The 72,089-nt window shown below is 36.6% G+C and overlaps 3 protein-coding genes and 2 non-coding genes across 11 annotated transcripts; 3 read left to right on the top strand and 2 right to left on the bottom strand.

The window, feature by feature from the left end:
* Positions 1 to 2,306: 2,306 nt before the first annotated feature.
* LOC128921844 (small nucleolar RNA U3) lies at positions 2,307 to 2,521 on the top strand. The gene has a single exon (XR_008471151.1). It is a non-coding gene; the product is annotated as a small nucleolar RNA U3 (small nucleolar RNA).
* A 13,852-nt stretch (positions 2,522 to 16,373) lies between these two features.
* On the bottom strand, positions 16,374 to 16,588 carry LOC114805008 (small nucleolar RNA U3). The gene has a single exon (XR_003753106.1). It is a non-coding gene; the product is annotated as a small nucleolar RNA U3 (small nucleolar RNA).
* Positions 16,589 to 31,827: 15,239 nt separating this feature from the next.
* LOC105219799 (clavesin-1) lies at positions 31,828 to 58,056 on the top strand. 6 transcript variants are annotated; one of them, XM_011196113.3, is made up of 4 exons: positions 31,828 to 32,069; positions 56,834 to 57,456; positions 57,510 to 57,626; positions 57,681 to 58,056. In XM_011196113.3, the coding sequence occupies exons 1-4, from the start codon at positions 31,973 to 31,975 to the stop codon at positions 57,933 to 57,935; spliced, it is 1,092 nt and encodes a 363-aa protein (XP_011194415.2). In that variant the 5' UTR covers positions 31,828 to 31,972; the 3' UTR covers positions 57,936 to 58,056. The 6 variants fall into 6 exon arrangements, with proteins under 6 accessions (XP_011194415.2, XP_011194416.1, XP_011194417.1 ...); XM_011196114.3 differs by having other exon boundaries at positions 32,058 to 32,198; XM_011196115.3 differs by lacking the exon at positions 31,828 to 32,069 and adding an exon at positions 32,206 to 32,403.
* On the top strand, positions 53,655 to 55,225 carry LOC128921385 (putative nuclease HARBI1). 2 transcript variants are annotated; one of them, XM_054228950.1, is made up of 3 exons: positions 53,655 to 53,911; positions 53,981 to 54,354; positions 54,420 to 55,225. In XM_054228950.1, the coding sequence occupies exons 1-3, from the start codon at positions 53,737 to 53,739 to the stop codon at positions 55,176 to 55,178; spliced, it is 1,308 nt and encodes a 435-aa protein (XP_054084925.1). In that variant the 5' UTR covers positions 53,655 to 53,736; the 3' UTR covers positions 55,179 to 55,225. The 2 variants fall into 2 exon arrangements, with proteins under 2 accessions (XP_054084925.1, XP_054084926.1); XM_054228951.1 differs by having other exon boundaries at positions 53,655 to 54,354.
* On the bottom strand, positions 55,207 to 56,601 carry LOC128921387 (uncharacterized). The gene is made up of 3 exons (XM_054228955.1): positions 56,378 to 56,601; positions 56,195 to 56,317; positions 55,207 to 56,120 (listed from the first exon to the last, which is right to left on the bottom strand). Exons 1-3 carry the CDS (start codon positions 56,408 to 56,410, stop codon positions 55,368 to 55,370), a joined length of 909 nt encoding a protein of 302 aa, XP_054084930.1. The 5' UTR covers positions 56,411 to 56,601; the 3' UTR covers positions 55,207 to 55,367.
* Positions 58,057 to 72,089: the final 14,033 nt, after the last annotated feature.

Genomic DNA, 72,089 nt, shown 5'->3' with positions numbered 1-72,089 from the left:
ACTTTCATCATAAATTGTGTATTTTTTTAAAATAGGACTCCAGTATTTTATACAATTCTAAAGGTAGAATGTTTTTAATCTTATATAAAAGCCCTTCATGCCACACCTTATCAAATACCTGAGCTACGTCACAGAAATATAGCTGAACAGTGCTCTCTGTGCTCGAATGCTTTTCTTAATTCGTTAGTTATTCTATTTGCTTGTTCTATTGTACTATGTTTTGAACCAATTCGGGGCGTTGGTATTACATTATTTTCGTAGAGGAAAGGAGACATCTGGAGGTGAAGTCTTAAAGGACTCGGGCGACTCATTTGCTGTGTTAGGTAAGATTGACAACTTAAAGTTATTCTTGGGCAATTTGGTTGATATACCTTTCCTAGGTGATTTGTAAAACAAGTAACCTTTTCCTGGTAACTTCGAGCCCATTTTCCACCCAAGTCTCGTATAGGCATGTTGGAGTCGACTGGTGGCTTCATGGACTTTTTGGCTTTCCATAGTGAATTTTGCCTGCTTGAGTTTGGACACAGCTTCTTTATATATATTTCATTGTTGAATTCTTCCTCACGTTTAAGCGCTTTTTTTAATTTGCGTACAGAAGATTTGAATTGAAGCTGAGTGGAAGGGGAGCGATTTATCTGCCATTCTCGTCTAGCACGTCTTTTTTATAAACTGTTCTATTTCTCTGTTACTGAATTTTCTGAGACCAACTGGCAACTGGTTTTTATTTGGTGTTTCTAAGACCGCTGCGTTAATAATTATTTCATTGAGTTCCCTTATACTTTCGTCAATATCTCCTTCTGTATTTATTTTGTATTCAATATTATTTTTTGTATTTTAGCCAGTTCGTTTTGTGAGATGTTAGGCAACAAATATGGGTTGTTCAAATAACTTTATTAGTATAGGAGAGCGATCAGAAGATAGGTCAGTACATATATCTACTGTTATATGGGATTTATCTATATTTGATTTGATTACAGCAAAATCAATTAAATCTGGTATTTTTTGCGATCAATAGGCCAATATGTGGGCTTACCCGGGGATATTATATCAAGGTTATTGCGCCTATTTATAATAGTATGATACAACTGTCGCCCTTTCGGATTAATAAGTCGTGAGCCCCAATACATATATTTTGCATTGTAATCTCCACCTGCTAGAAATCAATGACCTAGAGTTTGAAAAAAGTCTTTTAATTCGCTCTCTGTAATTTTAAAACGAGGTGGACAGTATATGGAAGTCAGGTTTAAGTACCCGCAATGTTTTTTTTTATAGATACAGTAGAAACTCGATTAACCGGACTAATTGCTGTCGATAGGCATTCGGATAATCGAATGTATGAAGAACAAGTAAGGAAGGACTAAGTTCGGGAGTAACCGAACATTTTATACTCTCGCAATTTATTTATTTAACTTAATTAATATTATATAATACACAATTTGACCCACATATTCGTCATATATATTATATAAAGTCCATTGAAAGTTGAAAACCATAATATTAGGTTAGAAGCACCGAGGTCCTCATGTATTCGATATATGGGGCCTTGAAAACATATGGTCCGATTTTGGCGATTTTTAGAATGGGGCTGCCACACTATAAATGTAGTATTTGTGCAAAGTTCTGCACCGCCACAGATTTGGTTTCCTTCACAAATTCAATTTTTAGGGGCCTACAAAATCTAGTTGATGATGGTCGAGGATTTTTCCAAATTTCTTGTTCAGCCAACATAAGTTTGAGAGGCACAATTGTGGTTAAAAATACGGAGGAATCGATACCATCACATATATGAAAAGCTTGCTTGTACGAACTGTGATCAGAGCTTCCATCAAATCCCCATTTAGTATACAGTTGGAGTTTTTGTTTAATTAACGAGTCAATACGGTTTTCATGAATTTGTATTAATCGTTCTGCTGTGTGGTTTAATAGTGCTTGTAAACTTACTTCAGCGGAAGTTTCTCTTATTGTAATGCACTGATATTCTGGATCGCCCTTTTTGAAGTTATACTTTTTATACGACTTCGGAAAAGGTTGCGATAATTGTTGGTTGCGCAACCTATAGCGTTAAACAAGCGAGAGAGAGAGAGTGAATGAGAGTAAAGCAGAGAACTTAAAGCACTTGCTTGTGCTATTTGAGTAAATCTTGTTTTTGTAGAACAATGTTTAAATTTTTGGTTGGTGACATATTCACATGTGTACGTATAAACATATTCACATGAGTTTTTTTCGTTTCTGTTTCATTTCTGCGAATTCTCAACTAGTTTATGAGACTTTTGGTTGAAATACTCTGCGTTGGCCGTTAAAAAGTTAAGACTATACTTCACAGGATCATTTCTGTAGTCAATCTTCATTTACTTTCTTTGCAAATCGAAAGTATTAGCACCCGCGATGAGGAGGTATATCGTTTTATCTGACAGCGTGAGGTTTATGAACTTCATTTCTAATTTTGTCTTGTGGAATATTAGAAATGAGGTTTCTTCGATGATCGCTCGGTTACAATGGATAAAACGACTTCTGGAGTGGTGATTTTAACGAATAAATATCAAGGTTTTATACAAATAATTATATATAATAATGCAGTCAATAAGTACAGTAGGGCAATTCACAATCTGATGCAAATGGTGTTGCATATTTGCAATTGCAACTTCACTGTACATTTTGTTAGTGTAAAAGAACAATATGCCTCTCTTATTTGCAATTGCAAATTGCAAATTGCGATCGCGTCTTGGCTCCCACGTCACTGTTGACAGTCATAACTTTGAAGTTGTAGATAATTTCGTTTATCTGGGAACCAGCATTAACAACACCAACAATGTCAGCCTTGAAATCCAACGCAGAATCACTCTTGCCAACAGGTGCTACTTTGGACTGAGTAGGCAATTGAAAAGTAAAGTCCTCTCTCGACGAACCAAAATCAAACTCTATAAGTCGCTCATTATTCCCGTCCTAATGTATGGCGCTGAAGCATGGACGATGACAACATCCGATGAGACGACTCTTGGGGTTTTCGAGAGAAAGGTTTTGCGCAAGATTTATGGTCCTCTAAACATTGGCAACGACCTCCACTCCGGTGGAAAGACCAAGTGCAAAGTGACCTGGCTTCACTTGGTGTTTCCAGTTGGCGCCAAAAAGCAAAAAGGAGGAATGAGTGGCGCGCTCTGGTGGATTCGGCTATAATCGCTTAAAGCGGTTCCCACGCCAAATATATATATATATATATGTTTTCTCCGCGTAAGCCTTCTATCTAGGTGAATACCAAGATAGGTAACTTTATTCGCTTGAGGCGAACATTATTAGCTGTTGGAAGATCAGCAGTATATATGATGTACAGAGTTGGGCCTAAAATACTGCCCTGTGGTACTCCAGCCCTTGTCTGTCGTTCATCAGATATGAAGTATCCTACTTTCATCATAAATTGTGTATTTTTTTAAAATAGGACTCCAGTATTTTATACAATTCTAAAGGTAGAATGTTTTTAATCTTATATAAAAGCCCTTCATGCCACACCTTATCAAATACCTGAGCTACGTCACAGAAATATAGCTGAACAGTGCTCTCTGTGCTCGAATGCTTTTCTTAATTCGTTAGTTATTCTATTTGCTTGTTCTATTGTACTATGTTTTGAACCAATTCGGGGCGTTGGTATTACATTATTTTCGTAGAGGAAAGGAGACATCTGGAGGTGAAGTCTTAAAGGACTCGGGCGACTCATTTGCTGTGTTAGGTAAGATTGACAACTTAAAGTTATTCTTGGGCAATTTGGTTGATATACCTTTCCTAGGTGATTTGTAAAACAAGTAACCTTTTCCTGGTAACTTCGAGCCCAATTTCCACCCAAGTCTCGTATATGCATGTTGGAGTCGACTGGTGGCTTCATGGACTTTTTGGCTTTCCATAGTGAATTTTGCCTGCTTGAGTTTGGACACAGCTTCTTTATATATATTTCATTGTTGAATTCTTCCTCACGTTTAAGCGCTTTTTTTAATTTGCGTACAGAAGATTTGAATTGAAGCTGAGTGGAAGGGGAGCGATTTATCTGCCATTCTCGTCTAGCACGTCTTTTTTATAAACTGTTCTATTTCTCTGTTACTGAATTTTCTGAGACCAACTGGCAACTGGTTTTTATTTGGTGTTTCTAAGACCGCTGCGTTAATAATTATTTCATTGAGTTCCCTTATACTTTCGTCAATATCTCCTTCTGTATTTATTTTGTATTCAATATTATTTTTTGTATTTTAGCCAGTTCGTTTTGTGAGATGTTAGGCAACAAATATGGGTTGTTCAAATAACTTTATTAGTATAGGAGAGCGATCAGAAGATAGGTCAGTACATATATCTACTGTTATATGGGATTTATCTATATTTGATTTGATTACAGCAAAATCAATTAAATCTGGTATTTTTTGCGATCAATAGGCCAATATGTGGGCTTACCCGGGGATATTATATCAAGGTTATTGCGCCTATTTATAATAGTATGATACAACTGTCGCCCTTTCGGATTAATAAGTCGTGAGCCCCAATACATATATTTTGCATTGTAATCTCCACCTGCTAGAAATCAATGACCTAGAGTTTGAAAAAAGTCTTTTAATTCGCTCTCTGTAATTTTAAAACGAGGTGGACAGTATATGGAAGTCAGGTTTAAGTACCCGCAATGTTTTTTTTATAGATACAGTAGAAACTCGATTAACCGGACTAATTGCTGTCGATAGGCATTCGGATAATCGAATGTATGAAGAACAAGTAAGGAAGGACTAAGTTCGGGAGTAACCGAACATTTTATACTCTCGCAATTTATTTATTTAACTTAATTAATATTATATAATACACAATTTCCATAATATTAGGTTAGAAGCACCGAGGTCCTCATGTTCGATATATGGGGCCTTGAAAACATATGGTCCGATTTTGGCGATTTTTAGAATGGGGCTGCCACACTATAAATGTAGTATTTGTGCAAAGTTCTGCACCGATATCTTCACTAGTGCTTACTTTATACATTGTAAAGTAAACAATTCAGATCGTCTTCAAAGTTCTGATATATAGGAACTAGGCGTGGTTGTAAAGCGATTTGGCCAATTTTCACAACATATTATTGGGAAGTAAGGAAACTATTATGAACCAAGTTTCATTGAAATAGGTCGAGTAGTTCCTGAGGTTTTTGACACATAAGTGGGCGACGCCGCGCCCATTTTCCATTTTGTAAAAAAATCTGAGTGCAGCTCCCATCTGCCATTTCTTATGTATGTGAAATTTAGTGTTTCTGACGTTTTTCGTTAGTGAGTTAACCCACTTTTAGTAATTTTCAACTTAACCTTTGTATGGGAGGTGGGCGTGGTTATTATCCGTTTTTAACTATTTTCATGGTGTGTGGTGGGGTACGTAAGATAATCGACTGCAGAAAGTTTGGTTTATATAGCTTCATTGGTTTGCGAGATATATACAAATAACAGATTTGGGGCGGGCCACGCCCACTTCCCCAAAAAAATTACATCCAAATATGCCCCTTCCTAACGATCCTTTATTCCCAATTTTATAATTATAACTTTATTTATGGCTTAGTTATGACACTTTATGTGTTTTTGGTTTTCGCCAATTTGTGGGCGTGGCAGTGGACCGATTTTGCTCATCGAAAGCAACCCTCTCATGGTCACAAGGAACATGTGTTCCAAGTTTCATTAAGATATCTCAATTTTTTTTTTAAGTTACAGCTTGCACGGACGGACGGACGGACAGACATCCGGATTTCAACTCCACTCGTCATCCTGATCATTTATATATATATAACCCATATCTAACTCTTTTATTTCTTGGTGACACAAACAACCGTTATGTGAACAAAACTATAATACTCTGTGCAACAGGTTGCGAGACTATAAAAACAAATAGATATCAACGAAAATCAATGTTTATTAAGGAATTAATATTAACTTATGTATGTATGTACATATTTTCATAGATTATATTACATACATAATACTAAACTGCAGCATTAATCATGAAATAAAATATTTAGGTACGTATGTACGAATAATTTGTTTACAATCTGTATTTCGTAACTTGCATTTGATAATCATGAAATAAGTAGGTAGGTAATAAATTTAATTTGGTTTAAAATATTTGGTAACTGTCATGACGTTGACGTAAGCAACTTTTTCTCTTCATTGCTGCTATATCACGAATTTGTTTCAGTTGTAGTAAACTCGCTGTCTCACTCTCTGTTTGTTTTTCAAACCACTTGAGAGCTATTTCCAGGGCATGAAATGCTACATCATGAGATGGTCCTGTATCATTTTCCACGTCTATGTTTTCTTCTGTTTCATCTTCTTGCATTTTCTGCTATTCATTTATCTGCAAAATGTTTTCTACGATTTCGTTATCAACATAATCTGAAAGCCTTGAAATGAGTCTTAGTTATTTTTATACTATCGCAACAAAAGTTGCTAATAGTATTATAGTTTTGTTCACATAACGGTTGTTTGTAACACCCAAAACTAAACGAGTTAGATATAGGGTTATATATACCAAAGTGATCAGGGTGAAGAGTGGAGTTCAAATCCGAAAGTCTGTCTGTCCATCCGTCCGTCCGTCCGTCTGTGCAAGCTGTAACTTGAGTAAAAATTAAGATATCTTGATGAAACTTGGCACACTTGTTTCTAACGAAAAACGTCAGAAACACTTAATTTCACATAAGAAATAGCAGATGGAAGCTGCACTCAGATTTTTTTACAAAATGTAAAATTGGCGTGGCGTCGCCCACTGATGGGTCAAAAACCATATCTCAGGAACTACTTGACCGATTTCAATGAAACTTGGTTTGTAATAGTTTCCTTACATCCCAATGATATGTTGTGAAAATAGGTCAAATCGCTTTACAACCACGCCTACTTCCTAGATACCAGAACTTTGAAGACGATCTGAATCGTTTACATTACAATATATAAAGTAAGCACGAGTGAAGATATCGGTGCAGAACTTTGCATAAATACTATGTTTATAGTGTGGCAGCCCCATTTTAAAAATCGCCGAAATCGGACCATAGGTTTTTAATATATATATGACGAATATGTGGGTCAAATTCTGTATTATATAATATAAATAAAGTTAAATAAATAAATTGCGAGAGTATAAAATGTTCGGTTACACCCGAACTTAGCCATTCCTTACTTGTTTATATTAGTAGTAGCAGACCCGGCCACACGTTTTTGTGGCTAAGGTATACATTAAATTAAGTTGGTCCAATCTTGGCTTCGGCGACGATATTGATTACTCGAGGTTGATTTATGTTACGCAGCATGATGACAACTCACACTACTTTTAATTGCAAAGTGAGTGGTGATAGTACAGGCAATTTTAAATAGTTTGGGATAATTGACTACGTCATCCTGGTTTGTAGCTGGGTCAACTCTCTTAGACCGAAATTCTAAATTGTCGCATTAAGATCAGCGATATCTTTTTTTTACCACCAATATAGGTCATTCAATCAATCATTTATGGTTATCATATTGAGGTTTCATGTCAGCAAAACGAGTCAATGAAGTGACAGAAATCTGTTGGAAACGCTATTAATCCATCGAGGTGTCAACTACCAACTGCTTCTACAATCGCAATTTGATATTGTTGGAAAAACACTCATATGTTAGTTGTTAATTGGCGATTCTTTATGTGTCGCCACAAATTAAATGATTTTAGGCATGCGATTAGTCCGTCAGTAACAGTTGATCCAGGAATAATTGGAAGAGTCTGGCGTATATCACCTGCTAACAGAATCCTGGCTCCACCAAAAACGTTCGTCGACAATCAAGATCTTTTAAAGTACTGTGCAGTACCTCCAGCGACTTCTTGAATATTTGGAAAATCTTCGTTATAGCGCTATTTTTGGCGATTTTGCCGACTGGTGTTTCGTTCATTTGCAATTTAGGAGTAATTTCAAGGCCGAATGTGCCGTTTGTTTGCCTACTAACAGGTGCCAAGTTACCCCTATTCCCGTTAACCTTGGTGGTGAAAATGAGTGAAATTGGTTCTGGAATCACATCAGCTATAATACTATATATTATGATTTTCTATGGGACTTTATGCCGAATATATAGGTCAAATTGTTTGTTATCTTAATAAAATTACATCAATAAATTGCTAGAGTATAAAATGTTCGGTTGGACCCGATCTTAGCCTCTCATTATTTGTTACAAATTGTTTTGGGCTATCGACACAACATTATTCAATTGAACAATAACAAAAATATTTTAACAAAGTAACAATGATAACCTTCAAAATATTATTTTTTTGTTTTCTCTTTTTATATTTTTCTTGTCAACTCGAATAAAATTCTCTTATTATAATCTTCCTCGCAATTTTTCCATATTTACTCACTTTCTAATCTTTTTCTGGCTTTCCACGAATATTTCAAGACTAAAATTAGCCAGATCGGTATGGCCGTTTTCGTTCCCGAATGACGCCTACAACTCTACAACGCATAGTTAGCCGCCGAGCGGCTTTTCAAAATTTTAACTCGTGATATCTTTTGAATGGAATGTCAGAATCTAATAATTCAAAAAGTTATATAAAGGTTTTGAAGCGATAGTAAATAATAAATCATTTATTTCGATAGGGATTAATACTAAGGTATAAATAAAGAGCCTTTTCAAGTAGTGGCATTTTAATTAATTTTTTTATATAAAATCGCTTATTATGACAGAACTATAATAGTTAGAGATATGATAAGTTCTACAAAATTGTAGTACATCACTTTGTTATATCTTCAATCGTTTTCGCAGCATTTGCGTTTAAGGAAGTTTTTTGGTATTTTTTTTTTACATTATTGGAGTTTTGGTAAGGAACCCTATTTTTTTTTTAAACTAAATATAGCCTATGTCACTCAGGGATAGTAAAGCTTTCCAACGGTGCAGTAGTTTTTTTTATACTCTCGCAACAAAAGTTGCGAAGAGAGTATTATAGTTTTGTTCACATAACGGTTGTATGTAAGTCATAAAACTAAACGAGTTAGATATAGGGTTATGTATATCAAAATGATCAGGGTGACGAGACGAGTCAAAATCCGAATGTCTGTCTGTCCGTCTGTCCGTCCGTCCGTCCGTCCGTCCGTCCGTCCGTCCGTCCGTCCGTGCAACGGATAACTTCAGTAAAAATTGAGATATCTTGATGAAACTTGGAACACACATTCCTTGGAACCGTGAGAGGGTTGCTTTCGTGGGCAAAATCGGACCACTGCCACGCCCACAAAGTGGCGAAAACCGAAAACACATAAAGTGCCATAACTAAGCCATAAATAAAGCTATGGAAATAAAATTTAGTATGAAGGATCGTACTATGAAGGGGCATATTTGGATGTAATTTTTTTGGGGAAGTGGGCGTGGCCCCGCCCACTATATATATTTGTATATATCTCGCAAACCAATAAAGCTATATAAACCAAACTTTCTGCAGTCAGTTCTCTTACGTACCCCACCACACACCATGAAATCAGTTGAAATCGGATAATAACCACACCCACCTCCCATACAAAGGTTACGTTGAAAATTACTAAAAATGAGTTAACTCAGTAACGAAAAACGCCAGATACACTAAATTTCACATAAGAAATGGAAGATGGAAGCTGCACTCAGATTATTTTACAAAATGGAAAATGGGCGTGGCATCGCCTACTTATGGGTCAAAAACCATATCTCAGGAACTACGCGACCGATTTCAATGAAACTTGGTTTGTAATAGTTTCCTTACATCCCAATGATATGTTGTGAAAATAGACCAAATCGCTATACAACCACACCTATTTCCTATATACCAGAACTTTGAAGACGATCTGAATCGTTAACTTTAAAATATATAAAGTAAGCACTAGTGAAGTATCGGTACAAAACTTTGCACAAATACTATGTTTATAGTGTAGCAGCCCATTCTAAAAATCGCCGAAATCGGACTATAGGTTTTTAAGGCCCCATATATCGAACACGAGGACCTCGGTGCTTCTAACATAATATTATGGTTTCCAACTTTCAATGGATTTTATACAATATATATGACGAATATGTGGGTCAAATTATATATTATATAATATAAATAAAATTAAATAAATAAATTGCGAGAGTATAAAATGTTCGGTTACACCCGAACTTAGCCCTTCCTTACTTGTTTTCAAATCGGTTCAGTAGTTTCGGAGCCTATTCGAGACAAACAAACAAAAATACAAACATTTCCTCTTTATAATATTAGTATAGATTAGTACTCATTGATGGTTGATGTCGTCATACGACTAAAGACTGATATCACCGCCATCCAAAAAGTGCGATGGACGGGACAAGGACGGAAAAAGTGGGTCCTTGTGACATCTACTACAGCGGCCATATAAATGAGCGCATGTTTGGTGTTGAATTTGTGGTGGGAGAGAGACTCCGTCGCCGAGTCCTGGCAGTCACCCCGGTGGATGAACGTCTAGCCACAATTTGCATAAAAGCGAGGTTCTTCAACATATCGCTTATTTGCGGCCACGCCCCAACGGAAGAGAAGGACGATGTGACCAAAGATACTTTCTATGAGCGCCTAGAACGCACCTACGAGCGCTGCCCCCGCGACGATGTCAAAATCGTGCTTGGCGAGGGCAGCGCTCGTAGGCTGACGCTAGGGTGGGTAAAGAAGGTGTGTTTGGCACAACAGTCGGAAAAGTCAGCCTCCATGACGAAACATCGCCAAAAGGCCTGAGACTGGTCGACTTCGCTGGGGCCCGAAATATGGTCGTCTGTAGTACCAGATTCCAGCAAAAGAAAATACATCAAGCTACTTGGCTGTCTCCTGATCGAAACACGCGTAACCAAATCGATCACGTTGTGATTGACAGAAGACATGTATCCTGTGTTTTAGACGTGCGTACACATCGAGGACCAAATATAGACCCGGACCATTATCTAGTAGCAGCAAAGATACGCACTCGCCTCTGTGCAACAAAGCGCGCACATCAACAAACACAAGGAAGGTTCGACTTCGAGAAGCTGCAATCACAACCGACAGCTGAACGATTTTCTACTCGACTTGCACTCCTGCTCTCTGAGAGCACTGATCAGCAACTGATCAGCATTATAAGGGAACTGTGGGGCGGCATATCGAGCTCCTAACGTACAGCTGCAACCGAAACCAATAGCTGTCATAACAGCTGTTATGATTAGGATTGTCGTCTCGCAGTGGAGAGAAAACACACTGCCTACCTCGCAATGTTGTGATCGACCGCAATACGAGCGGGATGGGAACGATACCGGGAGCTGAAGAGGGAAGTAAGACGCATTTGCAGACAAAAAAAGAAATAGACCGAAATGCGTGAGTATGAAGAATCATCATCGCATATAAGGTCCTATCGAGCATACTGTGTGAAAGACTGAAGCCCACCGTCAACAAACTAATTGGACATTATCAGTGTGGATTTAGATCAACAATTGACCAGATATTCACCATGCGCCATCTTGTGGAAGACCCGTGAAAAGAGGATCTACACACACCATCTCTTTGTCAATTTTAAAGCAGCTTTCGACAGCACGAAAAAAAGTTGCCTCTATGTCGTGATATCTGAATTTGGTATCCCTGCAAAACTAATACGGCTATGTAAGCCGACGTTGAGGAACACCAAAAGATCCATCAGGATCGGTAAGGACCTCTCCGAGTCTTTCGATACCAAACGATGTTTCAGACAGGGTGACTCACTATCGTGTGATTTCTTTAACCTAATGCTGGAAAAAATAATTCGAGCTGCAGAGTTAAAAAGAAAAGGTACAATCTTTTATAAGAGTGTACAGCTACTGGCGTACGCCGTTGATATCGATCTCCTTGGAAACAACACCCGCGCCGTTAGTTCTGCTTTTTCCAGACTGGATAAGGAAGCGAAGCGTATGGGTCTGGTGGTGAACGAAGACAAGACGAAATATCTCCTGTCATCAAAGAAACAGTCAGCGCGTTCGCGTCTTGGCTCCCACGTCACTGTTGACAGTCATAACTTTGAAGTTGGAGATAATTTCATCTATCTGGGAACCAGTATTAACAGCAATAACAATGTCAGCCTTAAAATCCAACTCATAATCACTTTTGCCAATAGGTGCTACTTTGGACTGAGTAGGCAGTTGAAAAGTTAAGTTCTCTCTCGACGAACAAAAACTAAACTCTACAAGTTCCTCATCATCTTCTTACTTTATGGTGCAGAAGCGTGGACGATGTTAAGATCCGATGAGGCGACACTAGGATTTTTCGAGAGAAAAGTTTTGCGGAAGATTTATGGTCTCTTGTGCATTGGCAACGACGAACACCGCAGACGAAGGAACGATGAGCTGTACGATTTAGACGACGACATTGACATAGTTCAGCGAATAAAAAGATAGCGGCTTCGGTGGCTAGGTCATGTTGTTCGCATTGACGAAAATGCTCCAGCTCTGAAAGTGTTTAATGCAGTACCCGCTGGTGGAAGCCGAGGAAGACCTCTACTCCGTTGGAATGGCCAGGTGAGGAAGGACCTGGCTTCACTTGGCATTATCAATTGGCGCCAAGCTGCCAAAAGAAGAAACGAATGGCACGCTGTTGTGGACTCGGCTATAACCGCTTAAGCGGTGTCTAAGATAGTCAAGAAGAAGAAGAAATCCAGTAGTTTCCTTGCCTTTAGTGCGGGTAGGCTTACCCGATTTGTGCGTGTCTCCTAGCATTTTACCTATCTCAGGTTTAAACTCGATCGCTTTTAATTTGCGCCTCTGTTAGTTCCAGCAAAATTTCAACTCTTGCTGTCATGCCCTTATAATTATGGCATCGGGTCGTGGTGGTTTATGCGGTATCTTTGTTGTTTCATTCCTCTTGGGAGGTGTACATCGCTTCAACTGTTTTTCATCACGGGACCTCTACGGCGATGTATCAGCAGTCACGGGCTGGCTAACAAGGATATTACGTCTTACTTCCTTGTTTGTAATGTGCTCCTCCTGGGCGCTTTCATGCAGTTTAATTATTAAGCTGAGAAGATCTCTCATATTGATGTTCATAGACCTTTACGGAGGGTGCATTATTTTTTTTTAATTTAGTCTCCCAGCTGAGACATCACGCAGCGCGGAGGCGACAACCTCGCTCTCACCGGTTCTATGTTGAGGTTCTTAATCAAGCACCTACCCAGTTTTGGTGTACGCTTAAATTGATCTGATTCCGTAAGTGTCGTTCTTTGAGAAGAGTTTATCTCTTGCGTTTTAAAAATTTCACTCAGGCACTTAGTGCCGCTGTTCACAAAAATATCGCTACTGTTGGTAATTATTCTCAAGTTTTTCTCCATTGGTTTATATTTTCCAGCGCATCGTGTGTTTCAGTTCCCTGAGGTCAGTCCTTCGCTTTACCAGTCCCGGAAAACACGGACGAAGCAACGTACGCTACTACTCCTTCGTACAATGCACACTCCTTGATAAGGGCCCGAAGTGGCTGGTTACTTATACACACCACAGCTGACACCTCGGCAGACCAGGCTCACATCACCTTCTCCCAGTGCGCCGTAATGTGTACCGGTCATTTTAAGATGACAGCCGCACCTAAAGTGGTCAACAGACGCTGACCATTATGGGTCCGCCGCGCATGGTATTATTCATAGGGCCTGCTAGCTTTTATTCCACACCCTCCGCTCCTGCCGCTCATCGTGAGGCTTATTCGTTCGACTATCCCGCGACCTGCCGACTATCTCGGTAGCTTAGAGCACAGCTAGGGTATCTGATACCATTGCAACAGAACCCCTTCCGGGCTGATGTCTGATGCGGTGATGACGAGTGTGTGTGTTTTTTTTTTGTTGCCGCAGAGGGATTCTTACTGCTTCACGATTCATACTATCCGCTATAGGTGCACCTTATTCGGGAGCACGCACAGTCAGTATTACCTACTGTTGTGGAATTGCGGAACTGTACGGCTATGTACTAAACCCTAACTCCGTCTTCTGTACCTTTACTTAGGCCCTGGGGGAACGCCGTTATGAAATGCATCGCAGGGCAAGTGATGCCTGTGGGCTACCATGGCTGTAATTTTCTCCATTTAGGGATGCAAATCAAAAATATACATCGATGTTTGTTCCGATATGATGCATCGATGCATTTCGATGTAACGTATAAATACACCGATACTTTCGATGCATAGAATAAAATTACCAACACATTCTTTCAATTAAAAAAATACATACATAGATTTTAGTATTTCCCGCCGCACAGTGGGGCCAATGGAGTCCATTTCTCGGATTATTTAAAAAAAAAATATGAAGATCCCTCAAAACTAAGTATACTTGCGTAAAGTACACAAAATTTTACATCACTAAGCAAAAAAGTAAATGTCAAATACGTAATAGTGCTTATGTTGTGAAGCTACAAACTTGATATTTGTGAAACAAAAATCTAATTTTTTTTTAAAAGCCGCAGATTTTTTGTACGTAAATTGTGTTTTTGTCAAGTAATTCTAAAAATTTGTAAAACTTAACGATGGAACCATCAAACTCAGGTAATAATTGAACTAGTTTGCTAAATTGTGTGTAAAGTTATAATTGCAAAAGTATGTTTTTTTGAGATTATATATATGAAGTGCAAAAAAAATTAATTTTCTTAATTTAAGTAGACAAAAAGTTGGTAGTTCAATTGAGTTAAGATAATATTTAAACACCATTGGAAATCCTGAACATTTAAGTGTTATTTTAAGTTTTATTTTAGGTTGCGGATCAGTGCGCCTCAGAAGATATGCTCGCATTTGTAATAATATTCCTTATGCAATTTATAAATTAAATTTGCTTCTGGACTGCAGCTTGTGCGCCTAACGGTTTTTTTGTTGTTGTTTTTGTTGTTACATTTACTGTTGTTGTTTATACTATTGGAGTTTCGTAGGATTTGCTTTTGTTCTTGTTATTTTATATTTTTATTTTTTGTTTTGTTTTAATATACCATATTTGAAGAGTCATGTGATTAAATTTTGCAGGAACATGCTCAAACGTCGTTTTTTTTACTCGCCTCAGCTTGTACAATATTTTCAATTATGTCAGCTGTAGGACAATGGATGATAAAATCATGCATTTAAAAGAAGAGCTAAAAAAACGTGCTGGTTATTCTGAAGACAACTCTCAAGTTTTCAGTGAACGAATCAACAAAATTGGTATTTGAGTTTAAGAAAAAATGGAATAAGGCCCATAGAAGGGAAGATAGATTTCTATCTGATATTAATAAGAATTGGCTATCAATTGGGTTTCCACTAGGTCAAGCATCTAAAATAGGTCGAAAAGAAATTTCATTTAGTGACTCTAGTGTTTCGTGTAAATTAAAAAAAAAAAGCTAAATTTTTAAGAGACAGAGTTACCAGTTATACTTCATGCAGCAGAAACTAAATTAAGAACAACAGGCTCCGTAGAAAAATCAAAAGCGATACGTAGTATCGTACATTTTCCGCCATCAACAGCCAAAAGGTTTAGTGAAAGTTTAAATAAACCTGTAGTCAGTACAAAAATGTCAAATCTTAAAGCTCTAGCTGTCTTCGTAGAAGCTAAGCTAACCAATACAATGTTGTTAGACAATCTGCTCCAGATAAGTTTCCATCATATAAAATTATACAAGAAGAGAAAAAAAGGTGCGTGGAGTCCCTACGCGCGGAAAAAGTTATACTTCTTAGTGATATTCCAAGAAATGCATATAATTTTGTATGAAAGAAAACTAGCGAGAGGGAAAGGATAAAAATATGGTGGAGTGACCAACACATTCGTAAATTCACATTTTATAAATTTATTATGCACATTTTATGAAGCAAAGTCCAAATCAATTATCATTTCTAGGTTCTGACGGATTGGTATCTATAATACTTACAATTGGATTATGATAACTAAAATACGATATGAAATGCCTTTTGTCGTAGGATCATTTCTTCCATTGATAATTTCGAATGAAAATTTCTCTCTGAGGAATGCCAGTAATGGTTCAGCTTCTGTTAATGAGAAATTTACATTGAAATCTCCCGCAAGGAGTACCGGTTGTTCGCTAAACTCTACTGGTTCTCCGATAATATCTGCAAAAGCTTGGGAACCTGCAGTTGACAACGGTAATAAAGCTTTACCGATGAACAATTTCTCATCGATGAATTTGGAGATATATAAAAGGCAATTAATTTCAATTTTTTACTATTATGATTATCGCTAGGGTTAATTTTGCGTTCTTGCATATTTGCAATTGCAAATAAGAGAGGCATATTGTTCTTTTACACTAACAAAATGTACAGTGAAGTTGCAATTGCAAATATGCAACACCATTTGCATCAGATTGTGAATTGCCCTACTGTACTTATTGACTGCATTATTATATATAATTATTTGTATAAAACCTTGATATTTATTCGTTAAAATCACCACTCCAGAAGTCGTTTTATCCATTGTAACCGAGCGATCATCGAAGAAACCTCATTTCTAATATGCCACAAGACAAAATTAGAAATGAAGTTCATAAACCTCACGCTGTCAGATAAAACGATATACCTCCTCATCGCGGGTGCTAATACTTTCGATTTGCAAAGAAAGTAAATGAAGATTGACTACAGAAATGATCCTGTGAAGTATAGTCTTAACTTTTTAACGGCCAACGCAGAGTATTTCAACCAAAAGTCACATAAACTAGTTGAGAATTCGCAGAAATGAAACAGAAACGAAAAAAACTCATGTGAATATGTTTATACGTACACATGTGAATATGTCACCAACCAAAAATTTAAACATTGTTCTACAAAAACAAGATTTACTCAAATAGCACAAGCAAGTGCTTTAAGTTCTCTGCTTTACTCTCATTCACTCTCTCTCTCTCGCTTGTTTAACGCTATAGGTTGCGCAACCAACAATTATCGCAACCTTTTCCGAAGTCGTATAAGAAGTATAACTTCAAAAAGGGCGATCCAGAATATCAGTGCATTACAATAAGAGAAACTTCCGCTGAAGTAAGTTTACAAGCACTATTAAACCACACAGCAGAACGATTAATACAAATTCATGAAAACCGTATTGACTCGTTAATTAAACAAAAACTCCAACTGTATACTAAATGGGGATTTGATGGAAGCTCTGATCACAGTTCGTACAAGCAAGCTTTTCATATATGTGATGGTATCGATTCCTCCGTATTTTTAACCACAATTGTGCCTCTCAAACTTATGTTGGCTGAACAAGAAATTTAGAAAAATCCTCGACCATCATCAACTAGATTTTGTAGGCCCCTAAAAATTGAATTTGTGAAGGAAACCAAATCTGTGGCGATTAAGAATTTAATTTGTACAACTATACTAGTTAATGACAAAGTTATATATGTGGATCACAAATTAATTTTGACAATGATTGATGGGAAGGTGTGCAATGCTTTAACTGGAACAACATCAACACAAAAGTGGTATTTATGTGGGGCAACTACTAAGGATTTTAACAATATAGAAGACATGATCGAAAGACCTGTAAATGTAGAAAACTTGAAATTTGGCTTATCTATTCTTCACGGTTGCATTAGATTTTTTGAAAGTCTCCTACATATTTCATACAAATTACCGATACAAAAATGGCAAGTTAGAACCGATTCAGAAAAATAAATCGTTTCTGAGACGAAACGAAGAATTCAGAAGCAATTTAAAGAAACTTTAGGATTAATAGTGGACCAACCAAAACCTGGCTTTGGAAACACAAATGACGGCAATACCGCCAGACGTTTTTTTTTTCAAAATGCAGAAAAGTCTGCTGAAATAACCTCTATAAATTTAAATTTGATAAAGCAAATGCACATTCTTTTAATTGTGGTGTCTAGTGGGTATGAAATAACCAACAAAAAATTTCGAGTTTTTTCTCGTGAAACAGCAAAACCTTTTGTTAAGTTGTATCCGTGGTACAACTTGTCCCCGACTTTGCACAAATACTTTATACACGGACCTGAAATTATTGATAAGGCACTTTTGCCTACTGGCCAATTATCAGAAGCAGCACAAGAAGCTCGCAATAAAGATTTTAAAAAATATCGGGAATCCCATTCAAAAAAGTGCAGCCGCGAAGAATCTAATAAAGATATTCTCAATTCGGTTTTTTTTAACCTCAGATCCAATAATTTCAATTATGTGAAGATTGCCAAAAAAGAATTTGCAAAATTTACCAGAAGAGGCTGTCGATTTAATTATACATACGTGATGAGTAAGGAAATAGCGATGATGATAGTGAAGATGTTGATGATGATAATGATGATGATGATGTCGACGATGACGATGATGATGTTAGTGAAGGTGAAAAGTATTACAATAAGAGTTTAGATACAGATGACATCGATATTAAATAAGAACTTTTTGGAATTGCTTCAATTCTATAGTCATATCTAATAAACCATTATTTTAATATTACAGCTGCATTCAAATCTTCTTAAAAACTAAATTGTTGTGACTAACTGGAGTTGAGTAAAATATAAAATAATCAAAAATTATAAAAATAAAGCTTCAGTTAATTAATTCGAGAAATGAGCTCCATTGGCCCCACTGTGCGCCGTAAGAATAAATTCTTGACACAGCTTGCATTTCGCGGTTTTGTCGTCACACTTATCAAAATATTTCCAAACTTTACTGTTCTTAGTTGGCACCACAACGGAAATCTGAAATATGTATGCAAATGTTATTCGCGTCATAAGAAAATCGAGCAGAAATATAGTTAAACGTTGCAATGAAAGCTTTAAAATACATTCCTACGATTCCAGGGTTAAAATGGGTATGGATGGATAGAAGTAATCCTGCTTCTCTTCTGATTTGCTTTAAATAAACATTTAACTTTTTACACAATTCTCAAAAGACTTCCATAACATAAACAATGTAGCGAAGCGTTAGTGTTTAATAAGTTCATAATATAAATGAAATATTTACTTTAAATCGAGAAATCGCAAGAAAGAAATTCTCAAATGTTCAACTTAAAATGCGAATATTTCAGAACTATATATTTCCGGAGGCAATAATTATAAATATAAATAATCTGGAAAATCACATCTATTTAACCATACCCATTTTAACTCTGATAGCGTGGGATGGTATACTTCGCTGCTATACTCTCACTATTTTATTCAAGTACTAACTTCTGTTATACACTCCTCCAATAAAATGTGCTCCTGCAGTATGGATACTATCAAATTTGTGTCGCGGTAAATCATGTACACTATATATATCGAAGGTCAAAAACATCGGTTTTCTTCGATGCATCGTTTAGCAAACATCGATGTCTCCGATGCATCGATATTTTTTCTGCATCCCTAACGTGTGCACAAATCCGAAAATGGCTTTGAACCATCCTTGAATGTAATTTTTAGATTCCTATTCGGGATACCATCTAACCTGGTGCTTTGCTATATTCAAAGCGGTCAGCAGCTTATTCGACTTCAAGATCGGTGATTACCAGCACATCTACGACTTTTTCAAGGTATTAATTTCCTACTTCTTAGTTTTGTTGCGGGCATAGCGTTTCGATAACATTACGAAGTAATAAGGGACAGGTAGGCGCTTGTGGTTTGCCACCTTTATTCTTTGACATTAGAATCCTATACGCTGCGCTCCACGGCTTTTCGTCCACTTTCTCGTGACTCGTCATTGTGACAGACTACAATTCAATCCTACAATTGCGTATTTTCTCTGACTCTACAAATTGTCCCACTGACCTTAAGCTTTTGTGTAGTAAATTCTTTGCTTCCTGCGCATGTAGGCTTATGATTGCCATTAGAGTGCCTGCATATGTTGGTCTTATGCTTTTAATAAAATCTTCATTGAAAAGGTGAAGCTCTTTGATTTCTTTACGTATCTTGCACTACATCTTCTTTCGTGGTTATATCGTTCAAATCTCGCACTTCAACTGTGGTCTCTTGTGCTCTTGCGCTGTGTATCCGTCAGTACTTCCTGTTTGCTCTTTCTTTAGTTTTAACAAGATCTCTCCTTCCACTGTCCTTTTTACTCGTGAGAAATTTCCCCAAGCTCTTGCAAATTTTCGTTTTTTTAACCGCCCGAAGTATGTCTGCGTAAGACATGTCTCCGGTTTTTGTGATAACGATTTCTTCGGGTCGTATGCGTTGTATGGTGTTTACCTTCTTATTGTTTTTTATTTTTTTACTTTGTATCGTGATCCGTTTCTTCCCTTGTCGGATCTTTTTCTCCTCCCCCGCGATTTTTGTTTTCCCCTATTTTTCACTATTCGTCCGTCCTGGGATGTCTTGGTACTTTTTGGTAGGGTCCTTCGATTCATCTGCTTGCCATCCCCTTGGTCTTTTTGGAGTAATTTCCACAGTCGTTTGCTCGGTAGCTACGGTTTTACTTATAATAGATTCTCATTGTCTAATATGATCCTCTTGTGCACATGCTGAAGCTTCGATAATGTGCTAAGCAGTTCCCTCATTGTTGATATAGCGCTGTGGTGGACGCATCATATCCGTTAGTTTTTATATCAATTCTCCTAGTTTAGTTTGAGACTGTACTTCTTTCACTATCGGTGCGTTCATAAGTGAAACCTGTTGGCCAGATTGTGGGGAATTTATTTCCCAAAATACAAAGTCATTTTTCTCTGACAATCAAACTAAAAACCACCGCAACGGTGTAGGCACTGTCGAAAGAGGACTTAACATTTCAATTGCCTACTCAGTCCAATGTAGCACCTGTTGGCAAGAGTGATTCTGCGCTGGATTTCGAGGCTGACATTGTTGGTGTTGTTGATGCTGGTTCACAGGTATACGAAATTATCTACTACTTCGAAGTTATGACTGACAACAGAGACGTAGGAGCCAAGACGCGAGCGCGCTGTCTGTTTGTTTGATGACAGGAGATATTTCTTCTTGTCCTCATTCACCTTCAGACCCATTCCCTTCGCTTCCTTATCCAGGCGAAAAGCGGTAGATACCAAATTCACACATCGCTGCATAAAGGCAGCGTCCCTTTCGAAAGCAGCTTTTAAATCTACAAAAAGGTGGTGTGTGTGGAGACTGATAAGGTCCAATCAGTTTGTTGACGTTGGGCTTTAGTCTTTCACACAGTACGCTCGATAGAACCCTATATGCGATATTTAGGAGGCTTATCCCACGATAATTGACACAGATTGTGCGATCTCCCTTTTTATGGATTGAGCAGAGTACACAGAGATTCCAATCGTTGGGCATGCTTTCTTCCGACCATATTCTGCAAAGAAGCTGATGCATGCACCTTATCAGTTCTTCGCCGCCGTATTTGAATAGCTCGGCCGGTAATATATCGGCCCCCGCCGCTTCGTTGTTCTTCAAGCGGGTAATTGCTTTCCATTTTCTTCATAGTCGGGTAATGGTTTGGGCAATCGGGTTCGCCATCTCATGGTGTATTTTCACTGCCGTTCAGCAGGTCGGAGAAGTGATCCATCCATAATCCCAGTTTGCCCTGGACATCGGTTAAAAGATTACCACCTTGGACTCTACATGATGTTTCCGGTCTTGAATACCTTCCTTACGTCGCTTCATTTGATCATAAAATTTTCGAGCATTATCGGCCAGCTTCTCAAGCTTTTCAAACTCACGGATTTCCGCCTCTTTCTTTTTCTGTCTGCAAATGCGTCTCGCTTCCTTTTTCAGATCTCGGTATCTCTAACATCCCGCACGTGTAATGTCGTTTGCAACGTTGCGAGGTAGACAGTCTGTTATCTCTCCGCTGCGAAACGGTAATCCACATCGTACCAGCTGGTTTTTTGGCGTTGCCGAAATCCAATTGCTGCAGTGAGTTTGAGATGCCGTTCCACAGTTCCCATATACCAAGATGCAGATGAGTGCTCTCAGCGAGCAGGAGTGCAAGTCGAGTAGAGTATTTCTTGTCTGTCTGTTGCGATTGCAGCTTTTCGACGTCGAACCTACCTTGTGCACAGAGGCGGGTGCGCATCTTCGCTGCTACGAGATAATGGTCCGAGTCTATATTTGGTCCTCGGAGCGTACGCACGTCTAAAACACTGGAGACATGTCTTCCGTCTATCTCAACATGATCGATTTGGATACGCGTGTTTCGATCAGGAGACAACAACATGTTTGGTGAATTTTCTTGTGCCGGAATCTGGACATAAAAATAAAATATTTTCAAATTTTTTATTTTGAGTATTTATCCCTATCAACAAAAATTAATATAATTTAATTTCGTAATACTAAATAACATCATATTAATACCAAAAATTCGAATGGTAATACACAATAATATACAAATTTTTGAATATGCGAAACCCTTTTTGGGAGACGGCTATGTTGGCTTAAATATCAAAAGTTATTTCTGGAGGTGGGTTTTTTAGAGGTTATTTACTTCTCTATACACTGCTGGTTACCGATTCTTGAAATAATACTTCCGAATATACATATGTTAAATAAGCCGAAAGCCCTTGCAGCCGGTGCTTTGTATATATATATAGAAGTGGAGTAATTATTTATAGTTATTTCTCTTTTAAATAAATAAATAAAAAATATGTTAAATAACAAGTGTGGCAGAATGCATCCTTGTCTTACAAGACGTGAAATAGAAATTTCTTTGGTTATATCACCATTGATGCTTACATGGGCAGTTTGTTGGTAATATAGATTCCTTATGCAACGATCTAGGAGGATGGGATCATGTGTAGAAGTTCACGTAAGTGAGGAAAGTTTTTGATTGTCATTTACTTGGGAGTGGCCACAAACGATTCTTCTCCACATGGTTCAAGCAGCTCACAACTTCCGGTTTTAGACCAAGTATCCCCTGGGTAGCCATCCAACAACCGTTTGGAGGTGAGCTAAAGTGAGAAGGCGAACCCGGCATTTGCTGGCATGACCTGGCATGACTTGGAATGTCCCGACCCTTAATTGGGAAGGTGCCTCTGCCAAATGGGTGATGTCTTAATACGGCAAAAGGCTGACATCACCACCATCCAAGAAGTGCGATGGACGGGACAAGGACGGAATAAGCTTGGTCCTTGTGAAATCTACTAATATATATATATATTTGGCGTAGGAACCGCTTTAAGCGATTATAGCCGAATCCACCAGAGCACGCCACTCATTCCTCCTTTTTGCTTTTTGGCGCCAACTGGAAACACCAAGTGAAGCCAGGTCACTTTGCACTTGGTCTTTCCACCGGAGTGGAGGTCGTCCTCTTCCGCGGCTTCCTCCAGCGGGTACTGCATCGAATACTTTCAGAGCTGGAGTGTTTTCTTCCATCCGTACAACATGACCTAGCCAGCGTAGCCGCTGTCTTTTTATTCGCTGAACTATGTCAATGTCGTCGTATAAATCGTACAGCTCATCGTTCCATCGTCTGCGGTATTCGCCGTTGCCAATGTTTAGAGGACCATAAATCTTGCGCAAAACCTTTCTCTCGAAAACCCCAAGATTCGTCTCATCGGATGTTGTCATCGTCCACGCTTCAGCGCCATACATCAGGACGGGAATAATGAGCGACTTATAGAGTTTGATTTTAGTTCGTCGAGAGAGGACTTTACTTTTCAATAGCCTACTCAGTCCAAAGTAGCACCTGTTGGCAAGAGTGATTCTGCGTTGGATTTCAAGGCTGACATTGTTGGTGTTGTTAATGCTGGTTCCCAGATAAACGAAATTATCTACAACTTCAAAGTTATGACTGTCAACAGTGACGTGGGAGCCAAGACGCGAGTGCGACATACATATCGCAAATCAGCGATATGTTGAAGAACCTCGCTTTGATGCGGATTGTGGCAAGACGTTCATCCACCGGGGTGAATGCCAGGACTCGACGACGTAGTCTCTCTCCCACCACAAATCCAACACCGAATTTGCGCTCCTTTTTATGGATGCTTTAGTAGATTAGTAGTAGTAGGGGGATGGGGTCATATGTAGAAGTTCACGCAAGTGAGGAAAGTTTCTGATTGCCATTCACTTGGGAGTGGCCAGGAACGATTATTCTGCATATGACTCACGAAAAGGAGCTGCCTTTATGCCGCGATGTCTGAATTTGGTATCCCTGCAAAACTAATACGGCTATGTAAGCTGACGTTGAGCAACACCAAAAGCTCCGTCAGGATCGGGAAGGACCTCTCCGAGCCGTTCGATACCAAACGAGGCTTCAGACAGGGTGACTCACTATCGTGCGACTTCTTCAATCTATTGCTTGAAAAAATAATACGAGCTGCAGAACTAAATAGAGAGGGTACAATCTTCTACAAGAGTGTACAGCTCCTGGCGTACGCCGATGATATTGATATCATCGGAAGCAATAACCGCGCCGTTTGTTCTGCGTTTTCCAGACTAGATAAAGAAGCGAAGCGTATGGGTCTGGTGGTGAATGAGGACAAGACGAAATATCTCCTGTCATCAAACAAACAGTCAGCGCACTCGCGTCTTGGCTCCTACGTCACTGTTGACAGTCATAACTTTGAAGTTGTAGATAATTTCGTTTATCTGGGAACCAGCATTAACAACACCAACAATGTCAGCCTTGAAATCCAACGCAGAATCACTCTTGCCAACAGGTGCTACTTTGGACTGAGTAGGCAATTGAAAAGTAAAGTCCTCTCTCGACGAACTAAAATCAAACTCTATAAGTCGTTCATTATTCCCGTCCTGATGTATGGCGCTGAAGCGTGGACGATGACAACATCCGATGAGACGACTCTTGAGGTTTTCGAGAGAAAGGTTTTGCGCAAGATTTATGGTCCTCTAAACATTGGCAACGGCGAATACCGCAGACGATGGAACGATGAGCTGTACGATTTATACGACGACATTGACATAGTTCAGCGAATAAAAAGACAGCGGCTACGCTGGCTAGGTCATGTTGTACGGATGGAAGAAAACACTCCAGCTCTGAAAGTATTCGATGCAGTACCCGCTGGAGGAAGCCGCGGAAGAGGACGACCTCCACTCCGGTGGAAAGACCAAGTGCAAAGTGACCTGGCTTCACTTGGTGTTTCCAGTTGGCGCCAAAAAGCAAAAAGGAGGAATGAGTGGCGTGCTCTGGTGGATTCGGCTATAATCGCTTAAAGCGGTTCCTACGCCAAATATATATATATATTAGTAGATTTCACAAGGACCAAGCTTATTCCGTCCTTGTCCCGTCCATCGCACTTCTTGGATGGTGGTGATGTCAGCCTTTTGCCGTATTAAGACATCACCCATTTGGTAGGGGCACCTTCCCAATTAGGGGTCCGGACATTCCAGGTCATGCCCTCAAACCAAAATCCTTAAAACGTTTGCAGGGGTCGTCATCAAAAGGAGGTTGCTCTCCCGAGGCTTTCGTCGATTTTTCATTGGTACTTTGTTTTTACACAACCGCAGATGCGGGTTCGCCTTCTCACTTTAGCTAACCTCCAAACGGCTGTTGGATGGCTCCCCAGAAGATACTTGGTCTAAAACCGGTAGTTGTGAACTGCTTGAACCATGTGGTGAAGAATCGTTTCTAGCCACTCCCAAGTAAATGACAATCAAAAACTTTCCTCACTTACGTGAACTTCTACACATGAACCCATCCTCCTAGATCTTTGCATAAGGAATTTAAATTGCCAACAAACTGCCCATGTAAGCATCAATGGTGATATAATCGAAGAAATATCAATTTCACGTGTTGTTAGACAAGGATGAGGTTCATTGTGCCCTTTTTCATAATTAAAACTTATTTTCTGCCTTTTTATATCTCATTCGTTTTATTCTTTTGCTTAATTATGAAAAGAAACAACAACAACTAGAGAAACTGTTTAATAACTGACATGGTTGCTCAATTCTTGCTACCATATTTCTGTGGTGAATAATGATGCCACCACATTATATAAAAAGAAGCCCAAATTAATACTTTCATTATTGTTAAATTCGGAAGAAGAACGAGGTGTTGCAACAATTAATGAAAAAAGGAACTCTTTTTTATCGAAAAAATATTAAATCAGCATTTCTTGTACAACTTTTCAATGAATTTCGCAAAAAATCTACAATGCAACAATTTTCCAGTAAAAAGTCAGTCATCTTGGATAAATAAAGAAACTCACCCTCGATAATTTCTCTACTTCTTTATACAATGGTAACCAGTATTGATCAAGGTGTGAAAGTGAATGGTATTTTCATCAATAACATATGTTAGCCGATAGCTTTATCGGATTACAAGAACTTGTAAACTTACGTAAAGAAGAATATGGCTTACACATTAATATAAAGAAGACAAAATACCTGATTGTTAGTAGGAAAAACATATACAATGACACTCAACTGATGATTAATGATATCTCTGCTAGCCAAAGGTGGTGAAAAAACTTGTTCAACCGAAGCTTTTCAAATCCCCAAAAGTTGTAAAAAAAAGTGGTGAGTTTGCCATAGGCTAGCATAGCTGCTTGTGCAATTTTTAACCACTATACACCTCACACATGCATACACATGTGATCTTACGTCTCTGTTGCGCTCATTAAGCAGTGTCATGTAAATTATATACATACAAATATAGTTGAACTGCTCTAATATCCCTAATCGTCAGCTGATGCAGGGTTGCATTTTTTCCCTATTTCTAAATTTTCTTAAAATTTCAAACACATTTTTTTAACTTTAAATTTTTTTTTTTAAACTTTATTTATTTATATGTTAATATATTTACATTTTATTTTTACAATTACTTTAAAAAAATTTAGTATATTTAAATATTTATTATATAAAATATATTTTATATAATATGTTATTGATATCTGTAAATAAAAGGAAAGATGAAAGAAAAATATTATTAATATCTGAAAAAAGATTAATTAAAATGAAGAAATATTATTTACATAGAATTTGAAAAAATTTTCATTGGAGCTGAAAAAAAGTTTATTAAATAATAATAATTATAAAATCTGAAAAAATTAATTAAATATAAATAATAATAGTTTTTTTAAATAATTACTTCTCTAATGATAAAAATATTGTAATAAAACCAATTTTATTAAATAAATGAACATGAAATTATGTGTTAATGTTAACCTCATATTTATTAGTATTTCAAACACCATTTATAGATATAAAAAGAACCACGTATCACAATGAAACAAGTAATAAAAAAAACAACATAACATAAATAATAGTCATATATATATTTCTATAGCAGGCTTTTTTCTCAGATTTTATAATTAAAAATAATTTAAATTCAGGGACATTTAAAATAGATGTATACTAAATAAGAATACATTAATCGAACAAAGATTGAAAATAATAAAAAATTAATATTTTTTTTTTCAATTTCGTTATATACAAAGTGTTATTATAAAATTAATAATAAATTAATTATAAAAAATAAGAGTACATTAAGCGAACAAATTTAGTTTTTTATTTACATTGAAAATAAGCGCCTGTCTAAAAGCGATTTGTCTGGTCAAATTCACACAATTTTTGATATTTCCTTCAGAAGAGAAAACTGGCAGTGGCCGAGAGTCATATTCATATTTCTATTAGAACTAGCATCTGTCCTATGGATTATGAAATTTCAATTAAGCTGGTTAATTTTCAACAGCTGCCATGGTGCGGGTAGTACGCACGCCGCGTTTCGTTTTTAGACGGTGCTCGGATTCAAATCCTGGCAGAAGTCTTATTTTTCGCATATTTTATATTTCTGGCACAATTGATGTCAAATATGAAAATTGATTCTTTTGTGATTTTTGTCAAGCTGTTTGCACTGTTGCCACTTTTCGCTTTGACTTCAGTATCAATATCGAAATATTATTTTAGATTTTGTCATCGTCGCGAGAAGGCGGTTTGTCGACAGCGACGTCTGCAGAGAGGAAAAAAGTTGGCATATTGTTGTTTCTGCTTCTTGATGTTCAGAGTTTTTTGTCGTGAGCTACACATGCACATATGTATGTTTGTATATGCGTTGGTTTGTTTTTTCCCAGCGGGGACAAAATAAAGGCCTCACAAAAGCAGGGCAATGTGAGGCCTTATTTGTTTAATACCTTCCCTTTCTCACTTCTTTTAGTAGCGTATGGTAAGGTGAACAAAATAAAGAGACGAAGTAGACTATGATATTCATTTTCAAAGCGGCACAGCGTTTGTAAGTTTTTTTTACTGTTATCTGCCGCCGACCTCTTGTCGCCACCGAATACTGCGTATATGCAACCGCGTTACTGTTTGCCATTATTGTACTATTTTTCGTTGTATTCGGAAACGCTGCGTTTATGCATATAGTTATTATATTTTCTCATTTCGTACGCGGACTTACAAGTAAGTTGTAGTTTTTTAAAAGTCAAGATTAATATACATATATATGAATCCAATTGAATAGTAAATTAATTATTCTATTGAAATGGGAAAAACTAAATGTGGAGTGAGTGATAGACATTTTCGTCGACTTGTGGCAAAGAAAAAAAAGAGCACAATTGAAATCGTGAAAAAAGCTATTGTTCCAGAAAATGAAAATGTTCCTAGTTGTAGCAAAAATGTATCCGAAGAACTAAATGTAAATATATGTAATGTGCATAATGTGCGTAATGCGGCTACTGGTAACTCTAACAACAATAATAATGACATAAATGCGAAATTAAGCAATTGGTGTGTCAAATATAAAATTCGTAAGAGGGCATGCGATGAAATTCTCCAAATACATATTTCGTAGTGCTGACGTGCGTGTACCTGAATCAAATAAACAATTAATGACGTTGCCTAACTCAGAAATTAATATAATTGATGTGTCGCCTGGAAAACACTTTCATTTCGGAGTAGAAAATGCCCTTTCTTTGATGAAAATTTCTTTACCTCCAAATATGGATTGAATATCTATTGATATCAATGTAGACGGGTGCCCGCTTTTTAAAAGTTCAGGGACACAACTTTGGCCAATTTTAGGAGCATTGTCAAATGATATGAAACCATTTTTGATTGGCGCGTATGTAGGTAACCGTAAGCCGAATTCCATAAACCAGTTTTTAACAAATTTTGTAGATGAAATAAAGCACTTAAATGATCATGGATGGTTCTTGAATGGAATAAAAATGTCTATATATATTTGCAAATTTATTTGCGATGCTTCGGCAAGAGCATTTCTTGCGGTGTTGTTGGCCACACAAACAGCAATGGGTGTTTGTTTTATCACTTTTTATTGCTGCACTGCGCGCATCGAATTTCCTCTTCAAATAAATGGGAAAATAATTTGCCTTTCGTTCGACAGATGCTTTGCGATTTCGTTGAACAGTTTGGATACATTTATGGAGAAGAAAAATTCCCAAATTACGATAATGATATGATAAAAGATATCAAGCTTATATGGCGGAGTAAGCCCTTTCTACCTTACAATTCCGACATGAATAAGGCCATATGAAGGCCTTTTATGACCCGCTGGGTTGTCAGTCATTGACATATTCTGATCGGTGCGATTGCTATTGCGCAAATGGGGTAATTCTCTGGTTATGCGTATATACAGATATACTTATGAATGAATGAATATATACGTGTATGATGCTACATACGTACGATTCATACATATGAACATATACCGACTGAGCTTATATGTGAATATGTTTGTATTTTTATTTTTCGCTGCTACGTGTAAACAATATGAGGTGGAAGAAAATTCAAAAATTGCACTTCAAATATGCTGAATATAAAGGACAGTTTTATTATTTAATTACTTTTCATTTATTTATTTATTATTAAATTTCTAATTTATTTATCATAGGAATAGAGAAAATATTAAAATAAACAAATTTATGTAAATAATTATCATATTTTAAATAGAAAAAATTGCAAAAAAATAATATAGAACGAAATTACCAATAATCAAATAATTAATAATGAATTGGAAATAAAATAAAATATAATAAAAAAACAAAAAAGTCAAAAAATATATTCATATTTCATGTAGGATTTGAACTCGAACAAAATATTTGGAGTTGCAAAATGTTGGGTTGCTAAGCACACAGCACCAAAGTCAACTTTAAAAGCAATGCATTTATTGTGATATAGTTACAACACAAGCGATATATAATCCTCTACGCAATTTTTCCACCACTTTATGAAGGAACTTGACAAACTACACCTCAATAATAGAGAACATGAAAAATATCCAATTAGAAGTCACAGAATTGTGTGCGATTAATAATTAATTAATAATTATTTTATTGCAATACACATTATTCTAATTTCCCCTTATGCGCATATCAAAGAACATCTGCGTGGGCAATTTCTATAGAGTAGTTCCCTTATAGTGTGGTATAATTTTTCTGATGCATACAGTTTCTGTTCTCATGTTCCTTTATATAGTGGTGATCACAATTGATAGTTCCCTCATAGAGTGGTAAACATTGGCTTGCTTCCCCTTTTGAATGGTGTGTTCCTTTATAGTGTTCGAAATTTTTTCGATGTTCCCTAATGTCAAATAACATTTTAGCACAGCTAACATTTGCCCCTTTTTATTATTATACATTCTTTGTCAAGAGTGTGCTTCAGTTTCAGTTAGGCCTGATAGATGGCGTTCAGATTATATTCTGAACTCCAATTTAAATTTACACCTCGCTATCTTCTATAATATAAAAATGAATCGCAAAATGTGTTGCTAAGCGCATAACTCGAGAACAGCTGAATCGATTTCGCTAATTCTTTTTTACAATATTCCTTGAAGTATTAGGATGGATGAGAAAATGTCCTGAAAAGTCTAAAATCCACACTTTTCTAATGTCTCATATAAAGAATTTCTAATCTATAGATATAAAAATGGATTGCTCTGTTCGTGAGTCTCGCAAAAAGTCGCGAACGGTTGACGGTGAAATATTCATGGAAGGCCAGGAAAAGATTAGAAAGTAATTAAATATGGAAAAATTGCGAGGAAGATAATAATAAGATAATTTCATTCGAGTTGACAACAAAAATATGACAAAAGAAAACAAAAAATAATATTTTGAAGGTTGTCATTGTTGCTTTGTTCAAATATCAAGAAGTCGCTGGAGGCACTGCGCAGTACTTTAAAAGATTTACGCGACAACCAAAACTTTTTTGGTAGAGCCACGATTCTGTTGGCAGGTGATTTACGCCAGACTCTTCCTGGATCAACTGTTGCTGACGAACTAAACGTATGTCTAAAATCATCTAATTTGTGGCGACACATAAAAAATCGCCAATAAACAGCTAACATACCACTGATTTTGCAACAATATCAAATTGCGATTGTAGAAGCAGTTGGAAATGGTAGGGTCCCAGTTGACACCTCAATGGATTAATAACATTTCCAACATATTTCTGTCACTTCATTGACACGAAGGAGAAGCTTATTCATTCCTGACATGAAACCACAATATGATAACCATAAATGACTGCTTGAATGACCTATATTGGTGGTAAAAAACAAGGATCTCTTTGATCTTAATGCGACAATTTAGAATTTCGTTCAAGGAAGGTTGACACAGCTGCAAACCAGGATGACGTATTCAATTATCCCACAGGCTATTTAAAATTGCTGGACTATCCCCACTCACGTGCAATTAAAAGTAGTATGAGTTGCCATCATGCTGCGAAACATAAATAACCTCGACTTTGCAATAGGGCAAGACTGACTGTGAAGAAGGTAATCAATATCGTAACCAAAGTCAAGATAAAGCCAACTAGGAAATTTGGTTATTTGTTACTTTCTTCAATAAACGATTAAAAAAATCAAAGTTTTACAAATTATGATGATTTACGCTTAAGACAGATCTACAATAATGTCTATCAATCATTTTAAAATTTATCGGCTATAACGTTTTGTCTTTATGCGTTAGAATTTTTTCTCTGCATTGAAAAATTTACTAATTTAATGTATACCTTAGCCACAAAAATGTGTGACCGGGTCTGGTAGTTTGGTATAGTTTAATTGATTCGAATTGATACTCTGGAAAGGTTGGCTAAACGAATACAAATATTATATAATGTAAACGAACTGTTACGTAATGTTACATACTATATTTGATAATTTAAACTTTTTTTAAGATACAATAAATAAAATAAAATATATATACATATATAAGAAAAGACAACGACAAAAAAGTTATATGTTAGGGATGAGTAAAAATTACATGTTCGCTTGGCTGCGTATCTGTTATTACCAAGTAAAACTATTCTATGTTAAAAGTATGTGTGCAAGCCTATGTAAGTTGATGTGTATTTAATATGATATACCATGATATTACCGACTGATTATAGTATTGAGATACGTCAGTTATTATGACATACATACATTCATGTGCAAATTGTGGATCTATCAGTATACTTATAAGAGTATGTAAATTTGGTAACAACATAAAAAATGTTTAAGTATGTGTATTAACTATGAACATATATGTATATATATTGTTCAAATAAATTTTAAGTGAAAAAGAGACTTTAGTTTCATTTCGATTGCTATTTAAACCACAGTGTTTTCATCTTAAGCCCGAAAATAAAATTTTGTTGTAAATATAACAAATTATTACATAATAGAAAAGTGAGTAAAATATATTTTAAGAAGACATAAGTATTGCATTATTTTATACATATTTAATGTAGATAAGAGTGTAATAAATTTTTTTAAAATGTGTAAGAAGTTAATAAATTTTGACAAAAATTGCTTAATACACAGTCTGCATCTTAACAACTTTTACACATACGCTATATACTACTTTATTTCACTTGCATGATTTTTATTTACAAACAAGTGCATCCGTATATACATATGTATTTGTAACCATATACTATACAATAATTGGTATACAGAGCATTGCGTAAGTATGTGAATGTAGTGTACACCATGTGAAATCTTAATGACACACTTTTCAGCGTTAAGTGAAAGTGATTGCATTCAATGCCAACACAAAAACCACAGTTAATATTACACTCAATATTAAACATTAGTTATTAATATGTAAACAAATTGGAGTATCATGATACAATTTAAAATTATCGTTTAGAATTACTGGTAACAAACCTAAACATTATTCTTCGGCATAAATTTCAATGAATGATGAGTGAGAATATGCCAATTCCTTTGTACAATGAAAACTCCTATTTTGAAGTAAATTTCATCAACATAATTCTTTTTGAATGGAATATATATGTATTTGAAAAGTAATAAGTGAATAACAACCTTGCATGCTTTATAAATATATGGGTTTTTTCTTACTGCAAGAAAGTGTAATGATCAGGATCATGAAGTGGACCCATCAACCCATATACACGTAAATAATCGCGAAGTAAAATCCCTCATTTGAGAGATTTGTTTTGATATATTTCTTAAACTATGAGTTATGAAAAGATATGAAATAAAATGATTTTGTTGGAAGTATAATAATTGCGTATAACATTCTTATAAATCCACATATTTTTAGCGTTATCAGTTTGAAAGTCAGCCTAATTGGTTAAAGAACTACAGCTATATATGCATGTATTCCTTAGATCATTATGATAAACACTGTTTTTGTCAAACGAACTATGTGGTGAATTTTGTTTATGTTGGAGTACTCTATGATTGAATTATTAAGGGTTTGGAAAGTAATGACACGAAAGTTTTGACACTGCGTTACAAGAGGTTGTATTTGCGAAGGAAAGAAATGTGGGAAGAATTTATTCACTTTTTGTAAAAATGTATTTAAATTATTTTTTGCAGATAGATAGCCTATCGTAATAATATGATCTCACTATTATAATTTTAAAACGATTCTGTAATGCTGACATAATTTAACCGCATTCCTCTACGTGCTACCATTATAGCTAATAAAGTAACAGTGGAAAGGGCAATCTAAACTGTCAATTTCGATTGAAATGAAATAAAGAAATATTAAATATTCAGGCATGTTCTGTAAATCATTTTCAGACAAATTTTTTTGATTTTCCGTTTTTAAATCGCAAGTTTTTCCGCTTTTCATTTTTCGAAAATAAACAAACCGTTTTGTATACCTGTTCTGTAAATCGAAATCGTTAAAATATTTATGTTTTGAATTCGGGAACAAAAATGATTGCGGTTTTTAAAATTGGGTAATTTCTTGTAACCTATACCTATTATTATGATTTTCAAGCAAACGGTGGGCCTTATACCGCGTATATTGGTTTATATGTGAGATCCTAATAAAATTAAGCGAACGTCTAACATTGGATATAGAGTAGCTTGGTGGCAAAAATAGTTGAAATCGATTCAGGACCAGCTGTCCTCGTATATGAGTCAAATAGTGTATTATAAAGATATGTATACCATTAAATTTAATAAATAGATTGCGAGAGAATAATATAATCGATTACATCCGAATTTAGCCCTTCCTTACTTGTTATTATTTCATAATATCTTATAAATCAATTAAATTTTAGATGTATATTATTAAAAGATAACGAATTATTAAATTAAATATGTAGTTAATAACCAAGACTATTAGCTTCACAAATTAAATATGGGTTTACATTCCTTATAAAAAATAAACGCATCATGACTTGAGCCAGGACGGCTTGCATGTATTGCTCGTATTGTCATATTACACAATTTTTGCAATATTGTATGAATTTCAGAACATGCGTGATAATTTTACTATATAAATGTTACTTGATTTATTCGTTTAATTATATATTTTTATTTTATTAATCTAAACTGATATCCAGAATGGTAACTAAATGAAATTATTATTTAAATTAAATAAAAACGTTGGCAACAAATATATCAAACATGATTGGGACTCTAGATGCATTGTACTACCATAACTGTGAAGAACTCAGAGAAAAATCTAAAAATATATTATCCTGCTGTTATATATTTATTTATTAATCAAATATTTACTTTTGCTTTAAAATGTAATTCAATGGAACAATTTAGTTGAATTTATGCAATAGAAAACTCAAATGTCAATAAAATGAAACTTTTCTACCACTTGAATTGGTAAATATCTACTACTATTTAAATTTTTTGAACAATTTTCAGAATAAATGTCGAAAAAACATTATTGTTTTGCTAACGCAGAAGGGTTGTCAAAAAAGAGTGAGAAAGCTGTTTACTTTCCAAACGTTTTATAATTGAATCATGGGTGTACCCACATTAAAAATATATAATAATTCATGACATATCGTTTTCAGACCTCATATACTTTTTATTTTAAATAATATCATTTATACGATTGTGGCACTATTGTATATTGCGTTCGACTAACTTACATCATATATTCGTTAGTTACATCGTAAACATGCCACGAAACTTTTCAATTTAGCTATTTAGACTATTTTGGATTTCCTGTGAGGAATAAAGCTAAATCTTGACTTTCACATAAATGTTATTCAAGGTGTGTGAGACTGCTATTAGGTTGGGCAAAACAAGAACCCAGACATATGTAAGTAATTTTTTATCCCAATGATTTTTACCGAACCAATGGATCATGAGTGTTTATTATTTTTATTTTACTCAAACCAAAGGCATTACAGCCATGTACCAAACTGCCTATGGCAAAGCCTCCAAATCGATGAGTCAAGATTCAGGACTCAATGACGCAAAAATTAAAAAGGATATATTTGTAAGTTCACAAATACAGCAAATGATAAAGCATAAGAGCTTTGAAGAAAAACTGATTGATCAGGAAAAACACGTTTGGAAATATTTTTTGAAGTTTGTCTAAACTTTTATAGGATACCATAAATCGAAAAATTACATAGACTTACAGCCCCATTCTGTGCATTTGACAAATTTATAAAATATTTTTAACTTTTTTGTAATGTATGTCAAGAGAGTTGGTAAAAGATGCAACCAACGGTAGTTGCTTACGCTTACACAGAACAATATGCGGAATTACTGTTGCTTATAAATGCACCACAATGATTCGCGAAATACAGTTGAAGTCAATGCAAGTGCAATTTTCGGTGCCGTGAAAAAGTCTAAATTACATTGTTAAACTGAATGCGAAACCGAATTTTTTGTGCATTAATGAAAGACACAGAGTCCTGGCGCAAATTGAATATATCTTTACTTTTGTGGTTTGCGGAATCTGACAAAAACGAAAACAAAATTACTTAAACGTTTCGTTAGTGAACCGAAAAATTATAAAAACAATTTAATAAAAAGAAAAACAAAACGTTATTATAAATAGAGACAGCCGTACTAAACATGTGCGTAAGCAAATAATTATATGTACAATCAGCTGTTCTCTTCTTACAATTACCAGCTGTGATAAAAGTTGCTATACAGGTTTAATAAATACAGAATAAAAAGTTTTATTCCCAACTGCATTACCGACCAAACGGCAGGTTGCTAACACCCAGTGGGGAAATCGCTAAAAATAAAAAATGGCTGAACCTCAAAATGAGATGAAACTGAGAAACAGTCTAAGTTCGTTTAGAGTAAATAAAATTAGAGAATTACAGAAGGCTAACTGTCTAGTAAAAGAAAGGCTTAAAACTTTAGAAACGACGTGTAATCAATTGCACAAAGATAATTTAGCACTCAAAAACTAAAACTAAAAACTGAAAGCCAGTAAAAGCAAGCCTTTTAGTACAGCACCAAAACCATCAGATGTAAGTGTTGATGAAGTATACGAAACTGATGAAGATGAACTAGCTAAAGAAACTGAGTGGATACTCTTCAAAAAAAATGTAAAGCTGATAGTTTCCCAACAATTAATAGCCCTATGGAAAATAAAAATAAAGCAAAGGCGGCCATTATAATAAACGATGTTAAAGATTTCAACAAATTACATTCGGATATTACCGCTCTAACAAAAAACAAATTTTTTATAAAGCTTTTGAGTAACGGTGCCTACATTGGTAACCTTGGTTTAGCTACAAGAGCACACATAACAGGCCAATAAAGGTAGTGATACAAGATTTGCACCACTCACGTGATACTCAATCCATCTTGAACGACCTTAAAGATGAACGCTTTAAGGTGTTAAATTCAATTAGTGGAAGACTAAAGACCGCTAGATATGTTTTTAGTAGTATTCGATGCTACCTACGACATTAAGAAAATTTATTAGATCAAAAGCATTCTTAATACGGTTGTCAAGGGACCTCTAAATTAATCCCTGTGCAAAAACTGTCAAGCTTTTGGACATACAAAAGACTTCTGAGGTAAGCCATCGAGATGTGTGAAAGTTGCAAACATCTTACAACTGAATGCACCAAAGCCGAAAAAGATCCTGCCAAATGTTGCAACTGCGGCGATTCCCATCCTGTAAGCTACCGTGGTTGGTCGTTGCAAAAGAACTACAAAAAATTAGAGACAAAAAATGGTAATACAGTTGAGGAGAATGTCAATGCTCAGGCGAAAAACCACGTTGTGGACAAAGGAAGGAAGGAAGTAAGACCCCTCCCATCAACTTCTAAACTTACATTTGCCCAAATGGCTAAGAGAGGTCAGACAAATACAGTTGAAAAAATTTGACCGTTATCCCAAATTCTGGATAAACTAAACGAACAAGAAAAATTATTTAAGTCCATAAATCAGCGGCTCACCGTTTTTGAATACCATATACATACAATTTATTGATGAACAGTAACTCTTTGAAAATAATGCTATGATCTTTGCAAAAGTAAAAATGAGTTGTAAGTTATTCTAAACGATATAGTCCACCTAAGCATGATATTAAAACTGATACTTATACGAGTTTATTAAAAAACAAGTAAGGAAGGGCTAAGTTCGGGTGTAACCGAACATTTTATACTCTCGCAATTTATTTATGTAACTTTATTTATATTATACAATACCCAATTTGACCCACATATTCGTCATATATATTGTATAAAGTCCATTGAAAGTTTGAAACCATAATATTAGGTTATAAGCACCGAGGGCCTCGTGTTCGATATATGTATGTATGTGATTGGCGTTGCAACCGTTTAGCCGGTTATAGCCGAATCGACGATAGTGCGCCACCTGTCTCTCTCCTTCGCAGTTCGGCGCCAGTTGGAGATCCCAAGTGTAACCAGCTCGCTCTCCACCTGGTCCCTCCAACGGAGTGGAGGCCTTCCCCTTCCTCGGCTTCCTCCGGCGGGTACTGCATCGAACACTTTCAGGGCTGGAGTGTTTTCGTCCATTCGGACAACATGACCTAGCCAGCGTAGCCGCTGTCTTTTTATTCGCTGAACTATGTCAATGTCGTCGTATAACTCGTACAGCTCATCGTTCCATCGTCTGCGGTATTCGCCGTTGCCAATGTTCTGAGGACCATAAATCTTGCGCAAAATTTTCCTCTCGAAAACTCCCAGTGTCGTCTCATCTGATGTTGACATCGTCCAAGCTTCTGCACCGTAAAGCAGGACGGGAATGATAAGCGACTTGTAGAGCTTGATTTTGGTTCGTCGAGAGAGGACTTTACTGTTCAATTGCCTACTCAGTCCAAAGTAGCACCTGTTGGCAAGAGTTATTCTGCGCTGGATTTCGAGGCTGACATTGTTGATGCTGGTTCCCAGGTATACGAAATTATCTACGACCTCGAAGTTATGACTGTCAACAGTGACGTGGGAGCCAAGACGCGAATGCGCCGACTGTTTGTTTGATGACAGGAGATATTTCGTCTTGTCCTCATTCACCTCCAGACCCATTCGCTTCGCCTCCTTATCCATGCGGGAAAAAGCAGAACAAACGGCGCGGTTGTTGCTTCCGATGATATCAATACGCACGATAGTGAGTCACCTTGTCTGAAACCTCGTTTGGTATCGAACGGCTCGGAGAGGTCCTTCCCAATCATGACGGAGCTTTTGGTGTTGCTCAACGTCAATTTACACAGCCGTATTAGTTTTGCGGGGATACCAAATTCAGACATCGCGGCATAAAGGCAACTCCTTTTCGTGCTGTCGAAAGCAGCTTTAAAATCGACAAAAAGGTGGTGTGTGTCGATCCTCTTTTCTCGGGTCTTTTCCAAGATTTGGCGCATGGTGAATATCTGGTCAGTTGTCGATTTTCCAGGTCTAAAGCCACACTGATAAGGTCCAATCAGTTTGTTGACGGTGGGCTTTAGTCTTTCACACAATACGCTCGATAGAACCTTGTATGCGATATTTAGGAGGCTGATCCCACGGTAATTGGCGCAGATTGTGGGATCTCCCTTTTTATGGATTGGGCAGAGCACACTGAGATTCCAATCGTCAGGCATGCTTTCTTCCGACCATATTCTGCAAAGAAGCTGATGCATGCACCTTATCAGTTCTTCGCCGCCGTATTTGAATAGTTCTGCCGGTAATCTATCGGCCCCCGCTGCTTTGTTGTTCTTCAAGCGGGTAATTGCTATTCGAATTTCTTCATGGTCGGGTAATGGAACATCTGTTCCATCGTCATCGATTGGGGGATCGGGTTCGCCATCTCCTGGTGTTGTACTCTCACTGCCATTCAGCAGGTCGGAGAAGTGTTCCCTCCATAATCCCAGTATGCCCTGGACATCGGTTACCAGATTACCACCTTGGTCTTTACATGAGGATGCTCCGGTCTTGAAACCTTCGTTAAGTCGCTTCATTTTTTCATAAAATTTTCGAGCATTCCCTCTGTCTGCCAGCTTCTCAAGCTCTTCGTACTCACGCATTTCGGCCTCTTTCTTTTTTTGTCTGCAAATGCGTCTCGCTTCCCTCTTCAGCTCTCGGTATCTATCCCATCCCGCACGTGTTGTGGTCGTTTGCAATGTTGCGAGGTAGGCAGTCTGTTTTCTCTCCGCTGCGAGACGGCACTCCTCATCGTACCAGCTTGTTTTTTGTCGTTGCCGAAAACCAATTGTTTCGGCTGCAGCGGTACGCAGTGAGTTTGAGATGCCGTTCCACAGTTCGCTTATACCGAGATGCTGATGAGTGCTCTCAGAGAGCAGGAGTGCAAGTCGAGTAGAGTATTTCGTGGCTGTCTGTTGCGATTGCAGCTTTTCGACGTCGAACCTTCCTTGTGTTTGTTGACGGGCATTCTTTGCTGCACAGAGGCGGGTGCGTATCTTCGCTGCGACCAGATAATGGTCCGAGTCTATATTTGGTCCTCGGAGCGTACGCACGTATAAAACACGGGAGACATGTCTTCCGTCTATCACAACGTGATCGATTTGGTTCCGCGTGTTTCGATCAGGAGACAGCCAAGTAGCTTGATGTATTTTCTTATGCTGGAATCTGGTACTACAGACGACCATATTTCGGGCCCCAGCGAAGTCGATCAGCCTCAGGCCGTTTGGCGATGTTTCGTCATGGAGGCTGAATTTTCCGACTGTTGTGCCCAAGACACCTTCTTTACCCAAACTGGCGTTAAAATCACGAAGCACGACTTTTACATCGTGGCGGGGGCAGCGCTCATAGGTGCGTTCTAGGCGCTCATAGAAAGCATCTTTGGTCACATCGTCCTTCTCTTCCGTTGGGGCGTGGGCGCAAATCAGCGATATGTTGAAGAACCTCGCTTTGATGCGGATTGTGGCTAGACGTTCATCCACCGGGGTGAATGCCAGGACTCTGCGACGGAGTCTCTCCCACCACAAATCCAACACCAAATTTGCTCTCCTTTATATGGCCGCTGTAGTAGATGTCACAAGGACCCACCTTCTTCCGTCCTTGTCCCGTCCATCGCACTTCTGGGATGGCGGTGATGTCAGCCTTAAGTCGTATGAGGACATCAACCAGCTGGGCAGAGGCACCTTCCCAATTAAGGGTCCGGACATTTCAGGTGCATGCCCTTATATCATTATCCTTAAAACGTTTGCAGGGGTCGTCATCAAAAGGGGGGTGTCTCATCCGAGGCTTTCGTGGATTTTTCATTGGGGGGGGTGTTTTTATGTGGTGGGTCCCAAACCCTACGCACAACCGCATAAGCGGGCTTCGCCTTCTCACTTTAGCTCGCCTTCAAACGGATGTCTGTTGGCTACCCAGAGGATACTTGGTCTAAAACCGGAAGTCGTGAGCTGCTTGAACCATGTGGAGAAGAATCGTTTCTGGCCACTCCCAAGTGAGTGACAATCAAAAACTTTCCTCACTTGCGTGAACTTCTACACATGATCCCATCGCCCGATATATGGGGCCTTAAAAACCTATTTCCGATTTCGGCGATTTTTAGAATGAGGCTCTGCCACACTATTAACATAGTAATTGTGCAAAGTTCTGCACCGATATCTTCACTAGGACTTACTTTATATATTGTAAAGTAAACGATTCAGATTGTCTTCAAAGCTCTGGTATATAGGAAGTAGTCGTGGTTGGCCTATTTTCACAACATATCATTGGTATGTAAGGAAACTATTGCAAACCAAGTTTCATTGAAATCGGTCAAGTAGTTCCTGAGATATTGTTTTTGACTCATAAGTGGGCGAAGCCACGCCCATTTTCCATGTTGTAAAAAAATCTGAGTGCAGCTTCTATCTGCCATTTCTTATGGGAAATTAAGTGTTTCTGACGTTTTTCGTTAGTGAGTTAACCCACTTTTAGTAATTTTCAACCTAACCTTTGTATGGGAGGTGGGCGTGGTTATTATCCGATTTCTTTCATTTTTGGACTGCATTAAGAAGTGGCTAAAGAAAACGACTGTAGAAAGTTTGGTTTATACAGCTCTATTGGTTTGCGAGATATGTACAAAAAACCTATTTGAAATCTCAATTTTTACCCAAGTTATCGCTTGCACGGACAGACGGACAGACAACCGGATTTCAACTCCACTCGTCATCCTGATCATTTATTTATGTATAACCCCATATCTAACTCTTTTATTTTTTGGTGACACAAACAACCGTTATGTGAACAAAACTATAATACTCTTGCGAGAGTATAAAAACGTATTTGTCCAAACTCACTGTTGATAAATCTACCAATTATTCGCTTTGGATAGCTGGAAAGAATATTAATAAACAAATAAAACAAGTCGCACCAATAAAATTAAACGAAACTGAGTGGGCCAAAATGAATGCACAAAAAGCTGCAGTATTTGCGAATCATTTGAGAAACACATTTACACCTAACGAGGCACATGCATTTCCACTCGTCAGCATTTTTTCAGTTACTAGTAAAGAAATTAATCGTCAATGGGTTTGATTTAATAACCGGAGAAATATTACGCAATCTACCAAAGAATTGTATAAAAAATTGTAAACAGTGCATTATACTTACGATACTCGCTTTGGAAAGTATCTGAAGTTATTATGATACCTAAGCCGGGTAAACCACTATATGATATCACATCTTATAGGCCAATATCGCTGCTGCCAGCTCTATCGAAAGTCTTCGAGAATGTTCTCATAAAGAGGTTCAAATCAATAATAGATCGAAAACACCTTTTACCAGTACATCTTTTCGCAGTCCTATTAGCAGCAGAAGAGTCAACCTCAGTATCTACCCTTCGAGTGCAAACAGCAGTCAATGCAATTACCAATGCACGGAGACTTTACTTAAAAAAAACATCATACCATCCCAATTATATAAATGTTACTCCTATACCACATCGCAATAATTCTAATTACCTAGGAATCACCCTAGATGCTAAGCTGCGCTGGAAAGAGCATGTCAAGAAAAAAAGGGATGAGCTTGATCTACAATTTGCTAGTTTTACCATCTAGTTGGTAGGATATCTACGCTTTCAATCGAAAACACGTATTTTCAATCGAAAATATATAATCAAGTACTAAAGCCAATTTGGGACTATGGAGCTCAACTATGGGGTTGGTCAAGTCAAAACTTGATTGCTTGCATTCAGGCTTCCAAAATAAAGTTCTAAGAAGTATAGTTTTTGTTCCTTGGTATATTAGATCTGCTGACCTTCACCGTGATCTTGCTGAACGAGAAAACCAACTGAAACGTAAGAGGACTTCAGATTTAGCAAGCCAACAGTAGCAGCATTTAGCTTTCAATTATTATTTTTAGCTTATTAGAATTAAATTGTTGTTAGTATTTAATCATTGTATACTAGGTACAATTGTAATAAAAACAACTGTTTGTCAAGAAATAAATTTTTTGGTATTCTTTGAAAATTTTGATAAAATACAAAGCTTCAGTACACATAGCTTTTCCCCACACGTGTGGGAAACAAAATAATATAAACAAAAACAGCTGATTTCTGACCAATTATATTGAATTGAAATGAAAAATTTAATTGAATTACTCTATAGCGAAAGCTTTCACATGCGTTTCTATATTTATTGCAAAATGGTTAATAATTTAACGTATATTTCACAATAAATCCTTCTCTCTTGGACTAGACGTTAAGTTTCTGAGAGTGCGCAAATATTTCATGCTCCGAATCTGGCCTTATTTTTCACCCAAAAGGCCGTTTTGGATGAGAGGTTGTTTTAACAGAACCTTCCTTATTGTGGCTTCGTTGAAAAGTTTGGTTTAAGATTGACCAGCCTATCTATCCGATTCTGATCTCAAGATATCGACTGACCTGATGCAAAGTATTTGGTTTGGTTTTACAACCCCATTTACTCTATATAGATGATAGGGTTATACCGCCTTACTCGTAAACCTCGCTAACAAACAGGGAGTGCCGCGCGTAAATGAGGTTGATTGAAAATCAGATGAATCTTTTCCCCGCAAAGCCATAGAATACTGTATAATATAATACATATACATATGTACGTATGTATATCCTTTATAATATATTTAAAAATATTTGAAATGCAATTTTATTTGGTTGGTTGTTATGTTTAAATTTAGAAAAGTTCCTTGGGAACCACCAAGTCTAAACTTTGTCCTTTATTTGCAAAAGTTTGCTAAACTGTAATCGTATGAAATATATAGAAAACAATTTCATCAAAGTTACCCTCATTATCTTCATTTCTTTTATACAAAAAAGGGAACAATAAACTTCTTAATATAAAACAAGTAAGGAAGGGCTAAGTTCGGGTGTTACCGAACATTTTATACTCTCGCAATTTATTTCTACAATTTTATTAATATAACAAACAATTTGACTCATATATTGGGCATTGAAAGTTCCCATATCCCATATGGAAAGTTATGACCCGATTTCACGCATTTTTGGCACGGGACATATTATTAGGAGAAATATATTCACCCTGAATTTCTTCAATATATCTGAGAGACTTACCTATATTTTCGTAAAAAAATTTGTTAGAAGCACTGAGGTTCTCATATTCGATTTATAGGGTCTTGAAATCTTATGGACCGATTCCGATTTATAGAAGGGCGATGCCACTCTTTAAATGCAGTATTTATGCTAAGTTCTGTTCCGATATGTTCACTAGTGCTTACTTTATATATTGTAAAGTAAACGATTCAGAGCGACCTCAAGTTCTGGTATATGGGAAGTAGGTGTGGTTGCGAACCGATTTGGACTATTTTTACAACATATCATTGGGAAGCTAGGAAGTCATTATTGAACCGAATTTCATTGAAATTGGTCGAGCAGTTTCGGAGAAATTTTTTTGTTTAGTAGTTTTTAACATAACTTTTGTATGAGAGGTGGGCGTGGCTATAATCTGATTTCTTACATTTTTGTACTGTATAAGGTAGTACCTAAAAGAAACGACTCTTGAAAGTTCCCTTGATATAGCTTTTGTAGTTTACGAGATATGTAAAAAAACTTAGTAGGGGCGGAGTCACGCCCACTTCCCCAAAAATATTACATCCAAATATGCCCCTTCATAGTGTGACCCCAAAGTTTACTTCAATAGCTTAATTTTTTGGCTTAGTTATAGCTCTTTATATGTTTTCGGTTTTCGCTATTTTGTGGGCGTAGCAGTGGTCCGATTTCGCACATCGAAAGCAACATTCCTGTGGGGCCAAGAAACACGTGTACCAAGTTTCATCACGATATCTTAATTTTTACTCAAATTACAGCTTGCATAGGCGGACAGACGGACGGATGGACAGACACCCGGATTTGAACTTTTTTCGTCACCCTGATCATTTTGATATATGTATATAACCCTATATCTAACTCGTTTGGTATTAGGACTTACAACCAACCGTTATGTGATCAAAACTATAATACTCTATTTACCAGCTTTGTTTCGAGAGTATAAAAACGGCTCAATAACGCGAGGCATCAGCACGTTCATATTTTTCTTCTTTGTATAAAAATAACGATTTTAATTTTATTTTACACACAGAATCCGAAATGCTTGATAAATTTTTATAAATTAGAAATATATTGCACAGAATAGGGCAGTTAATACATATATGAACTTATAAAAGCATATAAACCTTTTACTTAAAAATACATACATATGCTGTACTCTCTTATGGATCTCTTGCCGGCAAATTTGGGTGCCGTTAGTTACAAATAAGGCGTGAGATTAAATCAGGACATTTACTTAATGGAGAAGCGCTATTAAAGGAACTTCCAGAAGCCAAAAATACCGTGTCCGAAATAATAAGAACAACCAAAGTAAGCATATAAATCGACGAATATTTTTTTTTTTTGTAAAAGTTTTTTATTAAAACTTTTTTTCAACAAACATTTGTATAATGATGGAGCTTTTAAAAAATAGAAAATTTTGTTAATATATTCACATTTAATATTTTTACAGCGTTTTTTGTTGCTTTGAGCCCGAAGGTAGTTCGAAAAAATAAGAACAATACATAAAAAGTTCCATTACGATATTCTAACTGTGTTTAAATGTTCACTGATGCCTTTTCATTTAGTGATAAGCTGTTCTTAACCCTTTCATGCCCATAGGCAACATTGTACTTACCGGCTTCTAATTAATTAATTATTTAAATATTTTTGATCAGCGGTTTTTTCAATTATGTAGACTTATGTGTTGTGCAAGCTTACAGTTATTTTTTCTGATATGAGCTGTGCACGTGTTCATTCAGTAAGAGTTCTCCGCAGAGAGAAATTGGCAAAAATCGTTTCGCGAAAAAAGTTATACAAAAGTGGTTACACCATAAAAATAATAGTTTTATTTTAAAACAGAATGAACTATATAAATAAGATAAGAGAGTTATTTGAAAAAAAAATTAATGATAAAAGTTTTTAGTTTATTTATAATAATTTAATTTGTGCCTATAAACATCCTGTAACTAATGAACCAGGATACATAGGACATAAAAAATTTTAGCGCCGCCTATTTTAATTCGGGCATGAGAGGGTTAAACGATGTCTAATTACTTCGGCGCATCTGGAGTGAATAGAATCCACAAAAGTACGGCAAGTTGAGAGGGGTATATTTTTCATGGTATTTTTATACTCTCGCAACAAAGTTGCTAGAGAGTATTATAGTTTTGTTCACATAACGGTGGTTTGTAATACCCAAAACTAAACGAGTGAGATATAGGGTTATATATACCAAAGTGATCAGGGTGAAGAGTGGAGTTCAAATCCGAATGTCTTCTTAATACAGTTCAAAAATGAAAGAAACCAGATAATAACCACGCCCACCTCCCATACAAAGGTTAGGTTGAAAATTACTAAAAGTGGGTTACTCACTAAAGATAAACGTCAGAAACACTAAATTTCACATAAGAAATGGCAGATGGAAGGTGCACTCAGATTTTTCTACAAAATGGAAAATGGGCGTGGCGTTGCCCACTTATGGGTCAAAAACCATATCTCAGGAACTACTCGACCGATTTCAATGAAACTTGGTTTGTAATAGTTTCCCTACATCCCAATGATATGTTGTGAAAAATTGTGTATTATATAATATAAATAAAGTTAAATAAATAAATTGCGAGAGTATGAAATGTTCGGTTACACCCGAACTTAGCCCTTCCTTAATTGTTTATTATATTAATAATTTTTGGATTTTTTTTTGGTTTCGAGACTTTTACACCCTCTTTCACATCCACCCAATTGTATTAAACTCTTAGATCTTCGAGGCATGTTTTCGGCCAATATCTTCATGATATGCTCATCACAATGGCATATGTTCTTTGGCAAAAGATAGGACAATAGTTATTAATACAATAAATGGCAGCCATAATACCTATGATACATACCAGAGGCCTAGCAACACTCCATTAGGTCATTCCAATAACATCAGTTTAATGTCTTAATAATTCATAGTATTCATTGTATATTTTGAGTTTAATTGCTGATTATAGGATTACCTAATATTGTTGTAGTATTGTTTTTTCCTCACTCGTCGAAATAAACAATATTTGACTCATCGGTCCATAGAATATCATGTCAATTAATGACAATATTATGTCATTTCTATCAAATTGAAGTCACCGTTCTATGTGCATACTATTCAGAAAAAGTCCTTTTATGGAATTCGATTATCGGGTTAGTAGATAATAACCCTTTTCTTGTTGATGAAGTTAATATTAGCAAAAGAATTAAATAATTTACCCGTCTGGACGTCTAATAATAATAGGGTTTTCTTTTCTCAAAAAAGTGTAACATTTATTCTGCCCTATACTCGGATTTTCAATTTGTGAGTGAAAGAAGACTTTTTTTGTTCTTTTATCATGTAAAAAATAGAACACATTCAAAGAGGTAATTTAGCATTTGCATAATGTTGAAATATAAAGAGGCAGCATTTTCGTTGAGAAAAGAAAACGTTATAACTTTTGCAGTTTAATATTATTCAATTCGAAAATACCATAAATTTCTTAAATTGGCTTTATTTTTCTTTACCACAATCAATTTTGAATAACTTCCCTCAGCTCCATAGAAAAATGTCCAAATCTTTCGATTTTTAAAGGATTAAAAAAAATTTTAACTGTAAACTCGTCTGCATACATACCTATATTTTTGCACTTTTTTCAGAAAATATATTTTTGATGTCACAAGAAAACTTGATTTATACATTGTTTTCAATCACATATTAGGGGTGTTTTTTTTTTGACTAGTAACAACAGCTCTGAAATTGTTGGATTCAGTACCCGCCGGAGGAAGCCGAGGATGGAGAAGGCCTCCACTCCGTTGGAAGGAACCAGGTGGAGAGCGACCTGGTTACACTAGGGATCTCCAACTGGCACCGAACTGCGAAGGAAAGAGACGAGTGGCGCGCTCTCAACGATTCGGCTATAACCGGCTAAACGGTTCAACGCCAATTACATACATACAATAACAAGTTAATAGCAAATACAACGTTCGAGCCGACATTGAAAACAACATGTTGTTTGTGAGTCTTAAAACTAAACGAGTTTGATATAGGGTTATAAAAATCAAAATAATCAGTATGACGAGCCGAGTTAAAATCTGTCTGTCAAGCGATAACTTGAGTAAAACTTATAATATGTATATTAATGAAACTTCAGGAATTATACCATCTTTCATTTACTATATATAATGTTTTTTGTTTTCTAGTGGACTTTGTGCCGAATATATGGGTCGAATTGAATGTAATTTTAAAGCGTTTTCTTTTTTCAAAAAATGTTTGCATTTATTCTGGCCTGTACTCTGGTTTTCAAATTGTGAGTGACAGTTGACCAGCATAATAGGGTGACACTTTTTGTTCTTTTATCATGTAAAAAATGGAACACATTCAAAGAGGTAATGCAGCATGTGTATAATGTTGAAATATAAAGAGGCAGCATTCGAGAAAAGAATACGCGCTTAATAACATTAAACAAATAATTCGGTCACACCCGAACTTTGCCATTCATTTCTTGTTTTTATTTCTGTTTCTCCATTATTTTGTTATCAAATAAGAATTTAGAGCTTGCAAAATATGTACAAAATAATATCGACTTCAAGTCGTTTTCAGCGGAAACTGGTTTTCATTGCGATTTCGTTTGACAGATTTTGCATGGATGAAAACACAATTTTAAGAACTAAAACCCATTTTTTCTATGAAAAAATGTTTTCAATGTCGGTCCGAACATAGTATAAAACACGGACCTAATTAACTTACATCATAAAAATCAATTATGTTGACAAAGCGGGCGCAAACTCCAAACTAACTTATTTGACTTATTGAAAAAAACAGTAGATTTTTAAATCTAATTTTCCTTATTTCCTTCCGCTTTTTTATATTATATAATACTGGTATATTAAGGACTCTAATGTCATTTAATTTGCAACATCAACCTGAATTAATAAATGTGGTTTGTAATCATCGTCATCCGTCAAAATGGTGTTTCTCGATAATCCCAACTACTTCTTTTGGAAATAACCTTATTTTAGTGAATGAAAAAATCTGATGAACTGGCAATGCCTTTAAAATTCAAAATACAAGCAATGATAGCTTATACCAAACCAAATAATATCGTAAGTTGCTGGTCACATATAACACGTATATTATGTGACCTTAGTATGGTTTGTAAATCGGTCTCACATAATACATATACAATGATACAATAGATACAAATAACAATAGTCATATCTTTGAAAATAACGCTTTTTACTAGACCTAATATTTACGAATATTGGCCTCAAAGCTCATATTTCTTGGCTCCATTTTTGTATATTCAATATACAAGGGCCTACCGTTAGCTCCTGCCGTTAGCCTACCGTTAGCTCCAAACAGTATGACTGTCACTTTTGTTGATGACACCACGATACTATGCGTCGAAAAACCAACAGAAAAAGCTGCGCTAAATCTGCAAAATGCAATCAACTCTGTTTTAAATTGAACTCAGAATTGAAAAAAACGGTGGCAAGCTGGTTCATGTGAATTTTACAAACAAATAATTCCTAATTAACCTATACGTATTTTTAAAGTCTGCGTATCATATGCAACTACAATATATTCGCATAGCCAAATATCTTAACATTACTCTTGATGCTAGATTACGCTGGAAAGAGCATATTAAGAGCATAAGAGTTTGACGAAGGTCAAACATGTCCATATATAACAAATTACTTCTTTATAAACAATTATCAAGCCGGTATGGTCAAATGGTGCGCAATTGAGGGGTGTGCCAATGAAGGAAGCATATATCGCTCATTTACATGAATAGTGTCACAACTCAAAAAAGTCGGAGAGTCTCTTATTTGGCAAATATAGAAAAATGCCATAAGTGAATTGAAAAAACTAGTGGCATGTAATATATTTAATAGAATGATGAGGATAAGAGGACTAAAAAGAGTGTACTGAAGCTTTGCCGTAGACATAAACGCCCCTTTTGAATTATGTCGTTATTTGTGAAAAATATAAATTTATTTCGCTATCATAAGTTAGATGTGGCGTTATTTCTGAAAAAAAGCAACATGAAAAATTGAATTTCTTTTCCACAAATATCGTTCTAACACAAAATATGTCATTCTTTCTGAAAAGAAAACCAAATTCACTCTATGACAATATGTGTTCTTACTGTCTGTCCCTCGCATTTCGGTGCCAGTTGGAGATCCCAACGGAGTGGAGGCCTTCCGCTTGCTCCGGCGGGTACTGCATCGAACACTTTCAGAGCTGGACTGTTTTCGTCCATTCGGACAACATGACCTAGACAGCGTAGCCGCTGTCTTTTCATTCGCTGAACTATGTCACTGTCGTCGTATAACTCGTACAGTTCCCATCAATATCAATATCATCGTCGTACTCCAGCAGCTGTACACTCTTATAAAAGATTATCTATTTAGCTCTGCAGCTCGTTTTATTTTTTCCAGGTTCAAGTAAAAGAAATCTCACCATAGTGAGTCACCCTGTCTGAAACCTCGTTTGGTATGGAACTGCTCGGAGAGGTCTTTTCCAATCATAACGGAGCTTTTGGTGATGCTCAACGTCAACTTACATAGCCGTATTTGCTTTGCAGGGATACCAAATTCAGACATCGCGGCATAAATGCAGCTCATTTTCGCGCTGTCGAAAGCAGCTTCAAAATCGACAAGGTGATGTGTGTCAATCCTCTTTGCAAGGGTCTTCTTTTCTTTGGCGCATGGTGAATATCTGGTCAGTGTGGATTTTCCAGGTCTAAAGCCACACTGATAAGGTCCAATCATTTTGTTGACGGTGAACTTTAGTCTTTCACACAGTACGCTCGATACAACCTTATAGGCGATATTTTGGAGGCTTATCACACGATATTTGACACAGATTGTGTGATCTCCCTTTTTATGGATTAAGCAGAGCACATTGAGATTCCAATTGTCAGCCATGAAGATGCATGCATGCACCTTATCAGTTCTTTGGTACCCGCCGCTTTATTCTTCTTCACACGAGTAATTGCTATTCGAATATCTTCATGCTCCGGTAATGGAACATCTGTTCCATCGTCATCGATTGGGGAATTGGGTTCGCCATTTCCTGGTGTTGTACTTTCACTGCTATTCAGCAGGTCGGAGAAGTGTTCCCTCCATAATTCCAGTATGCCCTGGACATGGGTTACAAGATCACCACCTTGGTCTCTACATGAGGATGCTCCGGTCTTGAAACCTTCGTTAAGTCGATTCATTTTTTTCATAAAATTTGCGAGCATTACCTCTGTTGGCCAGCTTCTCAATCTCTTCATACTCACGCATTTCGACTCTTTCTTTTTTGTCCGCAAATGCGTCTCGCTTCCCTCTTCAGCTCTCAGTATCTATCCCATCACGCACGTGTTGTGGTCGTTTGCTACGTTGCGAGGTAGGCAGTCTGTTTTCTCTCCGCTAAGAGACGACAATCCTCATCGTACCAGCTCGTTTTTTGTCGTTGTCGAAATCCAATCGTTTCGGCTGCAGCGCTACGCAGTATGTTTGAGATACCGTTCCATAGTTCTCTTATACCGAGATGCTGATGAATGCTCTCAGAGAGAGAAATTTAAGGTATCTAGTGTTTTCCCTTACTGAATTTTTAGTTTTTTCAACATAACCTTTGTATAGGAGTTAGGCGTGGTTATAATCCGATTTCCTCCATTTTTGTACTGTATAAGGTAGTACCTAAAAGATACGACTGTAGAAAATTCCCTTGATATAGCTTTAGTAGTTTACGAGATATGTACAAAAAACTTAGTAGGCCACGCCCACTTTCCCAAAAAAATACATCCAAATATGTCCCTCCCTTGTGCGATCCTACGTACGAAATTTCACTTTCATAGCTTAACTTATGGCTTACTTATAGCTTGGTATTCGCTATTTTGTATTTCGCTATATTTTTTAACTTATCCTTTTTATGGAGCCTATAAATATGTGTATAAAGTTTGATCAAGATAAATTTTTACTCAAGTTACAGCTTGCACGGACAGACAGATAGACATCCGGATTTGAACTTTACTCGTCACCCTGATCACTTTGGTATATATAACCTTATATCTAACTCGTTTAGTTTTAGGACTTACAACCAAACGTTATGTGAACAAAACTATTATAGTATCTTAGCAATTTTGTTGCGAGAGTATAACAAGTAAGGAAGGGCTAAGTTCGGGTGATATACATATACTGTATAAAGTCCACCGGAAGTTTGAAAATCCGAATATGAGGTGCATATATGGCCCAAGAGGAAATATTGACCTGTTATTTCCCATTTTTGGCACAAACGCAGACGGAAGAAGACGTGGTTGTGATGAAAAATACTTTTATATCTTTATTTGGGGCTTAGTTATAAGTTTTCGTTTTTCGCCAATTTGTGGACGTGACTGTGGTCCGATTTTGCCTATTTATGAATGCAACCTTCTTATGGTCCCAAGGCACACGTGTTGCAAGATATCTCAATTTTTACTCAACTCAGACAGATATCCGGATTTGAACTTTACTCGTACCCCTGATCATTTTTGATATAAATAACCCTATATCTAACTCGTTTAGTTTTAAGACGTACAACCAAACGTAATGTGAACAAAACTATTATAGTATCTTAGCAAGTTTGTTGCGAGAGTATAAAAATTAAAATCTCAGAAATTATTGTAAAGGGTGATTTTTTAAGAGCTTGATAACTTTTTAAAAAAAAAAAAAAACGCATAAAATTACGTTAGATTGGTTCATGACATTTACTTTTTGAAGATAATTTCATTTAAATGTTGACCGCGGCTGCGTCTTAGGTGGTCCATTCGGAAAGTCCAATTTTGGGCAACTTTTTCGAGCATTTCGGCCGGAATAGCCCGAATTTCTTCGGAAATGTTGTCTTCCAAAGCTGGAATAGTTGCTGGCTTATTTCTGTAGACTTTAGACTTGACGTAGCCCCACAAAAAATAGTCTAAAGGCGTTAAATCGCATGATCTTGGTGGCCAACTTACGGGTCCATTTCTTGAGATGAATTGTTCTCCGAAGTTTTCCCTCAAAATGGCCATAGAATCGCGAGCTGTGTGGCATGTAGCGCCATCTTGTTGAAACCACATGTCAACCAAGTTCAGTTCTTCCATTTTTGGCAACAAAAAGTTTGTTAGCATCGAACGATAGCGATCGCCATTCACCGTAACGTTGCGTCCAACAGCATCTTTGAAAAAATACGGTCCAATGATTCCACCAGCGTACAAACCACACCAAACAGTGCATTTTTCGGGATGCATGGGCAGTTCTTGAACGGCTTCTGGTTGCTCTTCACCCCAAATGCGGCAATTTTGCTTATTTACGTAGCCATTCAACCAGAAATGAGCCTCATCGCTGAACAAAATTTGTCGATAAAAAAGCGGATTTTCTGCCAACTTTTCTAGGGCCCATTCACTGAAAATTCGACGTTGTGGCAGATCGTTCGGCTTCAGTTCTTGCACGAGCTGTATTTTATACGGTTTTACACCAAGATCTTTGCGTAAAATCTTCCATGTGGTCGAATAACACAAACCCAATTGCTGCGAACGGCGACGAATCGACATTTCACGGTCTTCAGCCACACTCTCAGAAACAGACGCAATATTCTCTTCTGTACGCACTGTACGCATTCGTGTGGTTGGTTTAATGTCCAATAAAGTAAACTGAGTGCGAAACTTGGTCACAATCGCATTAATTGTTTGCTCACTTGGTCGATTATGTAGACCATAAATCGGACGTAAAGCGCGAAACACATTTCGAACCGAACACTGATTTTGGTAATAAAATTCAATAAGGGTATTCGTTTAAACGTGTAATGTTACCCATCGCATAAATTTATGCAAATACGCAGTGTGTTACATGAACGCACTTCAAATTCTTTGTGTAAATGCCACTTATTTATGTATTAAACAGCTGTTTGGGTGTCAAAATATTAAAATGCCGAAAGTTAGCGAAAAAGCAAAATTTATTCAACTTTGCGAAAAATCACTAGTATTTGATTTGTTAATGTTGGAGCTGTTTGGAAAACATGACGGTAATTGTTTTGCGTCAATGCTACATTTTTTAAAGGCGCATATATACATAAATATATAAATGATTTCAGAAATCCAACGCAAAAAGGAAGATGAAATTATGGAAGACTTTAGCTTTGCATTGGCAGCTGCTGCATATTTTAGATATGGATCTACATTTGTTCATCATTCTGTCCCAAAATCACCCAACTTTTTAATAGATGTATTACCGCATTTGGATGAAAACAGGTTTCGAGAAATTGTGCGAGTCAGCAAAACCACATTTGATTTTATCATTGATCTGATAAAGGATGACGAAGTGTTCAATGGTCCACGTTCATGTAAACAGTTTCCTATCCAAATTCAATTGGCTGTAGTAATGTACCGACTGGGTTCATGTGGAGAAGGAGCAACAATTACTAAAATTGCTAGTTTGTTTGGTATTAGCGATGGTGGAGTAATACAGGTGAGCTATTTACATATGTATCGGTTAAAATTTGTGTTTCAGCTGTATTTTAAATTTCTCAATAGGTCATGACCAACAGGGTATTTGATGCAATTATTAAAAGGAAAACTCAGTTTCTGTTTTGGCCGGACCCTGTAGAGCGTAGAGCTTTAGTTGTTCAAACACTCAGTGAGCTACCACATTGTGTTGGCTACGTAGATGGAACGGAGATAAAATTGGCGGAAAAACCCACTGTAGATTGCGAAGCATATTTTTCTCGCAAGCATATATATTCACTTAAGGCTCAATGTGTGTGTGACCACAAACTAGTAATTCGTCATATGGTATTGGGGTATCCCGGTAGTGTTCACGACGCTAGGATATACAACAATTGCGAGCTATCCACAAACGCCACTGAAATGCTAACAGGATCAGAGTGGTTAGCTGCAGACAGTGCATATAAATTAACTTCGACCCTTATTACTCCTTTTAGAATAAACGCAACGGAAGGCACCTTGAATCAACGAATTCTGTTCAACAGAACGTTCAGCCAGTACCGAATAAGAATTGAGCATTGCTTTGGTTTATTGAAAGAACGTTTTAATAGCTTGAAAGAACTCAAAATTCAAATAAAGAGTGATAATTCGGTAAAGTTTGCATGCCGGTGGATATTAGTTTGTGCGATATTGCACAATATTATATTAAAAGAAAACGACGGTGGTTTTGATGTTGACGAAGAAAGCATTAGTGAAAACAGTGAAGTCGACGAGCCTGGGGATCAAAACTTACCAACAGTTGAAGGTGCATCTAAGCGCCTTTCATTGTTATCACTAATGGAAACTTAAAAATAAAGTATTGAAACTCATGTTTACATATCTTTAAAATCCATTAATATATGCTTTTATTTACAGAAAAATAAAAAGTGCTTCTGTGCCTATTAACATTTAGTTACATTCAAATATACATGTATTTTGCTATGAGATCTTTTAAATTTGCGAAAAAAGTACCATGTGAAATCTCTTAAAGTTTCACATTTATTTTGATTTTAACTTTAACTCTATTTCAAACATTTTAATGCGTTCTTCACTAGCAAGTTTCAGTTTTTCAATTTCCAGTTTGGTTTCTTTTTCTGATTCAGTTTCAATTCTTTTCATTTCTAATTGATTATTCAGTTCAATTCTTTTCAACTCGACCTCATTCTTTTCTTTTTCTTTTTCTAATTCTATTTTCTTAACTTCTAATTCCAACCTTTTCTCCTGAATAAAAATCAATTTATTGAACGGGGCTTCACTCTTTCTTTTTGGTTTTTTTGTTGAACTTCTAAAGTCCAACGAACTTTGTGGTGTAGAAGTTGCCGCGGCGGCGGCACTGCAATCGCTACTTATACTTATAGGTAATATTGGGTCAACTAAATCCTCACAATCGAGCGCACACAAGTCGTAGGAATCGATGGTATCGTTTAACGAACTATCAGCACAAGGGGAATCAGCCAGTACTTCAATGCTGTCAGTGCTTTCAAAAATTACTCCGGGATTTACATTTTTGCGTTGCCCGAAGATAACTTCCAGTAAGTCAAAGTTGGGACAAATTTTGTTGACATGCGCTGATACGCTTGACTCGTCACCATTAGCGAGTAGTCCAGACCCAGTTTTGTTTTTCCAGGCTGCCGCGGCAACGTACAACGCTTTGAGATACCTCATTTTGCTTTTCATAGCTACGCAAACGACAGATTGAAGTGCCGGTGTATTTTGCTGCAATTTTTCGTAAAACCTTTGGGAGGTCGGTTTCTGGAAGATATGCGTAAATTCGTGTTAAAACAAACATATGTACCTAAACATTTTCACTTTTCTAAAACCCTTACCTCAAAAGATTCTGGACTATCTTTAATTGCGTCGGATACTGCTTGCAACAGCTGCAGGGACTGCGACTCTGTCCAGCGATGGGACGGTTTCAGCCGTAGACGCTTTTGCTTTAACTTTTTATCCTGAAATATAAAACAATTGCAACAATTAAATAAAATTTATGTTCCGAGTTTCATTCTTACCTTTTCCATTTTAATTTTCACAATAATATTCATCAGCTGGTCGTTTGGTAGGGTTGCTTTTGCAATATCGTAAATTTACAAGTGTTCTTTACACACTGACATTGGTGCGTAATGTGTTTAAATGAATTTCCATATAAGTTGCTGCCAGATTTTTACGCATTCGTAAATATACACGGTTTAAGAGGTTTACGGGGCTTTTACACGTTTAAACGAATACCCTTAATGATTTGCAAGCGTTGCTCGTTAGTAAGTCTATTCATGATGAAATGTCAAAGCATACTGAGCATCTTTCTCTTTGACACCATGTCTGAAATCCCACGTGATCTGTCAAATACTAATGCATGAAAATCCTAACCTCAAAAAAATCACCCGTTAGTACTACCTATTTTCGTTGTAATGTTATATATGTATTTAGATATAACTGGAATAATTAAATATTTTTATATGATTTTCTAGTGTTGGAAACTGAAACAAAATACAAGACCGAATCCACCGAGCAAGATTCTTCGGAACATTTTGACCCTTATCTCTGCTCTTTAAGTCCAGCACTGAAAATTATCGCTAAAGAAGAACTCCATGAAGATGATAACATACGCTGCCAGGCACTGCAGCAATTACGTGAATGGATAACGAAGCACCCGCGTATAAAAAAATGTCGCACAGATTCTGTTTTCCTCTTACGATTTTTGCGGACAAAAAAGTTTTCCGTTCCCGATGCGTGTGAAATGCTTGAACGTTATTTAACTATACGTCAATTATTCCCACAATGGTTTTCTAAACTAGATATTTTGGATCCAACTATCAGCGAAATTTTTGATAACGGGTACCTAGTACCCCTGCCGCAAAGGGATGAAGACGGAAGGCAAATCATACTGTCAGTGGCAAAAAATTTTGATCCATATAAGTACACCTCTGTTCAGATGGCGCGTGTGCATTCACTGGTCTGTGAAGGTTTGTTAGATGATGAAGAGTCGCAAGTAGCTGGTTATGTATATATTAATGATGAGAGTGGAATAAATATGGGATTTGCTAGTCTTTGGTCTCTTTCAGATTTAAGAAATATGATCAAATGTATACAAGTAAGTAAATTTTAAGTGATCAAGTATAACTTTATATTGAGCTTTCGTTTTAGAACTCTACTCCAATGCGTCATAAAGCAACACATTTTGTTAACATTCCGCACTTCGCGAATCGTATTATAGAATTAGGAGTGTCGTTACTTAGCGAAAAACTAAAAGGCCGTATAGCTGTATGTTCGATCACATAGTAATGAGTATTTCCGACTAATTAAATTTATTTAAAGATTCACAAGTCGCTGGATGCGTTGAAAGAGAAAGTGAAACCTGAAATTCTTCCTCAAGAATATGGCGGTAGCATTCCCATGGCAGACATTATAAAGGACTTTAAATTTAAACTCTTACAAAAACGAGCATCAATATTATCCCTTGACGAAATGTGCATTGAATTGACTAAAGACTGCAACAGCTCATCTATAAAAAGTGTTAGTGATATTGATGGTGGAGTTATAGGAAGTTTCAGAAAGCTAGAGGTCGATTGAACAATAAAGCTTTCAATGCTATTAATTAGAGACCACAAATTAATTTGATACCATTTTATGATAAGTACAATTATTTTCATAGTCAATAAATACAAAAAAATTATGTTGTGTATAAAAGTAATTAATTATTTTAAATTTAATGAAATAATTCATATTTATTATCCAACAATATATTGGCTTCCATACATTCAATTATTTTCATAACACTGGCACATAGCGGGAAAGGCACTTAAACGGGGAGGCGCTTAAGCGGGGATCACTATAACATTTTTCGATCAAGCTAGATGATATAAACATTCGAAGTTCGATCTTTGAAAAAAAAAAATATATTTCAAAAAATACTGGCACAATTTTTTTTAAATTGTGTATTACTCTCTTCTTTGTATGCATATTTCTTATAATTCAAAAAAACACGTGTCATATTTCTCAAATTTTAGATTGTATTCATAACTACAATATCATGTAATTTATATTAATTTATCCAATAAGCCTTTTTTCGAAACTCGAATAAAAATATTTCGTTTTTGGAGGTTAGTTTCGAAAATCAAAGAACAAAAATATTTTACTTCTGACTCAATTTTCCGGAAAAAATAGGTTTCTTCAATACCCACTTGATCGAAAAATTTTATAGTGATCCCCCTTAAGCGCCTCCCCGTTTAAGTGCCTTTCCCGCTTATGTGCCAATATTTTGCGGACCATACTTTTCTTACATATAACTTATTCTCTCGGAAAAATCTTATTTGTTCCAATGCCCAACAAAAGGTCGATTTTGCAGTAAGGTGTAATAATATTAAATATAAAATTGCACTCGATGTGTTGTTATGATTTTGAATAAAAAATATATAAGAGGTGGATATCTAATTGAAATACTGTCATTTATTAGTAATGAACAATTCCAAAAATCATTTTGCAAAAATATATTGAAGTACGAGAACGTGATGGAAGGTTGGGGCCAAGTCTACAAGTTCAATTAAGGGGTTATATACAGTTAGAATTTTCAAAAAATCGATTTTTTTTATTTTATTTTCTTAATGTACATATATTTAAAAATACACACAGAAAATTTCATATCGTTCCGGTGAATATTTTCAAAGTTACAAGCAAATTTGAAAAGGCGTTTCAGTTGCTTGGAAGTACAAGGTCCAAACTTTAAACGCGGTTTTCTCAAAATGGTGTTTTCAAAGTCGGTGACCAACATTACTCGAAAACGGCTAGACCGATTAGTCTCAAATTTTAACACGACCTTCTTAAATATATTTTTAAGTAATTAATCGTAGATTTTTTCTCTCCGATAAATATTTTTTTTTTATAAACAATTTAAGGCCGAAATTTCGGTGAAGAATCGATTTTTTTTTTTGAGAAACCGCCATTTTGTCAAAAAATTTTATTTTGCGTATTCCTTCGATTAATTACTAGATTTAACATTATTTTAACGAAATCTGTTTGGTTTTTTAATTTCGGATGATCCAGTTCCGAGATATAGTGGTCACCGCAAAACGTCTTTTTTGAGAGGAGCTCCTAGAGATTAGCTGTAGCTCTTTTTCAAATAAATATTTTTACTAGTACTAAGTCTTAAAATACAGTTAAAAGATACCATAATATGTGTATAAATTTTTGGATCAATAAATTAAAAAGTTTTCTCAGAAAAAAATTCTGGAAAATTCACTTTTTTCTGCCGTCTAACTGTATATAACCCCTTAAGTGAGTAAAGTTTTTGATTGCCATTCATTTGTGACACTTCTTTACCACATGGTTCAGGTAGCTCACGAACCTGATAATCTGGTAATTCGTTAGTTGATACTTTGTTGAAGCACTTAACTGTTAACATACATATTGCTCTATCCCTGTTTACATATATATTCGACGTAGGGACCGCTTAGGCGCTTATAGGCGAATCCACCAGAGCGCGCCATTCATATCTCCAGTTTGCAATTTGGCGCCATTTTTACGCAACTTTCACCAGCGGATACTGCATCGAACACTTTCCAAGCTGGAGTATTTTCGTCCATTCGAACAACATAACCTAACCTCGTACAGCTTATTGTTCCATCGTCTGCGGTATTCACCGTTGCCAATTTTCAAAGGTCCATAAATCTTTCGCAAAACCTTTCTCTCGACAATTATTAGAGATATCTCGTATTGTTCTCATTTACCACCAGACTTATTACCAATATTATCGACGTTCGCCAGCAGCTGTACAGTCTTATAGAAGATTTTACCTTCTGTTTTTTACTCTGCAGACCGTATTACTTTCTCCAGCATCAGGCTAAAGAAGTCGCACGATAGTGAGTCACCCTCTCTCGCTTCCCTCATCAGCTCTCGGTACCTGTCCCATCCCGCTCGTGTTGCAACATTGCGAGGTAGGCAGTCTGTTTTCTCTCCACTGCGAAATAACAATCCTCATCATACCATCTGTTTTTTTGACTTTCCCGAAAGCCAATTGCAGCTTCTCAATGTCGAACGTTTCTTCTGTTTGTTAACGTGCGCGCTTTGCTGCACAGAGGCGGGTGCGTCCATCTATCACAACATAATCGATCTGGCTGTGCGTAATTCGATTTGGCGACTGCCAAGTAGCTTGTATGTAATGTATGTGATGTATTTTCTTTTGCTGGGATGACCCCCTCCCTCAAATTATCTCTATCTCAATAGTGTGGTAAATGTTGAAATTAAAAAAAAATTGATTAATTTTTAAGGCAGCGACGGAAAACAAAAATAAAATTTTGTTGTTACCTAGTAACGAAAATATTAGCAAGTTTGTCAGGCTAGTAATTCGTTACTGGGTAAAACGAAACTTTTCAATTTTACAAAAGCAAAATGAACGTAACAAACTATAGAATAACGACTAACGAAATAACAGAGCTGGTCTGAGTACACCTAATTATAAGAAATAAATTGAGCTAAAGAAGATTAGCACCAGAATTATTGATTTCATAGGTAAACTATTGTGTAAGTTATTACGAGAACCGAGTTATGTTTAGAATTATCCATAATTGTTGCTCGTTTTACTTGCATAGTAAAATATAGCCACCACGCGGGGATCACTGTAAATCCAAAAGTTGATAATGTTACCGACAACCTTTCGTTGATTATCAACAAGCTCACGAACGTCTTAATCAACTAGAGCGACTGCAAAATGAAAATAGGAATCAAAAATTAAATCTCTAAAAATTATGACCTGAAACTCATTTCACAAATCAGAATTTTGTTAAATTCAAAAACTACAAGATGTATTGCTCCAATGACCCAAATAATAACGCTAGAGGGCGTAGCACAATAATTGTTCGAGATAAAATTCACCACTTCGAAGAAATGAATACAGTTATCCCCGGTTAATTGCCCCCATATTTTGCGACATCGTTTTTTTATCCAAATTTACATATAAAATTCCCCGCTAAGAGCCTCCGCTTGAATGCCTGTAATATTTAAGCCACAAAAATATAATTGTTTGCAACTTTCCTCTTTTAAGTGCCTTTTAATGTTTATGGCATTGAATGCGCTGGGTATGTTCAAAAGGAAAACATATACTATACATATGTATATAGTTTTGTAATGTTTTTTCTCATATATGTTGTTATTATTAAGTATTTTTATTATTAATAAGAAATAAATATGGCTTTTATTCTAAAAGAAAAAATATTAGATCGAAGTATTTGAGAAAAAGCTTGGTAAGTACCTCGAGGCACTTAAGCGGGATTTATTTAAGTGCCTTTCCCGCTTAAGTGACCCAAAAGTTTTGCATGTTAAGAGGGGGCACTTCAGCGGAGATTACTGTATACGCATTCCAAAATACCAAAATACGACTATATCGGTTGAGTCCTTTAAAGCCGCTATGGCCACTGGATGTGACTTCGAGTCTACTGGTAAGCCGACCTACTGGCCTACCGATACAAGAAAGTTACCTGACTTGATCGACTTATTGTCATTCGTCCTTCGAAGGACTTCATTACTGTGGAAAATGGCTTAGACTGAAATTCGGACTATTTCGAGCTATATTAAGAAATTAACGCCAAACAAAAATACAGACTGTTCTCTTTGGTAAGCTGTATGCTAGAAAACCACTATTGCCTACGCCAGCAAACTGAACAATTGCCACATTTGCAGGTGATACCTACATAACACGGCAGACAAAAATTAAGTTGAGTCGGCCAACAGAATGCAAACTTCAATTAACCAAATAGTGGACACAGAGATGGTGTATTACTTTAAACGAGACGAAATCAATACACGTAAACTACACTAACAAAAATGCTAGATATATCCCCTTGATGAGGTAATTCCACACTCCACTTCTATGAAATATCTAGGTATAACGCTGGATGCAAAGCTGAAATGGAAAGAGCACATACATAACAAAACAAAAAAATTCAGAACTAAAACTAAGATATAACAAAAAAAGCTGGTTAATCGGTAAGAAATCGCAGCTAACACAATCAAACAAAATCCTCCTATACATTCAAACGTTGAAACCTATTTGGACATACGGAATTCAACTGAGGGGATGCGCTGCGCCGATTTACATTCAAGTGGTTCCACAATAAAGTCCTACGGAAATTTGTAATTACCCCGCGGTATATACGAAATTCAGATCTTCATATAAAAGTGATCTGGGAAGTTATTCGCGAGGCAGCATTGAAACACTCAGCGAGTTAGCAGAATGACGTAAACGATGAAGCCCGACGACAAGTAGAAAGTAAAAATAACAGGCGTATATTTGGCGAACAACATTCCATGAACTTACATATATGAACATAAAAAGTATTATACGTAATATTTAGCTTCCTACAAACACTTGTATTGTATTATATTTATATTTCAAAATAAGAAAAAAAAATGCTTGTTAGTATAAATTTGTTTTCTTTTACTAGTCTGGCAACACGTCAAACTGTGAAGTTTCATTCTTAGTTCTTGAATTTGTGCTTAAATTTATCAATATTATTAAAGAAAGTTTACTTTTAATAAGTATAATCTAATGCTAAGTATTTGTGCTAATTTGCTTTTGCTCATTCAAGTGATCATTCAAAGAGTACGGACGTGTTTTAATGCGCTCCGTGATTTAGTTGAATTCATTAAAAGCAAATAAAATTAAATAACAAAACAACTACAAGTACTGTGGAAAATCAAAAGCTAAACATAAAAAAATAATACCAAAACAAAAAAGTTTACAAACAATAAAAATAAATAATAATACAATTCAAGTGAGCAAAACAAACATGACCGCTGCGCAGTCTCAACAGCAAGGTCGTAGGCCTACTTCAGCTTTGTTGAGCCTACACAATCTGCTCCAACAATAAACAATCCAACGGTGAGAAAGATGAGTCATAGAAGCGCTCTGCCGATCAGCAGAAGGGATCAACAGAAGCAGAACAAAACAGCAAGTGCAGAACAACAAAACAGCAGACAATAGCAAGCAAGCAGGTACCAGCAAACGAGCGGACACCAAAGAGAAAAACAATGCAAGGTGAGCATGTACCAAAAAGAAAAACACCATCTGTACAGATTGGTATTGACCGCTACGTCAATATTAAAAGGAAATCAAGTCCTTTGAATCCAGCGGTCAATTCTAAAAAAATTCAACCCGCCACGCTTGATACAAATAAACCAGGAACTTTAAATGGCAATAGATTTGAAATACTAAGCAATGGATCGAACGACGATGTGAAGGGTACCACCACAGTCGTGAATGCCAAGCCGCCGCCAATATATTTGCGAGAGCGTAGCTCAAATGTAATTGTGAATGAAATTGTGGGTACTAACAATTTTCATATAGTGCCTTTGAAAAAAAGGCAATAAGATGAAACTAAAGTACAGTCCTACACTGAGAAAAGTTTTATGGATATAGTGAAATTTTTGTCAAATAACAATAAAAACTATTATTCTTATCAACTGAAGAGCTCGAAAGGCCTAGTTGTTGTTGTAAAAGGCATAGAGGCTTCGGTAGAATCTCATGATGTCAAATAAGCCCTTGAAGAATGCGGCTTTGGATTTAAAAATGTGGTGAATATCTTCAATAGAAATAAGGTACCACAACCAATGTTTAAAGTCGAATTGCTGCCAAACTTAAAATATTTGTTAAATCGTAGAATTACCGTTGAAGAACCTCATAAAACAAATGGTCCGGTACAATGCACCAACTGCCAAGAGCATGGGCATACCAAGTCTTATTGCACTCTACGCAGTGTCTGTGTGGTATGTGGTGATTTACACCCAACATCAAAATGTACTCTTAACAAGTAAGGAAGGGCTAAGTTCGGGTGTAACCGAACATTTTATACTCTCGCAATTTATTTATTTAACTTTAATTATATTATATAATACACAATTTGACCCACATATTCGTCATATATATTGTATAAAGTACATTGAAAGTCGGAAACCATAATATTAGGTTAGAAGCACCGAGGTCCTCGTGTTCGATATATGGGGCCTTAAAAACCTATGGTCCGATTTCGGCGATTTTTAGAATGGGGCTGCCACACTATTAACATAGAATTTGTGCAAAGTTCTGCACCGATATCTTCACTAGTGCTTACTTTATATATTGTAAAGTAAACGATTCAGATCATCTTCAAAGTTCTGGTATATAGGAAGTAGCGTGATTGTGAAGCGATTTGGCCTATTTTCACAACATATCATTGGGATGTAAGGAAACTATTACAAACCAAGTTTCATTAAAATCTGTTGAGTAGTTCCTGAGATATTGTTTTTGACCCATAAGTGGGCGATGCCACGCCCATTTTCCATTTTGTAAAAAAATCTGAGTGCACCTTCCCTCTGCCATTTCTTATGTAAAATTTGGTGTTTCTGACGTTTTTCGTTAGGGAGTTAACCCACTTTTAGTAATTTTCAACCTAACCTTTGTATGGGAGGTGGGCGTGGTTATTATCCGATTTCTTTAATTTTTGGACTGTATAAGGAAATGGCTAAAAGAAACGACTGCAGAAATTTGGTTTATATAGCTTTATTGGTTTGCGAGTTATATACAAAAAAACCTATTTGGGGGCGGGTTCACGCCCACTTTTCCGAAAAAATTACATCCAAATGTGCCCCTCCCTAATGGGATCCTATGTTCTAAATTTCATTTTCATAACTTCATTTATGGCTTAGTTATGACACTGTATAGGTTTTCGGTTTCCACCATTTTGTGGGCGTGGCAGTGGACCGATTTTGCCCATTTTCGAAAGCAACCTCCTCAGGGTGCCGAGGAACATGTGTTCCAAGTTTCATTAAGATGTCTTAATTTTTACTCAAGTTATCGCTTGCACGGACAGACGGACAGACGGACGGACGGACAGACATCCGGATTTCAAATCCACTCGTCATCCTGATCATTTATGTATATATAACCCCATATCTAACTCTGATATTTCTTGGTGACACAAACAACCGTTAGGTGAACAAAACTATTATACTCTGAGCAACAGGTTGCGAGAGTATAAAAATGCAGTAATTGTGGAGGAAATCACACTGCTAACTACAGAGGCTGCCCTGTATATAAAGACTTGAAATCAAAATAATCGCTGAGAATTCAAGTTCGTCGTAACCAAATGATGAATATCCCTCGTAACGAAAATATAGAAATTACAGACCAGAGTTCGAAACCTGGATAGAATAGTCTTATCCAAGGAAGCTATGCAAATATGCTTAAAGGCAGCGATGTGCAAATGCAACAACCCCAAAATCCACCTAATGGAGGTATTGAAAATATGATCCTAAACCTTACTCAATGTATGACACAATTTATGTCTGCAAAACATGATAAAAGATTTAATCAAATCACAAAACCAAATGCTACAGACCTTATTATCTAAAAAATGAGTATACTAAATATTTGTACATGGAATGCCAATGGTATAAACCAACACAAACTGAAAAAGGCATAGATGTTATGCTACTGTCAGAAAATCATTTAAAAAATAAGAACAATTTTTTTATACCGGGATATAGACTTCATGCTACAAATCATCCAGATGGAAAGGCGCACGGTGGAACAGCAGTATTGGTTAAAAATCGGTTAAGCCACCACGCTTTAGAACCGCATGCTACAGCCCAGTTACAAGCTACAACAATATCTTTGAAAAATCGGGGTTCTGACCTCAATCTAACTGCTATATATCGTCCACCTCGCTTTAAAATTACAGATTGCGAATTTAAAGACTTTTTTGGAACGCTAGGTCCAAGATTTCTAGCAGGTGAAGATTACAATGCAAAACACATGTACTGGGGCTCACGTCTTATTAATCCGAAAGGGCGGCAGCTGTACTATACTATTATAAATAAGCACAATAACCTTGATATAATATCTCCTGGTAAGCCGACATACTGGCCCAGTGATAGAAACAAAATACCAGACTTAATAGATTTTGCTGTAGTCAAAAATATAGATAGATCGCTAATAACAGATACATATCTTCTGAGCATTCTCCTGTATAATAAAGTTATGCGAACAGCCCATGATAGTAGAGCCTAAAGTTTCTCTAACAACTCATAAAACAAACTGGTTGAAATATAGAAAATATATCAGTAGCCACATTAACATAGATTTAAAAAAATAAATACAGGAAGAGGTATTGATAACAGTATAGAAGAATTTAATGATGCAGTAACTAATGCAGCTATCTTGGCAACACCAAAAAGAAACATTAAGGTTTTTAGAAACATGACTAATAATGAAATAGAAAAGCTTGTGAACGAAAAAAGGCGAGCTAGACGCGAATGGCAGATACATCGCTCTCCTTCTACTCAGCTTCAACTGAAATCTGCTGTAAGTAAGTTAAAAAAAGCGCTTAAACGCGAGGAAGAATACAGCACTGAAAATTATATAAAGAAACTGTGTCCAAATTCTGCCAAGCAAAACTCTCTTTGGAAAGCCCAAAAGTCTTTTAAGCCACCGGTAGATTCCAACATGCCTATAAAACAGTCAAATGGTAATTGGGCACGAAGTGACGAAGATAAGGCAAATTGTTTTGCAAATCACCTAGAAAAGGTATTTTAATCAAATTGCTCAAAGAAGAACTTTAAGTTGCCAATCATCCACAATACCGCAAATGAGTCGCTTGGGTCTATTAAGACTTCAACTACTGAAATTGTTAGTATCATAAACGAGCTTAATCCAAAAAAATCGTCAGGCCACGATAATATTACTCTAAAAATGCTAATTGAGTTACCAAATATTGCTTTAACAGTGCTCTCCTTGCTCTTTAATGCAATTTTTAGTTTCGGATACTATCCTATTTCATGGAAAAAGTCGCAGATAATCATGATAGATAAACCGGGGAAAGACCTGACACAGACGGATTCATATAGACCAATCAGTCTTCTACCCTGTCGTTCTAAAATATTTGAAAAAGTGTTACTATCAAAGATGTCTCCTTTCCTCAATTCGGGTTTCGTGCAAAACATGGCACTGTAGAGCAAGTAAATAGAATAACTAACGAAATTAGGAAGGCATTCGAACATAGAGAGTACTGTTCTGCTATATTTCTAGATGTTGTTCAGACGTTTGATAAAGTGTGGCATGAAGGACTTTTGTATAAGATTACAAAAAGTTTACCTTTCCAATTGCATAAAACCTTGGAGTCCTATTTAAAAAATAGAAAATTTCCTGTAAAAGTTGGTGATTTTATATCTGATGAACGTTCAATAAGGGCTGGAGTACCACAGGCAGTGTTTTAGGCCCAACTCTATACATCATATATACAGCTGATCTTCCAACTGCTAATAATGTTTTGACATCAACTTTTGCGGATGACTCAGCTTTAGTGAGTCGTAACAAATGCCCCATTATAGCATCAAGAATATTAGCGAAGCACTTAAGTTCTGTCGAAGAATGGCTAGCAAACTGGCGTATAAATGTAAATGAACAAAAGTTCCCTAAGACCCGGCAGTAAAAATGAACAATATTCTAGTGCCTCAAGCGAATGAAGTTACCTATCTTGGTATTCACCTAGATAGAAGGCTTACGCGGAGAAAACATATATCTAGTAAAATAACGTGCATGAAGATAAGAGCTGCAAATTTAAATAGGCTTTTAAATAAAAACTCTAAACTTAGCTTAGACAACAAAGTGCGTTTGTACAATGCGGTCATAAAGCTGATTTGGATGTATGGCATTCAACTGTGGGGTACGATCTGTGCAACTAATATTGATATAATATAAAGGTTCCAATCGAAAATGCTTAGATCAATCACGTGCTCACCATGGTACATGCGCAATGAAAATATCCATAAAGATCTTGGTATCCCTATGATAAAGAAAGAAGTAGAGGAAAGCAGATTGAAATATTTATCTAAACTCCGTGATCACCCAAACCCATTGGCTAATGCTTTAGTACAGTGGTCGGCAAACTTATACAATCAAACAATTAATTTTGTGAGAGTGTATGCGTGTTGAGAGCTACTCAACTGACCAAGAATTCTGTTCTACTGGTCCCGTACTTTTTTAGAACTGGTGAAATTAGGACCAATACCGGTTTCCTAACAATAATTTTTATAGTGTACGTTAGCTTAACACATACAATCAATTGTTTTTACTGCGTAGAAATGTGTATGAAAACATTATAAAGCAGTAAACTTTATGAAAATTACATTTTTGCAAAACAAAAATCGATAGTACTACTTCGAATTAAACACACAATTATTAATTATATTACAAACATTTAAAATGGCGAATGAAGTTGGAAAATTAATCGTTGTGTTTTTATGAACTGACTTGCAAAAATAATAAAAAAATTAATAATCTAAATAGAAATATAATAATATATATAAAAGCATTGTCTTTTGTGTTCATACATGCGTGCGTACAATCCATCATATTTACTTCCTGCTCGCTGTGAAGTCAGCACACACGTGCACTCAGTGTGCGCTCAGAGAGCGCTCCGCGGGCAATGATTCCTGCGATCAAACACGCCTAAAAAGAAGGATATGCCTGCGTACTAAAGAGCAACGATTCACCAATACAGCCCAATCACTTGGTTGAGCTTGTCTAGTTTTTAAATAGATTTAAGATTTTATAACTTGTTGTTAGGCTTAAAAACAAGCAGATTCAATAAATAAGGAAATATTGAAAAAAAAAAAATTGCTTTTGTGTTATATTTAAATTTTAATTCTATTTTAACTATTTTCTTAAATTCTGGTGCCGAGTCTTTTAAATCATTTGTTGTTGTTATCAATTATCAATTTTCTTTCACACTTTGCAATTGTTTGTACGATTGCATATTGTTTTTGTTTTAATTTGCTCTTTTTCTTTTGATTCGTTTTTTCTTTCATTTTGGCTCACAGCTGTTTGCGTGTTATTTTTAAGCGGCTCAGTGCTTCTCAAACTGCTCACTATTATATTGGTTGTGATCTCGGCTAATTCATTATAACCATCTTTGTTCTTCTATTTACTATTATATCATATTTTAATTTTTATTATTATTAACTATTTTGTTTTTCCTTCAATTTAAATTTTTCCATAATGACTTGCAATTTTCCGAATTGCACTATTAAAGGCGATTGGTCGTGCTTAAAGTGTAGACCGGCAAAAATTGAATTATTTAAAGTTTTTAAACAGGCGCGCAATAATTTTAAATAAATCGGTCGAGAACTTCAAAACCTTACAGAAAAATTTAGGCATTATGAAGTGTTCTCATTTAAATGCCCTCATCAAAACGTAAACGTCCGTTTAATGAAGAACCAGCCACTTTGTCCGTAAAAAGTATATCACTGGTGAAAATAGACCTTATTAATCTCGTATCTCCTTGCTCCCAAGGAGAGAGGCCTTCCTCTTCAAAAGTGCATAATCCTCCGAAAATAATTACCGATAACCTTAAGCGGAAAACTATTCAGGATCCCCCTCCTATTAACTCTGAGTTTGTGGCAAAAAATTTGGTAGTAATACCACAACGAAAATCACAAAATAAAAATAAAGTTTTACATCTCGTCGAAATTAAAAACGAACGATATTGATGTCAGAAAATTTAACTTTAAATACGAAAGAAACATATCTTCTTTCAAGATTGGCATTTCAGCTGTTAATTTTTAATTGCTACTTGATGAGGATGGAGTCATATGTAGAAGTTTACGTAAGTGAGGAAAGTTTCTGACTGTCATTCACTTGGGAGTGGCCTGGAACGATTCTTTTACATGTGGCTCAAGCAGCTCACGACGCCCGGTCTTAGACCAAGTATCCTCTAGGTAGCCAACAGACATCCGTTTGGAGGCGAGCTAAAGTGAGAAGGCGAAACCCGCTTACGCGGTTGTGCGTAGGGTTTGGGACCCACCACATAAAAACACCCCCCAATGAAAAAGAAGAAACAGCCTCGGATGAGAGACCCCAATTTTGATGACGACCACTGCAAACGTTTAAAGGACTACGAAATAAGGGCATGCACCTGGAATGTCCGGACCCTTAATTGGGAAGGTGCCTCTGCCCAGCTGGTTGATGTCCTCGTAATAGTAAAGGTTGACATCACCGCAATCCAAGAAATGCGATGGACGGGACAAGGACGGAAGAAGGTGGGTCCTTGTGACATCTACTACAGCGGCCATATAAGGGAGCGCAAATTCATTGTGGGATTCGTGGTGGGAGAGAGACTCCGTCGTCGAGTCCTAGGATACGCACCCGCCTCTGTGTAGAAAAGCGCACACGTCAACAAACACAAGGAAGGTTCGACATCGAGAAGCTGCAATCACGACAGTCGAACGATTTTCTACTCGACTTGCACTCCTGCTCTCTGAGAGCACTCATCAGCATCTCGGTATAAGGGAGCTGTGGGACGGCATATCAAACTCCTTACGTACAGCCGCAACCGAAACCATTGGTTTTCGGAAAAGTAAAAAACAGCTGGTATGATGAGGATTGTCGTCTCGCAGTGGAGAGAAAACAGACTGCCTACCTCGCAATGTTGCGATCGACCGCAACACGAGCGGGATGGGAAAGATACCGACAGCTGATGAGGGAAGCGAGACGCATTTGCAGACAAAAATGAAAGAGGCCGAAATGCGTGAGTATGAAGAGCTTGACAAGCTGGCCGACAGGGGTAATCTCGAAAATTTTACGAAAAGATCCGGCGACTAACTGAAGGTTTCAAGACCGGCTTCAGCTTCTTTGCAGAATATGGCCGGAAGAAAGCATGCCTGACGATTGGAATCTCAGTGTACTCTGCCCGATACACAAAAAGGCAGACCAGACAAGTCTCTCATCATTCCCGTCCTACTTTACGGTGCAGAAGCGTGGACGATGTCAACATCCGATGAGACGGCACTAGGAGTTTTCGAAAGAAAGGTTTTGCGGAAGATTTATGGTCACTTAAATATTGGCAACGGCGAATACCGCAGATGATGGAACGATGAGCTGTATGTGTTATTCGACGGCATAGACATAGTCCAGCGAATAAAAAAACAGGGGCTACGCTGGCTAGGTCATGTTGTTCGAATGGATGAAAGTGCTCCAGCTCTGAAAGTATTCGATACAGTACCCGCTGGTGGAAGCCGAGGAAGAGGGACACCTCCACTCCGATGGAAGGACCAGGTGGAGAGGGACCTGGGTTCGCTTGGTATAACCAACTGGCGCCAAACTGCCAGAAGGAGGGATACGTGGCGCGCTGTTTTAGACTCGGCTATAACCGCGTAAGCGGTGTCTGCGCCAGTCAAGAAGAAGAAGAAGAAGACTTGATGAATCATTTTGGCCACCCGGTGCTTTCGTGCGCGAATTCGAGCAAAAGCAACAAAAACCAACTGTAATTGCTCATATTCCAAAAAAGCCGTGGATTCAAAAAACTAATTATTAATAATTCATTACAAATTCACTATCAAAATGTAAGGGGTTTAAATACAAAATTAAAAGAATTGTATTTGAACAGCATTAATTGTAATTTTAAAGTCATCGCTTTTACTGAAACCTGGCTTAAAACTTTTGATAACGAAATATTAAATAGTGAATTTCAAATCTTTAGATGCGATCGACTGAACAGAGTCGGGGGGGGGGTGTACTATTTGTGTGCATTCTTCAATTCCGTCTGAAGAAGTAGAAGTTCCTCATGCGGATATTATTGAATTTAAGTGCATACGAATTTGTATTAATAAATGTTCTATTTACTTAACTTTATCTTATATACCGCCTCAATCGGACTTATTTGTATATATGCAGCATGCTTCTTTAATGAATAATGTTTT

This window comes from Zeugodacus cucurbitae, chromosome 4 (assembly GCF_028554725.1).
Source record: "Zeugodacus cucurbitae isolate PBARC_wt_2022May chromosome 4, idZeuCucr1.2, whole genome shotgun sequence".
NCBI classification, from domain to species: domain Eukaryota; kingdom Metazoa; phylum Arthropoda; class Insecta; order Diptera; family Tephritidae; genus Zeugodacus; species Zeugodacus cucurbitae.
Note: the sequence above shows the minus strand (reverse complement) of the source record. Positions and strands in the feature narration are given on the sequence as shown.

Bases quoted from the DNA above. Each gene is read 5' to 3' on its own strand.
- LOC128921385 (XM_054228950.1), top strand. From the start codon at position 53,737: ATGAACGCACTTCAAATTCTTTGTGTAAATGCCACTTATTTATGTATT. The intron at 53,912-53,980 runs GTAATTGTTTTG...AAATGATTTCAG, and splicing joins GCTGTTTGGAAAACATGACG to AAATCCAACGCAAAAAGGAA. The intron at 54,355-54,419 runs GTGAGCTATTTA...ATTTCTCAATAG, and splicing joins GCGATGGTGGAGTAATACAG to GTCATGACCAACAGGGTATT.
- LOC105219799 (XM_011196113.3), top strand. From the start codon at position 31,973: ATGTTAGGGATGAGTAAAAATTACATGTTCGCTTGGCTGCGTATCTGT. The intron at 32,070-56,833 runs GTAAGTTGATGT...ATGATTTTCTAG, and splicing joins AAGTATGTGTGCAAGCCTAT to TGTTGGAAACTGAAACAAAA. The intron at 57,457-57,509 runs GTAAGTAAATTT...CTTTCGTTTTAG, and splicing joins ATATGATCAAATGTATACAA to AACTCTACTCCAATGCGTCA.
- LOC128921387 (XM_054228955.1), bottom strand. From the start codon at position 56,410: ATGAATATTATTGTGAAAATTAAAATGGAAAAG. The intron at 56,318-56,377 runs GTAAGAATGAAA...TTTATATTTCAG, and splicing joins TGAAAATTAAAATGGAAAAG to GATAAAAAGTTAAAGCAAAA. The intron at 56,121-56,194 runs GTAAGGGTTTTA...CATATCTTCCAG, and splicing joins ATAGTCCAGAATCTTTTGAG to AAACCGACCTCCCAAAGGTT.